This window comes from Amphiprion ocellaris, chromosome 2 (assembly GCF_022539595.1).
Source record: "Amphiprion ocellaris isolate individual 3 ecotype Okinawa chromosome 2, ASM2253959v1, whole genome shotgun sequence".
NCBI classification, from domain to species: domain Eukaryota; kingdom Metazoa; phylum Chordata; class Actinopteri; family Pomacentridae; genus Amphiprion; species Amphiprion ocellaris.
The window spans coordinates 36,871,667-36,943,755 of record NC_072767.1 but is presented as its reverse complement, the minus strand read 5'-3'; the positions used below and the strand labels follow the sequence as shown (position 1 = coordinate 36,943,755).

Here is a 72,089-nt window from a genome sequence, read left to right as displayed (position 1 = left end):
CCTAAGTGTAAGAAAGACCGTTTCCACAGGTCTTTTACTCCAGCATCGGTCAGATTGTACAATGCCGCATTATAAACTTCACTGTTTACTGTTCACTGCTGCACTTTTTTTCCCCTTACACACACATTCAACCTCTTTTTCTGCAATAACTGATACCTCATTCTCTCGTATATAGTCGTCTATATATTATTTTAAAAATTAAAAAATCATCTGTGTACAATGTTCTCTACAAATTTTACACAGTGTTTTTTCTTATTTATTCTTGTACTGCTTTTATACATATATATATATATATTTTTTTTTTTTTTTTTTTTTTTGGAGCTGCTGCAATGGTGAACTTTCCCCACTGTGAGATCAATAAAGTTTATCTTATTTTATCTTATCCAGGGGTGCCCAACCTTTATTGACCCAAGATCTACTTTTCAAATAGCCACCTCCCAAGATCTACCAGTCCAGTGTCAACATCGCAAACCCACACATATCGTTTCCAGTCTGCAGTAACTAACCAAACAACACTTTTTCTTGTTGTCAAACAACCACTCGACATCAAATCACAAACCCTCCCTCTTTCAAACACACACACAAATTCCTCTCAGACAGTTGCCAGTTTGCATAGTGCGCTGTAGCACAAACCCACTCTCTCTGCGCCTCTCTCTCACACACATGCCAATCTGCATGGTGAGCAATAGCCATAACTGACCTTAATATGAACTAAACAGAAAAATAAACATGATAAAAATCAAATAGATCTCGGAGTTTGAAAAAAGGAAATCTCTTCCTACCTTAGCGGGAGACCTGGCACTGGGAGGAGGAGGCTAGCTTCTCGTAGTCAGGAGTGTAGGAGCTGGTTGCAAGGCGTAGGCAGGCTGCAAGGTGGTCATCTGTCATTGCTGATCTGTGCTTGGACTTGATGATTTTCATGTGCGAGAAAGCAGACTCACACAAATAAGTTGATCCAAAAAGTGCTGTCAGGTTCAAGGCACATCTTCTGAGATTGGGATATTTCTCCTCCACCAGTAGTTTCCAGAACACCACATGCTCTTCAGGTCGAGCGGATGTTGATCTGGCTTTGATCTCAATGTCATTTTGCAATGTCAGAATCTCATCCTCAAGAGCGGAGTTTTCCAGGTCAAAAAGTGATTTGACTTTGGCGGCAATGTCACCAACATCAATACTTGCACCAAATGGATAACACATATAGCTGGCTACAGGCTCGATGGATGCAAAGTCAGGAAAACGTCTCTCAAACTCTGAGGAGATGCTCTGAACACGCTCTTCATAACGTGCACTGTCAAACTGTGTCACACCTTTACCTTGACGTTGTAGTTCTGCTTGCATGTGAGGGAAGTTGCGCAGGTTACCAGGCTGCAGCCTGCTGGACATCAGCTGTAGCTTGCTTTTAAACGTGTTCACTGAACTCCTCATGTTGACTACATTTTTACCTTTACCCTTACGATCTCTGTTTTATTTTTAAAGTCGTCATAAAGGCTATATGCTGCCTCGAGAAAGGCTTCCTACACACTATCGCCGTCACCGAATGGCTTCTTGTGTTTAGCAAGGACGTGACTGACGCGATAGGAAGCAATAGTTGCGGCCTTATATCACCCTGGGTCTTCGGTTTGGTGAAAACTGACTGTCGTGCTGCGAGCTGTGCTTTCAAATCTCGCACTTTTGTGGAGCGCAAAGGCGTTTTTGTCGGGAAATCCCTCTCGTAGCTCCCGTGTACTGTTTTAAAGTGCCGCTCCAGATTCCCTTTCTTTGCCAACGCCACCGTTGCACTGCATATCAAACAAATAGGCTTTGAATGAGAGTAAACAAAAAAAAAATCTTCCTTCCATTCAGGGTGAAAATGGTATGTCTTGGCTCGTTTCCCTTCGGCCACGTTCACGTTCAGGAGTCGGTAACCGCTCTGATGGCTAGCTGCTAGCTGCTAGCTACTGTTGACAACTGTCAACTTCCTGTCATGCATGTCACGCGCTACCATAGGTTAAACGTGACCTACTTTTTTCTTTTTCTCTTTCTCTTTTTTTTTAAAATATTTTTTTCTGTGGAAATGTTTAAGAAACTGATAGGGTGCGCAACAAAACATACAGTCACATATTTTAAAAAAAAAAAAACAAACAAAAAAAAAACTTTATTTTTCATTTTTTTTCCTACAACCCTCACCGTGGACTTGGGATCAGCCCCAGGTCGGCCAGTAGACCCTGATTGACTGGTTGGGCACTCCTGATCTTATCTTACCTTATTTTCTTGGAAATTATGACGCAGCATCACAGCAGTGTTCAGGAATAACTGGTACCTGAGATAAGAGGTGATTTCTCCTGGACAAAAACGTTTGTGTTCTAGTTAACTTCCTTAGACTTCTTACTAGTGTGAAACCAAATGCAGTGCGTAACACTTCTGATAGATGGTGCTAAAGATAAGGTAAGAAAAGCACTGGAGCACTTCCATTCGGGTTCAGATCCTTTCCATGTCACAAATGTAGGTCGTTGTGTAGCATCTTTAGATACTGATTTCCTGCTTTTAGGAAAATTTCCACTCATCTGAAGACTTTATATAAGATTTTGGAATTTGGCTGAAGGTTTTCACTCTCATTCAGCCACAAGACCAGGTTGGCACTGATATTGAGTGAAAATCACCCACAGTAGTAAAGTTCATCTCAGAGGAGTGAGAAAGAGTCAAGTTGACTGTGTAGGACAGTCATGGTTTTCCACAACCAACTTCTCTAACCAAATTTACTTTGTGTATGTGGCATGGCCTTGTAGGACATTTGCTCTCCTCACTGGAACTTCATCTGAATCTGTCATACAGTCAATAACACATGATCAAACCAAGCAGTCAGAGCTTTTTATCTTACATTTAGTAAATAAGATAATTTCTCCAGCATATTCTATTGGAAGGCTGCACAGTGGCTCGGTGGTTAACACTCTCACCTTGCAGCTAGAAGACGTCCCGGCCTGGGCCTGGAATCTTTCTGCATGGAGTTTGCATGTTCTCCCTGTGCAGTGTGGATTTTCCCCAGGTACTCTGGCTTCCTCCCACAGTATAAAAACATGCTGAGGTTAATTGGTAACTCTAAACTGTGTCGTAGATGTGAATGTGAGTATGCTTGTTTGTCTCTATGTGTAGCCCTGTGATAGACTGGTGACCTGTCCAGGGTGTCCCCTGCCTTCGCCCTAAGTCAGCTGGGATAGACTCCAGCCCCCCACGACCTTAATGAGGATAAAGCAGTGTATAGATAATGGATGGATGAATGGATATTCTGTTGGACATGAAAGCTAATTTTACATGAGGTTTAGACAACATCCTGTTCCTAAACACAATTCTAGTAAACACTTTCAGGGCTGCCTAACCTGATGGGCTGCCTCATGTTTGACCTACATAGCAGGTGCAGTTGCTGAAACATAAAAGTCCTCCAGCTGTGGCCAACCTGTGACTTGCTAGGTCTTACTCAATAGCTCTATTTAAGTTTTCACTCTGCAGAATCATAAAAAAAAAATAGATTTTCTGTCTAAAAATGGGTGGTGCAGTGGTTTAACACATTTCAATTCACAGGAAGAAGCTTCTGGGTTTGAACCTGCTGGTTGGCCTTTCTGTGTGGCGCTTGCATGTTCTCGCCTTGCACGGGTGCTCCAGCTTCCTCCTGAAGACGAGGTTAATTAGTGACTGCGTACTGACTGTAGGTGCGAATGTGAGCATGCATGGTGGTCTGTCACTGGAAGTTCAGTTGTGATGACACTTGTTTTTTGGCTTTTTGAATGTTACCAAAAAACCCCTAAAGATGTTTTTATTTGTTTATGTTTACTGCTTTAATTCAGTGCAAGTCCAGTGTATGGTGTAGTGCTAATTCACACAATAAGGGAACTCAAGGCATTTTGCATATTAAAGTGAATAAATTGCAATATTATATTATATTATATTATATTATATTATATTATATTATATTATATTATATTATATTATATTATATTATATTATATTATATTATATTATATTATATTATATTATATTTATTATAGAAAGACACCCAAAAAATGTAAAGATTTCTCTTTGACCAAACTCTTTGGTGAAACTGGGAATAAAAAAGTCCGGCTTAATGAAAGTAAACCTCCAGCAGAACCAGGCTCAGAGAGGGCAGATGTCTGCCTCCACCAATTGGGCTGAGAGAGAAAACAATAGCAGATTTGTCACAAACACACTAGAGAAGTGAGAAAATCTTGTCAGGAGGTTGGGGTCAGCCATGATCAGAGGAGGAGCATACATAGGGTATAGCACCTTGCTCAGGGACCAAACTTTGAATCACTAACCAAGACCTTCAACCATTGAACCACTACCGTCCCCATTAACAATCCTCAGAGACTGGACTTGAACTCAAGTCTCCTGGGTGAAGATTCACTGACGGACATACCATCCATCAGCTCATCCAGCAGAAATTAGACAAACAGCATGATGCACTTCTTAATGATTATTTAACGTTGAGGGGAAATATTTCAGTTTTGAAGCCTTTTATTGAGCACCTTCAACTGAAACTATGGTATGACAATTTTAGGTTGCGGTATTTGTTTCTCTTGTTCCAATTTCATGACACATTAAGATGATGCCTACAGTCCTTTTGTGCATCAATTCATCCCCAACACTAACACAATGCTGTCTAAGTTAGACCTTTAAGAGGTTCTTTGAAGGTTACATTTCAGTAAGTACAAAATCCTGTCTTTATTTTGTCATGTTAGCTTTTACAGTCTTGCCTTTCAGTCTCTTACATTTGGAAGAGTTGGGCAGTACAGCGATGAGTCAGACAGCTGTCATTATCACCTTTATTCAGATACTACATGAGCTCTGAAATGTGGCCAACAAACTCTTAAGCTTTATACTCAGTTGCTTGACATGGTTTGATTTGCAAAATATTTGCTCTTCTACTTGGTGGTATTGAGAGTCTGAGCGGAAGTCTCACAAAATTAATGGGTTTCCATCCGGCTGCTTCTCAGATTATCTTTAGCTTATTGTTTAGCTTTATCTAGTTGTGTGGTTTTATACTTTAGCAGTAAACATCCCTCTGACTTGCAACATTGACTTTCAAATATAGGGGTGTGATTAAACCTCCTGAAGAAGTAACTTACAGAATGTCTCTTTGCACATTCTCAGAAGGTTAGAAATTACAAAACAGTTGCACATGGACATACCCTGTAAGATATCGTCCAAACGGCAACAAGGTCAAATCAGTGCAAAAATACACTCTGCACACTGAACTGTAATAATCAGCTGTTCTAATAATATATATAAACACCCAGTTTATAAGAAGATGAGCAGGCTTGCAGAAACCAGAGTCCAATCAGTAAAGAAAGTTTTGTGTTGTAACGAGACAACAATACAAACTAACTTGAACCGTGCTGAAACTGAACATCTGATGCACCTGCTTTCATGGAGCACAGTCTCCTCCTTTGTTTCTACCAACTTTCAGAGTGCTTTCATTTCTACCGGTGGATGCTTGTCAGGTTCATCTGCACCACTACAAGCTTGGTGGCATCTAAATCTAACTGTCATACAGTCAGCAACATGTGATCAAACCGAATAGTCAGAGCTTTCATCATACATTTAGTAAATAAGATTTCTCCAATATATTCTGTTGGACAGAAATGCCAATTTTATATGAGGTTCAGGCAACATCCTGTTCCTAAACACAATTCTAGTAAACACCTCGAGGGCTGCCAACACAAACCTGAGGTGTGGTCTCATGTTTGACCCTGAATTTGTTCTACATAGCAGGTACAGTTGCTGACACATAAAAGCCCTCCAGCTGTGGCAACCTGTGACCTGCTAGGTCTTACTCAATAGCTCTGTTTTAGTTTTCACTCTGAAGAATCATAAAAAAATTAGGTTTTCTGTTTAAAAATGTGTAGTGCAGTGTTTTAACACATTTTGATTCACAGGAAGAAGCGTCTGGGTTTGAACCTGCTGGTCGGCCTCTCTATGTGGAGCTCGCATGTTCTCGGCTTGCACAGCTGCTCCTGAAGACGAGGCTAATTAGTGACTGTAGGTGTGAGTGTGAGCACGCCTGGCGGTCTGTCTCCATGTGTTAGCCTGCAATTTGCACAAAGTCTAGCCTCCTTCCCGCCCAGTATCAGCTAGAAAAGCCTGTTGGAGGCAAACCTGACTAATAGATGAATGTATGAGGCTCAGAAGATATGTCACTGGTTGAAAATGGAGCGATGTAAAGAAAAAAGAAAGTAGGACAAAACAATGAACTGAAATGAATGTAAAATGATGAAGATAGTGTTTGGTTCCAGATAAGATGATGCAACAAGTTTAACAAGATCATGGACACATTTTTCACAGCCCCCTTTAGTTCTTGTGGAGGTTTTATAGACGAAACAGAGTTTTTAAGGCAAATATCACTTTGAACAGAGAGTATTGTGATGAATATAAAGTGAATATTGGAACAAGATGCAACCTAAAATGTATTGATGGCAGATTGGGGCAACTTTTATGTTGCTGAGTAAAACATGAACTCTGTCAGGTGTGGTTTTCAGAAGAAATGAATGTGCAATTTAGAGTGAGAACAGCCTAGAACAGAAAACAGACACTTCTTTGGTGGAAGACTGCTTTTTTTGCTCTACACAGGATGGACCACTGTAGGAACAGAAAAATAAATGAATGAAGATGCCTCAAAAGCTCAACTCTACACATCTCTAATGAACTGTTCACAAATAAACTGTCCACAAGTCACAAATTGTGTGTTTTGTTTGTTTTTTTGCTTTCACTGCTCTGTTGCAGGAATTTGTGGCCCAGTCTAGCATGGTTGAAAGACAATACTTCTTTTCTGGTTTAAAAGGATTATTTACATTTCAATGTAAGGCTCATCAGGACTTGCAACAGAAATAAACCTATAAAGGAAGAAGTTTAACACATGGATTCAAAGAAGCACGCATTCTTTCACAAAAATCGGCCTGCAGACATGCGAGACCCTCTTGATACTCACACAGGAAGGAAACGCACGTCAAACCTGAGACAGCTTTGGTCCCCTCATCTGTGCCCAGCCTGCACTTCTTTTCACCATCCACAGTCATACGTGTTTGTGGTGTACTGAAAAAGAGCAGAGCAAGACAGGCGCTAAAGTGAAAAAAAAAGTGCTGCAAAAATGCAAGTGTGCTCGCAAACCGTGGCCTCTAAATCATTTCTGACACAGTAAATGAACCAGGAAAAGCACTTTTTATTCACAGTTTAGATGTTTGTTTTGAGATTCCAAAACACCAACCTGCTTCAAATTCAGTCTGCTGTCTCTCCTCAGCGGAACATATGAAAATGAAGCTGATTATCAGGAGCAAATCTGAGTTGGTGTCTTCGTGATAATACTTTCCGGTGATTAACACTCAAGTGGGCGTTCCTCACAAGACAGACTCAGACATGAAATGCTTTCAGGTTTCAGTTACAAATATTTATTAACATAGCTCTTTCAATTAGACACATGTAAAAGTCATTTAAATTATCTCTTCAAAACAACCAGAATATAACACTGTTTCTCTTTTATAAGCACACATTTAGACATCGGAACTGTCAGATCCACACTAAAAATAAATATTTTAAAAAATGCTACTACTAAATCAGCACCTTAGTGTTAACTGACATCCTCCTCATTGATAAAAGGCACAATATTTGGTTCTGCTTGTGTAAAATGCTTCACTACTGTTATGTGTACTTTCAATTCTCAATTTTTTAAGCTGCCAATCTAGAAAATGTGCAATATTTCCCTCACAGAAGCTGTCATATTATGCTATCCAGTGCACTTATTTTATATATGTGTGTGTGTGTGTGTGTGTGTGTGTTTGTATGTATCATAGACAACACATTCAGTGCACCATTTGTGTAAAGTGATGAGTAAGTTTCACTCCTGCCTGAGACTGATACTGGAGTAAAATTACTCCATCAAGATGTAAGAGTCGACACATAAACTTCTTCAGATCTGGTAGAGACCAAAGAAGTTGCCATAATGTGAGTGACTAAGAAGATTCGGGTGTGAAATATTCACAAAAACCCTGTCGTATTTCTTCAGCTGCTGAGCAGAGCTAAGGAAACTGTCAGTGGTGAAGGTACGGGAGGGTTGCTGAGAGCAGAAACCCATCCTGTGGGCCTCCATCAGTCTCAGAGGGGAGGAATGTCCTGATCTCCTCACAAACACAGAGTGATCAAACGAGGAAGTGGAAGAGCATTTCCCAAAGAACAGCTCCACTCGTGAGTAAATGTGGTAGAGTCCCGACTCGTTGACCTGCAGAGCCCCGTCTTCAATCCGGTAAGCAACTCCTCCAGAGATGAACGCCTGACCTGTCTTTGGCTCCCATCGCAGAGTCTTGAAGTCTTGATGTCTAATTTCAATGCGTCCTGTTTGAGGAAAGACACGATGTTACCAAATGTGAGAAGCAGAAAATCTCAGAGCAAATATGATAAGGAATAAAAATGTTACCTATCACGTGTGCTGCAGGTCTGTCTTTCTTATCTTCTCCACTGATCTGGGGTTCATAGAAACCTGAAAGGACCCTCAGATTAGTCACATTATCTCCTCTTTTCCTTTATTGGGAACATTTTCACATTTTTGGTGGGAATCCTTTGTTTATGATAAGAGATGTTTAACGATGAAGACCTACCCATTTGCTTCTGAGGCGCAGCAACCTCCGTCTCAGGCTCAACCTTCAAGTGAAGTGAAAGAGACAAATTTTAATGCCACATCACACAGATACCGGAGCCTCAGCGCTTTGTTCTGAACGCCTTCTCAGAGCACGAGTCAGAGAGGATTTCCTGTCTCACTGGACCTGTGACCACAGATGGAACACTTTGGTTTGCGATTCTAAATGTCAGAGGAGAGCTGAGGTAAATTGACTCTTTAAATGATTCCAAACTAAATGGTGAATTAATTATTAAACTTTCCACTCTCCCACTTTACACCTGTCGCCCCCTCTCTGATGCAAAGGTGGCAGAAGTCACACCTTTTAATTTTTGCTGCTTTTTCTTCCATTAAAACAGCTCAAGAAATGTCAAGACTTTTGTCACGTAGAGTTTGAGCACTGAAATGAAAAGTAAAAAGTTCCACAAGGCTGAGCAGTAATAGCAAGATTCCTTTTAACAGAAGACCTCATAAATAATAAGTAAAGAGAAATTAAAATGCAGTGTACATTGTGCAGAGTTGCAGTCACACATTTATATGTTACATACATATTTGCCTTGTGCCATTGTGCTGTAGCTTAGAGATAACTGGGATTTAGATTTGAGAAGCAATATCATATACAAAAGAAACATGTTTAGCACAATTTCTTTTCAACCGCAAGTATTAATGCACTATTTCTTCACTTGGTTCTTCTTTTTTTTTTAATCTACTGCAGAGTTCTGCCAGATTTTCACCATCTTAATGATTTTCCAGCTTCAAACCTATATATTTCCACACACTGCTTATTAATCACACAATTCCTTCTTTCTTTGCCTCTACGATGTTACTCCTTACCTGTCTCAGTTCTTTCTGTATGTTCATAATCTGGTAGGCTTCGAAGCCGAGGGCTGCAAACACCAGCAGGAACAGCAGCAGCACGATCAAGGCCACACCGGGGCGAATTCCCATGCAGCCCTCGCTCTTCCCACGGCTCCTCAGCCTCTGCTGGGCGGGAGGGAAGGACCAGCAGGGGATGAGACCCGGAGGCTGGGCAGAGTGCTGAGGACGTCCGCTATCATCCACAAGGAACACCTGGGGGAAGGGGTAGCTCTGGTCATAGCTCATGGTGCAGGTCCTACCTACTGTGAGACAAGCTGTGCGTGCATCTATCAGGTCTGCATGAAAGGAGGTGTCTACTTTTGTCTGAACACGTCTGTCTTTAAAGGGCCAAACTTCAGCTGTCACTCACCACCCACTGGTCCCTCCCACGCCTGCGCAGAAGACTACATTTTACTTAGCATAAACTTACACAAGCCAACACTTTCATCTCCTGTGGGGTTGCTTGTCTGCATCGTATGTCTTCACAAACTTTATTGAGCTTTTTCTCAGTTTTGTACTGAATATTTTAACTTTGTGTATTGCTGTGTGCACGTAGAGACGTGTAGCTAAGAGAGAACAGAAAGGAAGCTCATCATTTCAGCTGACCTCCACCTCAGTAACCACCTCTAGCTCATCATCAGAAAGGCACCTTTGCATAACTTCCATGGAAGGAAAGACTGAGCAACCACTGTCACACTCACCTGCCCAACATCGGTACCCTAGTTGTGTGGTTTTCAACATGTTCCTCTGTATTTGAACTGTTGAATCTGAAAATTTCACTTTAAAATTCAACACAATCAATAACAAATTATTAATGAGCTCAATTTTTATTGCGCTTTAAGAGCGTGTTAGTAAACAGTGGTAGAGCAGTTTCAGTTGTACACAGAGTATTCTTGGTGGGAAGATTCTGCTGCCACATGAAAAGGACATATGTCTGTGCTCTGGCTTTCGTGCCGATTACTTGTGAGAAATTGGCAGCGGGAGACGCAGCGATACTTTAGAGAGGTGAGATTAACCCCAAACTATACCTCAGAGATGAGCTTACAGGAAAGCTGACACCGCTTCTCTACCCACTCTGTCAATAGCTAATAAGAATGTGGTCTTCATCATTCTTTTGGGTTCCATTCCTAAGTTACAGAGCGACTACAACCTCATTGTGGGTGCAACGGTTTCCAGACAGGCATCCGCTTTTATCTGTTGTTTAATCAATAAAATCCGTTTGCAATTATTAGTGAGCACTCTTTGGTGAGCTTTCGGTGGGTTTTGATGAAGGGTGTCTTTCCATCTACTTAGAAAAAAGCAAGTATTGCGGTGGAGGGGGCTGTAATAGTGCTGTGTCATGCAGACCTCCACTGAAACCTTTGCTTCGATATGATTCACAACTCTGAAGTAAAGCAAATCTTGTACATTGCATAAAGTGCTGTGTGTATATTTTAGTAACTCCAAAGGAAATTCTCAGGTATCAGTTCTGCAAAAGTTTCATTTCTCCAGGTTCAAGCAGAGCCAAAAGGGAAACCCACCCTGCAGCGTACAGACAGAGCTCAAACCAAAAGGTTAACTACGTCAGACTTAACCATAAACTGCACAGGCTGCACTCTACAAGCTGATGTGTCTGTTTCCCAGAAGCATCGAGCTGAAAGCGGTCTTGAAAGCAGCAGCAGTAGCAGCATAGAGTGCGTTAGGTGGGAGGGTGGGGTTTTGGGGTCTAACCAGGCTGTGTTCGCTGCTGCTGCTCCAGTTTATACAACCAGATCAGGAGAGTAAAATGAATCACTAAATCTGCAGACATCTCCACCGATTACTGTCAGTTTCTCACAGACTTGCTCCTTTCTATTGCATAATGGAGGTAGCTGTGGTCATGATGACTGATCGCACAAGTAACATAATGCCTGAAAATGACAATGATTTTCTAAATCTGACATACATGGCATTACATTACTCATGGTTTTATGGAAATATACTATTTTACTTAGGTAGCAGATTTTGTGCGCTTGGCTTTAATTCAGAATTAAAATATCTTTGGTCTACAAATGTGTAACAGCCATCATATCAAAATACACTAGTTAAATGTCTTCATTTGTAATTTTATCTCAATCTGACAGAGCATAATATCTTAAATACCTGAGAGAATGCAGGCCTATGTTGTTGAGGAGGAGCTGGTGATAGAAAAATGCTGAGAAAGACTCTATGGTGGTATGCAATTTGTATTTTTATTACAAAATAATGTTATTAAAGACCCCTTCTGGTGAAAATCAACATTTTTTTATGCTGTTAACATATCCATATGGTGTTTTTATATGTTATAAAACATCATGAGCAAAATGCCATGTCTATTAATGGCAGTCTCAAAAACATAAATTCAGACTTCCAGGGTTTGAAATGCAACAAAACTAAGAACCAGTCCTTTTAAATTGTAGCTTGGGACTTTCACTATCGATATTTTTCCTCAGAAACACTTTTTAGTTGAATACGTACAGCTGAATTACTCCAATATTACAGTTTGCCATTGTGAAGTGAAGAGTAGTTTTACAGTGTTTGAGCAGAGCTGTGGGTGTAGAATGTAGAATGCAGAAATTGTGGACTAGTACATGACATTATGCATCACAGTCCTCATCAGAAGAAGAGTAACAGTCTAGTCCCAGGACATGACCAGTCCTCTCTTCTGTTGCCTCAGCATTAGATGATTTCCCAGGTATCCTATCAGCTGCATCACAGTCCGACTTATTTTCTTGGATTGCAGAATCATTTGTTGCCCTGTCATTGTTCTCTCTGTCTCGATTCTGGGATGAAAATGTTTGTGTCAATGGAGAATTACCCAGATTTGGCAGTCCAGACTGCAGAAGCCTGGCAAGCCTTTGTGTTTGGGAAGAACTGATCTGAACTGTAGGTCCTCTGAATGCAGCAGCAGCGATTGCCAGCCGCGTCCGGTCGAAGGCGAGGGGCTGGTCCTGGACTGGACAGACAGACTCAGAAGTTTCTGAGGCCAAGTTGGTGGGGACAAGGGTTTGAAATCTGGTCTTTGAAAAGCTGAGAGGTTCCTCTGTGTCTGGGGATTTCAAAGTTCCTGCCCCACTGCTGGCCAAGTCATTGCACTGACTGTTACCATGATGTGACTCACTGGACCGAGATTTTATATCTGTGAACGAGAGGAAGCCCACAGTGTTGACATATATATAGCATCAGCTACTGGTGTTTCGAAGAAATAGTCTGTCAAAGCACAAAAAGATGAGATAAGGGGGGTGGGGGGGTTTTGAGTTTCATTATTTTATTACGGTTTGTATTACATTGTTCTGTTTGTTTGTTTATATAATTGTTAAAAATAAATAAAAAGACCTTGTTCAAAAAAAAAAGATGAGATAAGATAAGTCTTCATTATTCTCATGAAATATGCAGTGTTAGAGCAGTAAAGGGGGCACTACAGAACTATAGGGACATCCGTAGGAAATTGCAATATACAAAGAAATGCAAATTCTAAAAATTATTCTATGTGTAGGTAAATACTGACACTGTACACATTCTTGTATCTGTAGAAAAAAGTTTGTATTGTTCAAGGACATAATGTAAAAGCACAAAATATCAATGATGTAAAGGTCTGAATCACATTAACAATAAAATGTTATGCAGTAGTATTTGTCAGAAAGGCTTTTTTCTATTCAGAAAATTATTTTAGGAGTGATTAAGATACTCTGTTGGAAGGACAATGCATGCCCACTGAAAATATCTGCAAATGACTAAGACTATCCTCATTTTGAAGGTGCTCTTGTTGGCTTACAGCTATCTCACGGGGAAGTGTCTCTGCATTTTGTTGTACCCAGAAAATAATAAAAAACAAAATCTTGCATATTTTAGCACTTTTTGGCAAAACATTGTGATTAATGGTAGATTTTTGAGAAACAATCTTGTAAACTATTAAACTGATATAAACAGCACTGCTATGTGCTGCAATGACAGGATGAAGAAAAAACTGTGCTCAAATTTGACCAATAATGAATGCTAACTGACTTACAAAAGAGGCAAATATCACATCTTTCCTTTTAGTTTTAGTCAATTACTATACGGACAGGTATGTTGCAAAAAAAAAAAAACATATACCACCCCATTTATTCACAAGTTTATGATGCATGTCAATTTCATTTTTAAGGTTACTATATTTAAGCTATGTATGTATTAGTTTAGGGCTGCACAGTGATGTAGTGGTTAGCACGTTCGCCTTGCAGCGAGAAGGTCCCTGGTTCGCGTCCCGGCTTTCCTGGGATCTTTCTGCATGGAGTTTGCATGTTCTCCCTGTGCATGCGTGGGTTTTCTCCGGGTACTCCGGGTTCCTCCCACAGTCCAAAAATATGCTGAGGTTAATTGATTACTCTAAATTGCCCGTAGGTGTGAATGTGAGAGTGTTTGTTTGTCTTTGTATGTGGCCCTGCGACAGACTGGTGACCTGTCCAGGGTGTCCCCTGCCTTCGCCCGAGTCAGCTGGGATAGACTCCAGCCCCCCCCCGCGACCCTAGTGAGGATTAAGCGGTGTATAGATAATGGATGGATGGATGTATTAGTTTAACAAAGCAAACTCTGGATTTTGGAATGAAATGAAACCTATTTATACTCTTTTTGACAATTAAAAGAACCACATAAGTACCTGCCCTTGATGTGTCTGTGTTTCTTTTTTTCAAAGACATACCGGTATTTATGTCAGCTGTTTGTTCCTCTCAAACACAATCTGTATTCTGTACTTTGGCTCACATTCTCAGAAGAACTACCCTTATAGAGTAAAAACAAGAAGCTTTTTTAAAATACATATATATCTATCAGCTGTCTGTTGTTGAACCCATGACATGCTTTCAGTGTATGCAGAAGATTAGTCATAACTTAACCACTAACCGTTAGTTGGGCATTCTTGAGTGTCTCCTCTCTTTCTGAGGTATGCTCGAGGAGTCCACGGCTTATGCTTGCACGAGGGGTCGAGAAGTCGTAGTTTGGTGATGAAGCTTTGGTACTCTTTTTCTAAAGCCTCAATGCGAAGCTGGAACTCCGCAATCTTCCTCTCGGGGTAATGAGAAAGCTGGGATTGCTGTGGAAAAGACAAAAACATCCAGAGAGTGCATTGATCAGTAAACGCTAATGAAGCATTTTCCCGCCGAACAGTGCTGTACATAGTTATGATAGAAAACATAGCAAACAGTTACACCTTATAGTGTTCTGGACTGGTCTTTGTCAATTCTCTATTAGATTACAGAAGCTAAGCCATGAAACAGGCATACTCAAGTAGCATTTCAGTCGTCTTCTCTTACAGATTTTAGATACTGGCTGAGGACCAGTCTGAGGAATCAGATTCATTTATCCCAAATGATCACATCTGACTATAACTGACCCTTCTCTCACTATCTTTCATAAGGGGTAGAAAAAACACTGGTTTGCTTTAGTGTGTCGGCGCACATGCTTGCTTCACAATCATGCACGTTTATATCAACACATTCACATATAAGATAACTTAAGATAAAACTAAATAGGATAAGACAGGACTTAAGAAAATTCCCATTTGCAATCCCCAGTTTTATAGTAAAGCACATACATCCTTGTAACATTTTCTTGTTTTGTTTTGTTTTGTTTTTATCCTATAGTTACTCACTTGCTAATTTCTGGGGATTCATGACATTTATATTGGATTATAAAGCATACCGAGGTGCGATTTCCCACCTGCACAGTTTATTTTTGTTCTTATGTTTCTACTGCTATGTTTTATTATGGAAATTAAAATAAAATAAGAGCAAGATTACGTCTAAAATAGAGTAAAGTCTATGTTTCACACTAAAAACTAGTCACTTACCTGTAGATAATACTCTATTTCTTTCTTTATGCTGGGGATCCACTTCTTCACAGAGGAGGCTGAATTAAGGGTTGACTGTGGAAGAAACGTTTTGACTGAAACAAACTGTTGTGAGGTTTTGAGAATTTGATCGTATTTCTTACGTCTTTATTACCAGTTTGGGTCGACGCTCACGAACATCTTTGAGGCGTCCATCTGTAAAGGAAATAATAACAGGAAATGTTAGCTTAACTGATTCGAGTAGCCCAGTGTTTGGAGGAGGAAAATTACTACCACAGTGCACAGCGTGTAAGCGATGATATTTTAATTAACCATTTCACACGGCGAAGGACATGGTGATTTGGAAAATATTTAGCAATACAAGGAGAAACTCTGTGTTTCCCAGTTAGCTTAGTGCTGCAGCTAACTGTCAAAGCTAACTGTCCGTAAAGTAGCTTTAAGTAGTTTTATCGGGCAAAAAATAATTAAAGTTTCCAATATTAAGAGTTTGTGTTACGGATATCAGCTACTTACCCTCCCTCTCTTTCTGAAGCCACAGTCTGTTGAGTCTCCCCTGTTGTTTCTCCTCATTTCTTGCCATCTCCACTCCATCCAGAGACTCTGCAGAGGAAAGGACGGAACCAAAACAATATCACGTGACGCACAGTTGTCGTCTCGTAATATATCGCGATAGCCGCTTCTAACGTCGTAAAACGTGAACTGCCAAGTCTCCCTATTCTTGTTGTTGGTATGTCTAACAAGCATTATCTAGATAAATATTCACACTTAACAAAATCAAAGAAGAAGAAGGAGATTTGTTCTGCCCTAGAGATGAATTAAAAAAAAAAAAATCATTGTTATGGTTAGAAAGTAGTTAGATTTAGCCAGTTCTACACAAAAAGGTTTTGAGTTGTTAAACTGCTGTTAATGAGTTAACCCCCACTGGGGCTCGGTGTGGCTTTAAAAAACAATAATCACATAGTGTGACCAGTACGCAGTTACTTGAATGTCCACAACGCCATCATTTATCATCTAAGAAATAGTTTTCAATCATGTCCATCAATGTGATCCTGTCCCCCAAAATGTCCAAGTTCTTCAGCAACAGTGGAACAACAATCCACAAGCAGCATCAACAACTTATTGACTCTATGCATCCCAAATGCGGGACTTCTGGTTTCTGGCCGATGAGCCTGCCCACAAAATAGTGTGTATTTGGTTGTTTGATGCAACCATTCTGTCTGTTCTGTTTCTAGAGATACGGTGTGCTGAAAAAAAGAAGTACATATTCCCCTATGTTAAAAAAAAAAAAAAACAATGGATAGAACATATTACACAGTGCATTTATGTTTTTGTTCAGTGCACTTAAAAGGTGATTAGTCAAGTCTATTTGCTCCTCTCACAATGCTCATTGTCATAGAGCAGGACATATATTTAAAATTTTAATTTATTTCATCTAAAATAAAAATTTCAGGCATTGTTTAACAGCACACATTACTGTTCTGAAGGCATTTTCTGAATACTCCTGATAATTAAAAACAAATTAAGGACACCAACTGATGCAATTTAAAATGTTTTGTAACAGGGTGGATCAGTGTTGGACTGCACAGTGGCATGGTGGTTAGCACCTTGCAGCTAGAAGATCCCCGGTCCTGGCCTTCTGGGGATCTTTCTGCATGGAGTTTGTATGTTCTCCCTGTGCATGTGTGGGTTTTCTCTGGGTACTCCAGCTTCCTCCCACAGTCCAAAAACATGCTCAGGTTAATTGGTAACTCTAAACTGTCTGTAGGTGTGAATGAGAGTGTGATTGTTTGTCTGTACATGTAGCCCTGTGATAGATTGGTGACCTGTCCAGGGTGTCCCCCCGCTTTCGCCCCAAGTCAGCTGGGATAGACTCCAGCTCCCCATGACCCTAATGAGGATTAAGTGGTGTATAGATAATGGATGGGTAGATGGATGGATCATATGGGATGGATCTGTGTTGTCTTCACACTTCATCACTTTCCCACGAATTGACACAGATTGGAAGTGTTTTAGTGTGTCTGGTTGACCTCACTCTGTGGTCTACTCATACCACATGCAGAAAACACTGTTGACCCTCATTCTTCTGTGTTTCTCTGTGTGAGTCAGGGGTCACTCCATGCACTGTGGTCCTAAAACAGAGTTGGGCTTCTGAAGGTTGAAGTGTGTTACCAGTGAATGCTGCCTATCAAGTGAAAGTTGCCATAGACTGTTAAGAAGCAACCAACAGTGTCAGACTATTCTCCTCCCACCTTTTTCGCAGGTCAGAAATTGGCTGTTTTTCCCCTCCTTTCTCTGTTTATTGAGGGATTTCAGTATTGCTATGAACCCAGATATCGTCCCTTGATTTTTATATTTATGTACACTACCAATCAATGTTTGAACACACCTTCTCATTTAATGCTTTCTTTATTTTCACGACTATTTACATTGTCGATTCTCATTGAATGCATCAAAACTATGAATGAATACATATGGAATTATGCAGTAAACAAAAAAATGTGAAATATTCAAATATTTAAAACATGTTTTATATTGTAGATTCTTCAAAATAGCCACCATTACTGCTGTGAACACTTTTGACTGGAAGTGATTTTTCTGGTGGTTCGATGTTTTTGCACTTTGCTGAGACTTGTTGGTCAATTCTAGAAACTGTAGGCCCCTTGCAAATTAAACTGTGGGTGTGTTACAAGTCAGTTTCATTCTTTCAGTCACTTCGGTCCACCGTTTAAACTCCCCCCTGCCTTGTACAAAAATTTGAAAAAGGAGCTCAAATCAGTGAAGAATACAAATTATGCACCATTCTGTTTTGTAAGATGCCTCCATATGAGGTTGGATCAGCGTGCCTCTAATTGTCTTCATCTGATTATTAAAAAAAAGTCCATCTACTGCACCTTTAAAAAGTCTTTTTGCATGTTTTCCAAGGTGCAACTCCATGTCCTAGTCATATATCCACTGGAAGAGACTAATATCACTGCTGAAAACTGATATTAACCTTAGCTGAACGGACTTGCTTCCTTTAAAGACCATTATGGATTGGATGGACATGTAGACATGAGGGTATTGTTTCAGGACAAACTTAAACAATTTTAGCATTTGCTTGTATTATGTTTAACATGTTTATATTTTTAAACAAATTTGAAGTATAAGTCTGTATTTTTATTATGGTGTAAAAGTAAGAAAGGAAATATGCCATTTCTGTCCATCTGGTGCAATAAATGGATTCTTTAAAACATTTTTAAAAAAAACAACTACTTGTTATTAAACATCTTTCTGAGTTTTTCAAAGACTGTATGAATTTATCTTTAGAGTAAAATGGACATTTAGCTCAGTGACTCCAAATTTACATAATACCTGAAAGGCCCATAGTTGGTCTATCTGAGGCTGAGCATTAATCAAATTCAAGTTGATTAGGTAAAATAAAATCATCATTAAATTAATCAGTATCTTTATTCATATTCTTGAAGTTAATCTAATGCTGGGAACTTTAATTACAATTTGACCCAAAATTTAAGTTTGGTCTTAAATTCGAGAAAGAAGAAGAAGATTAAAGAAAGTACATAAAAAAAGAAGCAATTAAATAAATGGGAAAAAGTTAAGACAGTCAAACTTTTATAAAGTATGGGGGGAAAAAAAGATGTAAGAAATTAAAGAATTGTATTTAATAAATAAACAGGAAATATGTAAATAACTGTTGTAGTCTTTTGCAGTTAATTGATGGATAGGCTAGTGAGAGACAGCCAGACAATGGGGTAGAAATAAGAATGAGAGCAACTCATGTATCACGGGGTTGCGAGCGGGAATTGAACCGGGGCCTCAGCGTTGGGAACCTAGTACATGCGTCAGTGGCTTAACCCGTAGAGCTATATGGACACACACGTTATGTGCTTTTAAACGTGTGTTAATCCAATAGAAAGTCTAGGGGTAGGGTTAGGGTTACAGTGGCAGGTCCTGACAGTAGCAATGTACAAAAACATGGGTATTAAATTTTACATATTTTCATAATTTAATATTAAGTCAAGCTAACCAAAAAACTCTTAAAATAAAGTTGAGGTTTTCCCGGTGAATTTTGGCCGTGCTATATGATATGATATAGACCGGCCAAAATCCAACGGGAAAACCGGGGGTTTATTTCTCTTAATATTCGGCTGCTTCGTTTGGACAGTAAAAATAAATTTGTATACATATTATTTAACCCTATTTTTGTACTACAACTGTAAGGACCCGTCTTTCTAACCCTAACCCTACCCCTACACATTCTATTGCATTTATACATGTTTTAAAGCACATAACATGTGTATCCATATAGCTCAACAGGTTAAGCCACTGACGTATGTACTAGATCTCCGACGCTGAGGCCCGGGTTCGATTCCTGCTCGCAACCCCGTGCTGTATGATTTGCCCTCATTCTTATTTCTACCCCGTTGTCGAGCTGTCTCTCACTACGCCTATCCAAACAAAAAGTGAAAGACACTAGTACACTTATTTAAATAGTTAAATGTTTCTTTACAAATAAACACCTTCAAGACAATAACACTTTTACTAGGAATTAAACACAATTTACTATGAAAACTTTACATATACAATTACACATTAAAATCTACTACAAGTTCTTACAATTACAAACTACAACAGTTTATCTAAACATTTAATATTGAAAATAATATTTTTACTCATCACATCCAATAATACTTTTCACTCAACAATTACACATTAAAAAGACAAAACATTTGGACATCTAATCTAATATTATAAAATCATAAAGAATGACAAAAGACCAACACTACACTTTTAAGATCTAAATACAGACAAAAAATTTGAAAAACACCAGTGACACTTTTGAATATCTAATTACACAGAAGACACAATAACAAAATCCAAAAAAACAAATAAATTTACATATCTTAAAACGTTTTCTATTCTGAAGCTGCGAGCAGCGTTGGACAGGTCATCACATCCTTGCTGGTCGGCGAATCCACGCACGTCCACCAGGTGACGCTGCGACCGACAGTGTATATTGGCCTATGGATGTGATCAGGGTCGGACTCTGATCACACATGAGCTTTTCTAAATTTATGAGTGTGGATGTGTTCAGACCCGGACTGGTGTCCACCATATCAAGTTTGGTCCAGATTGGACCATTTCCAGCTGAGATATAAATAATTCAATTTTCATGGCGAGAAATCAAAATTTGCCGCGCCGCCACAGACACGCCCTTTGATGACGAGTCGCCATTTTCTCTGGGAATCATCATCAATGTGTTGGCTTATGTCACCAAATTTGAGGTGAATCTGATCAACCTGCTAAGAATAGTACCTCAAAATGTAAAAAAATTTCAATTTCCTGATACCACAAGGTGGCGCTATGACTGTGACTGTATATAACCACATGGATGTTGTCAGGGCTGGACATTGATCACACATGTGAAATTTCAGGCAGATTGGAGCATGTACAGCTGAGTTAGACACCACTTCCTGTTTCATGGCGAAGGATCCATTTTTTTGGGAGTCCCCATGTGCCACGCCCTTTGAAATGAGATGAACATTTTGATAACTTTTCATCAGTTCGCATGTTTGCATATATTGGCCAAATTTGACGTCTCTCGGACTTATCCCCGATGAGTTATTAATTTTAAAAAATTTACAGGTAATTCAAGATGGCCGACTTCCTGTTGGGTTTCGGGCGTGGCCATGATTGACTTTTTTGGGTTTCCTGATGTGCTGAATATACCTACAAAATTTTGTAGCTGTAGATGAAACGTCATGCAAGTTGGCCTAATGACCAAATTTTCAATTTTCTAGGGGGCGCTATGGAGCCATTTTGCCACACACATGCGCAACTCCCATAAAATATCAAATTTTTCGCCAGTCCTGATGAGCATGCCAAGTTTGACGCGTTTTGGGGTATGATAAGGCCGCCACAAATGGCGATTTCCCGGCGGGCAAAGAATAATAATAATAATAATAATAATAATAATAATAATAATAATAATAATAATTAAAGCTGCAAGCAGCGTTGGACGGGTCCTCGCATCCTTGCTGGTCGGCGAATCCACGCATGTCCACCAGGTGGCGCTGCGACCAAAAGTGCATGTCGGCCTATGGATGCGATGAGGGCTGGACTCTGATCACAGCCGTAAAATTTCAGGCAGACTGGAGCATGTTCAGGCTACTTACAGAGCTCTTCCTGTCCATCCACCAGGTGGCGCTGCGACCGAGAGTGTATATTGGCCAATGGATGTGATCAGGGTCAGACTGTGATTCCACATATAAAATTTCAGGCAGATCGGACCATGTACAGGCTAGTTATAGAGCTTTTCCTTCTATCCACCAGGTGGCGCTATGACTGTGGCTGTATTTCAGCATGTGAATGTCATCAGGGCGGGACTCTGATCATACATGTAAAGTTTGAGGCAGATTGGAGCATGTTTAGGGCAGTTACACAGCAGTTGATGTTTCATGGCGAAGCATCAAAGTTCAGGAGGCCGCCATGGCCATGCCCTCAGACTTTTGCGGAGCATTTTGATAACTTTTGATCACCCATGTGTGTAGCACATCCTGGCCGAATTTCATCTCTCTCAGTGTTACCCTGTTTGAGTTTATAGCTTTTGAAAATGTCTAAAAATGACCCAAAATCGTCAAAACATATGACATATAATTCAAAATGGCTGACTTCCTGTTGGATTTTGGTCATGGGTGTCAATTACATTTTTGTGTGTCTTGATGAGTTACATATGTGTATGTTTTTATGTTCAGCTAATATCATTTCCTCTGGACAATGTTTGTGGTGTTAGAAGTGGACGTTTGTAGGGAGTTTTCAGTTGCGATACTTTAATGCATAAATATTTGCAGTGTTGGTTTCACTGCAAGCATCTACTGATGTCACCAGTGAAGTAAATAAAAACAGCATTTGTTGAACTTTACGCCTCTCAGTGTCTGCAGTTAGTTTAGCTGAATCAATGCAAAGATATTTCTATTTTTCTACATGACAGGAATGTCAGTGAAATCCAAATGCTAAGAATAAACAAGTGATCTGCCTGGTCACAGATCCCACTTTAATCCAAAATAAAGACTTTGCAAGGAAATGAACTTGAAATATGAGCCACCAGTAAAAGTTGTGATCAGACAGAAGGGCCTGTATTTTATCTTTGGAGAAGTTTAACATGTAAGTTTGTGCAGCTGATCAGCGGTGAGGCCTGTGGATGACTGGAGATGTGTGTGGACACTTAGACGAAGCAGCAAATGTGTTGAAAATGAGTTGTCTTCTCAGAGTCTTGAAGATGTTTTGTCAGAGCTAAGAAAGAAGTAAGAGATCCTGCAGGTGATTGTTGAGTGGTGTTGAGGAATTTGAATGTAGAGGAATAGCAAAGAGATTTTGAAGATATTTAAGCCATAAGTTGTATTTTATTTGTTTGCTGTTCTCTCCCATTTGTAGTGAAGAGAAGTGATTTGACATGAAGAATGTGATTTGTGTGGCTTTGAAATTGTGTTAAAATGTAAAAATGAGTGATGAGGAGAAGAGTGTGACTTTTTAGTATTGTGTTTTTTAGCGTGTTCTTTAAAAGTTGTAGGTAGATTATGTTCTTTTTTTGATTTTGTGGATTGTTTTTTTTTCTTTCAGTGTTGATGTCACCGCCTTGACGAATAGAAGAAAAGCCTGTATTTGGGTATGTAGGACCGGTAGTCCAGAGGTAGTGATGGTGGTTTGGAACCTGGAGAGTGCAGGTTCAATCCCCCACTCTGCTCAAGCTTTTTTTTCACATTTGGGCAAAATTTGCCAAAAACGCTCTTTACGCTCTTTACGCTCTTTACGCTCTTTACGCTCTTTACGCTCTTTACGCTCTTTACGCTCTTTACGCTCTTTACGCTCTTTACGCTCTTTACGCTCTTTACGCTCTTTACGCTCTTTACGCTCTTTACGCTCTTTACGCTCTTTACCTTTTTCAGGCAACTTCTTGGTTTTGCAGGAACCACCCTTCAACTCCAATCCACTGACACTCCACACCACAGACCACAACCTTTCCACTCTGCTATCATCCTCCGCAAGGTTCCCAGTGGGGATTCGAACCGTGACCCTCCACATGACAGACACACAACCTATGTGTGAGCTATCTCTCACACAAGCTCCTTCGTGGACTTTGTTGTAATGATGGTTGAAAGAGGTTGTCATACAGCCAAAGTATGTATATATTGTAAATAAAGCTGCTGTAACAATGTAAATTTCCCCTGGAGTGGGGAGAAATAAAGAACTTTATCTTATCTTTATCTTATCTTATCAAGTGTCAAAAGAGCCCTGGGCTGGATTCGAACCAAAAACCTCCTGGATGAGAGGCAGATAACTTACCACTGCGCTATCCTTCCTACTGGGTGCAACTGTTAGTTTTCGTAAATGATGGTACACAAAACTATTAAGGAGGTGAAGATAATAAAGGTACTAAGGTGGATTTCAACCGGGGACCTTCAACATGCCAGGCAAAAAACTTACCTCTACACCACCTGTCCTACAAGATATTGCTCTAACTTTGCTTAAATAATGCTAGCAATTAGTACTGGAGCATCCAAAGGACACATAAAAAGTGTGAGTGGGGATTTGAACCATGGACCTTCAACATGTGAAGCACAGAACTTACCTCTGCACCACATTTCCTACAAGATGTTGTTGTAAATTGGCTTAAATGATGGCATCAATCAGTACTGGAGCAATCAAAGGACAAATAAAAGGTGTGAGTGGAGATTTGAATCATGTGAGGTACAGAACTTACATTGTAGGTTTGTTTCTGAGACTGAATACACCCAATCTCATCTCATCTGCGAAGCTAAGCAGGGTTGGGCCTGGTTAGCATTTGGATGGGAGACTACCTGGGAATACCAGCTGCTGTAAGCTTTTTACTTCTCCTCACAACCTGAACAAGACACTGCCGGTCATTCACTAGAGACAGCTATCAACTAAAAGCTCTTGGTTTCTTTATTATACACTCTATGAGGTGGATAAGCTGCAGCTCATGCTGATTTATTGCTGGTTCTGGTTGGAGCCAAAGAACAAAGGCGTCACCTGTTGGAGCAGCTGATGTCCTGCAGCCTCTTCACCACAGAAAGCCTCTGACAGCTTCAATTCTTTACACTCTGACTGCAAGACACCAATCACATAGGAACATATACATGTGTGGAACAAAGAGCTGAGCTGACACTCAACATATGTTTGACCATTTATTGATAAAGACATTCAAACATGTCTAGAGATAGAACACCAACGCACGGTGTAAGAAAGGTCAGAACAGACTTCACCTGCTCAGGAAACTGAGGTCCTTCAGGATGCAGGGAGCAATTCTGAGGACCTTTTATGGTTGTGTGGTGGTATCAGCCATCCTGTATGGAGTGGTCTGCTGGAGCAGCAGCATCACGGCTGCAGACAGGAAGAGACTAAAGAAACTGGTTAAGAAAGCAAGCTCTGTCCTGGGCTGGTGTTAGACAGGAGGATGATGACAAAGCTGTTGTCTATCATGGAGGACATCTCCCACCCCCTGCAGGAAACAGGACCATCACCGGCAGCTCCTTCAGGGACAGACTGCTTCACCCACGATGTTTAAAGGAGGTCCTTCCTTCCTGCAGCAGTCAGACTGTGTTCAATCAAACCTGCTCCCAGTAGTTCAGATCACCCATGAAATAACTGCAATAAAATGTAAATAAGTCAATATGTGCAATTTCACAAGGTTTTTTTTTTTTTTTTACAAGCATTTCTATTTCTTCTCTAAGGAGAAAGCATCTATTTATATCTGTGCACTGAGTGCTGCTTTTCTTTTTACTTTTTTTCCTATCTGCTACTGCCACACTGAAAATTTCCCCACTGCAGAATCTACCTACCCATCCATCTATCTATGGTCCATCTACCTCCCTACCTATCTATCCATCCATCCATCCATCCATCCATCCATCTCTCTCACAGGTGTGGGGATTGATTCACCTGTTCTCAATCACCTTAATCCACGAAGGCCCGGTTCTTCATTCTTCCGCTCTCTGCCAGACCAGAGACTTTGAAACCAGAACCTTTCTCCTACAATTAGTCTGGTTTCCCCTTTTTGTTTTCACCTTGGTTTAGTTATCCTTTCTGTGTTGGTTTTAGTTTCATTCGTTAAATAAACTGCTTGTAATCTTTGACCTGTGTCTGCAGATGTCCTATGACACCAATGATCCCATCTGATATTTACCATATTTTCAATTATTGTTCCCATTTCTTAAAATTAAAAAAAAAAAAAAAAAAGCCCGCTGAAATCTGATCAGATAAATGAATGTGAAACTACTTTGGGTCTGCTGCAGCTGCCTCCCTCTGATCTTGTTCCTGCCCACAGCACAATCTGATCAGTGAAACACTGAAGGACAACTTCAGCATGTAAAACATAAATAAGCAAAGGCTGCAACTCGTGATTATTTTAATTTTAACTTAACTTTATGTGCTGTTCAAAAACTTTATTTTTTCTGCAAATGTGTAGTGATTCCAAATCTTGGTTATTGATCTCCTTGATTACAAAAAAAATCTGTATCGACCCGGAAAAAAAACAAACATGTCAGGCACCCTATGATGTTAACTGTTTGCCTGAATGTTTTTATTTAAAATCCTCAGTAATAACCTTTGACTGGTTGCTCTTAACCCTGTAAAACTCACTGCTGCAAAAATACAACATCAGCTTATTTTTTAATTACTATTTTCTATTATATATATCTGAAATAAACCCTAATCTGGGGTCTGACAGCAGCATGAGGTCAAAGAAGCTGCCATCAGCTGCTGCACTTCTGTCCGTCCAGCAGATGGAGCTGCAGTGAAGTGAAGAGCAGCACAAGGCAACCACCACTTCCATCCACTGACGCATTCAATTTGACTGACGCTAATGTTTTATTGACTTCCAACCACTAAACCAATAAAAGCTGCAAGCAGCGTTGGACGGGTCCTCGCATCCGAGCGGCCCGACTGGCCCACGCATATCCACCAGGAGGCGCTGCAACTGAGAGTAAAGTTTCAGGCAGATTGGAACATGTACAGGCTACTTACACAGCACTTCCTGTTTCATGGCGAGAAATCCATAATGGCCGCCAAGTGGTGCAAAGATGTGATTAGGGCCGGACTCTGATCATACATGTAAAATTTCAGGTAGATTGGAGCATGTACAGCTGAGTTAGACACCACTTCCTGTTTCATGGCGAAGGATCAATATTTCTGGGGGTCGCCATGGCCACGCCCTTTGACTTTTGCAGAGCATTTTGATAACTTTTTATCAGGTTGGGCTGTTGCATATACTGGCCAAATTTGGCATCTCTCGGACTTACCCTCACGGAGTTATTAATCTCAAAAAATTTACAGCTAATTCAAGATGGCCGACTTCCTGTTGGATTTACAGTATGGCCGTGATTGACTTTTTTGGGTTTCCTGATGTGCTGAATATGCATACAAAATTTTGTAGCTGTAGATGAAACGTCGTGCAAGTTGGCCTAATGACCAAATTTTCAATTTTCCAGGGGGCGCTATGGAGCCATTTTGTCACACACATGCGCAACTCCCATAAAATATCAAATTTTTCGCCAGTCCTGATGAGCATGCCAAGTTTGACGCGTTTTGGGGTATGATAAGGCCGCCAAAAATGGCGATTTCCCGGCGGGCAAAGAATAATAATAAATAATTCCTTGCATTCCAATAGGGTCTTCGCACCGTCGGTGCTCGGACCCTAATAATAATTCCTAGGGTTTCAATAGGTTCCTCGCACCACTTCGTGGTGCTCGGACCCTAATAATAATAATAATAATAATAATAATAATAATAATAAATAATTCCTTGCATTCCAATAGGGTCCTCCGCACCGTCAGTGCTCGGACCCTAATAATAATTCCTTGAATTCCAATAGGGTCTTCGCACCATTCGGTGCTCGGACCCTAATAATAAACCCTAGCATTCCAATAGGGTCTTCGCACCATTCGGTGCTCGGACCCTAATTAGACAGCAAAAACAATAAAAATGTATTATTGAAGTTGTTGCTATGTACTTGTGTCTGATTTCTTTCTGTGCATAGCAGGAAAATGTGTTGCATACTTTAAACAGTATTTTGGCCACTTTTGGTAATCCATAACTGTGACAAAGCATTTTCCGAGTATTGATTCATATAACAGCGATGGAAAAGTAATGTGTGGGGAGCTGCGGGTTACAGAGAACTGCAAATGATGCAGATGTGAGCAAACAACTAAAAACATCCCACCTCGACTCCAGTGGTTTTGGTGTCAGTCACTTTGTCATTTTGGTCGTTTTTTCGACGGTCGCACAGGAAAAACATATGACATGAAGACCAGATGAGCATCTTTATCATTTTAGAATCTTCCAGTGCAACTCGCACTTCTGCAGATCTTTTGATAAAGATTACTGCATGTATATTTTATTCCTAGCAAACAGGAAAAGACCACAGAGCAGCACGAATTAAAACAGAGCCTACAAGATGAACGAAAGTAGGTCAATACACGTTACTACGACATCATTATTGCACTGAACATCACGACTATAAAGTATAGATTTCAAAGAAAATTCAGCTTTTTTGACATGTTTGTAGAAGTGAACATCTGATATTGTGCCTTGCGCGACGGCACAAGGATTGTGATCTTTTATCGAACAGAAATATCAAGAGAAGTAATATCTTTCAGTGGAAAATACAGCCTGGCCTCAGGAGCAGGAAAAAACTTTTGTATGTGTTTTCCACAATTGTCCACCGGTGTATGCATCAGCTCACAATTTTCATGCAAAACACCATTAGCTGCAAGATATCTGAGAAGTCTCTTGCACATATTGTGTGATTCTAGTCCAAACTACAACATTTCAGTGGTATTTGAGCCTTGCTTAAACCACTCCATAACTCTGTTATTTCTTTCTGAGCCATTTCGTGGTGGATTTGCAATTGTTCTTCAGTTCAGCTGAAGCTGCACTGGACAAGCAGAAAATCTGACCTACTGAAGGCACTACGTCAATAGTCAGGATGTCCCTGAGGTCAATAGAATTCACCTTCTGGGGACCATGAATATTGCTGTAAAGCCTTCATCCACTAATTCTAGGGATATTTCAGTCTTGACAAAGGCAATGAAAAAGCTAACAAAAGTAAATGTACAAAAACCATCCTTTTTCATGTGTGTACAGAACCAAGGTTCTATTCCTTTTTTTTAATCCTAAAAATGAATTAATCTCCATTATTTCTTTGTGAGCCATCCCTTGGTATCATGTGCTTCAGTCATCAAAACTTCCTTATCTGGGAGCCATGAATATCTACAAATTCTTCATCCAGTACACTACATGTACTTGAGATATTTCAGTCTGGACAAAAGCAGTGGACCAAATGACAAACTGAGAACTGGGCTTAAAATTATTGTACCAAAATCTCTCTTTTTTGAATGAAAAATGGTCATTATGTGTGTACAGAACTGAGAATACATTCTTCAGTGGCATGGACATTTAGCATAAAAGCCCAGCAGGATATTTCAATTCAAGCAGTCTAATCTGATGACCTATTTATTTTTTGTTTGAGGATGCAAAAAGAGCATGTGACCAACATTAGCACCATTCAAGGAAAATGATGCAGGATTTGAGATGTGATTTCTTCTGTGATTTGAGTTCCTTAACAAATGAATACATAAATAAGTAGATTGATCATCAAGCTGATATTAAATTTTTAATTTCTATTATTTGTTATTTTAACTTCTCTCCTTCTACTTGATGAGAAACATCATCTTCTTGAGTAAAACGGCAGTGTTCTCATGTTCTGGTGTGTCTCCACTCTCTGCCAGCTGCAGCGCCGTCCTGCCCACATTATTTGTAGCTTGTAGGTTGACCTGATTCCTCCGTCCTTTCTGCCCAGCTTGGCCCCAGTTTACAAGCCTCTTCACCACCTCCTGGTGTCCACCGCGAGCAGCACAGTGCAGAGGAGTGTCTTTATTCTGATCTGTGCTGTTGATCTTTGCTCCAGCCTCCAGGAGCAGCACAACCACATGATCGTGGCCTTTCTCAGCTGCAGCATGAAGCGGTGTTTTCCTCCATGCGTTCCTGTCTTCAGTCCCCTTGCTTTTGAGTGAATGCAGCAGAGCTGAAACCACGCCGGCATGTCCACCAGCTGCTGCGTAATGTAGAGGTGTGGAGCCGTCCATGTCTCTGGTTCCTGCTTTTGCCTTGTGGGACAACAGTGAGGTGACTGCATCTACTTTTCCTGCCACAGCAGCCACATGGAGGGCAGTTTTCTTTTCGTTATCAGTAATGTTTGGGTTGGTTTTGGCTGACAGCAGAAGGTCCACCACTCGGCTTTCTTCTTGAGAAGCTGCTGCCCAGTGCAGAGCTGTCCTCCCCTGCCTGTCTTTGACTTTGGGATCTGCTTTACCCTGAAGAAGCTGGATCACTGTGTCTGCGTGACCCTGCTGACCTGCTACATGCAGAGGAGTCAGTCCATCCTGGTTCACTGCATTCACCTAAAGAAATGATGTGCGACATACTGTAATTTTTTTAAATATAAAACTGACACCAATCACCATCATGTTCAGAGGAATTTCTGCAAATTTCTAACAATGTTTTCAGCATTAAAACTGTTTGGTGATAACATTGTTAGACTGTTGGTACCCTAACGTTCTCAAAACTGAATGTTGCGCTGAGGACATTCTTCCTTTATTATGTAAGACTGTTGGCAATTGTGGAAATGTTTTGTCGGTTCTATAATGTGTTAACTCAGAAACATTCCCAAAACATCCTTAGAACACTGCAGCCACAATGTTCCACCTCTGTTAATATATCCCAGTGCAGGAATGTCGTATAAATAACGTCCTATCATCTGAGGCCTCGATAACACCTGGAAAACATTTTTTGAATATTGGTTTAAGAACATTCTGCTATTGATATCAGGAAACGTTGTGAGAGTGTTTTATAAGGAATGTTCCCCAACAACATCCCCAAGAAATCCATAAAACATTGCAGTCACAATGTCCCACTTGTGGTAATATATTGCAGTACAAGAACATCTTATGAAGAATGTCCTGTCATCTGAGATTTCAATAACATCTTGGAAACGTTTTTTGTATGTGGCATTGAGAACATCCTTCCTCTGTCATCACTGTGGAAACGCCTCATAGAAGAGCAATCTATAATGTGTTCCCTCAGCATAAAGGAAAAATGTTTTGCCTTTAATATATTACATTACAGGAATGTTATTAAAATTCTGCACAAAAACATTCAGTTATCTGAGGCCCCAGTGACACCTAGAGCTATTCACTGTTGGTTTGAGAACATTATTCTTCTATTGCTTTTATAGGACACTGTTAGAATGTTTCATAGACGAAGTTCCCCAACAACATCCATAGAACATGGCAGACAGAACGTTAGACATTACAGGACATCTTTATGAAAAACCATATGAAGCTTTGGCAGAATCTAGACATCATTTTTTGAATGTTGGCTTGAGAACGTTTCTCCTCTGAAATCATGGGACATAATCCGTGTTCCTGACAACATACTCTAAATGTTAATAATAAAACAGTATTTTAGCTTTAAAATTTGCATCTTTGAACATTAGATTGAAACATTTTCTCTAAATAATGACTCAGATTTGTAGATAATGTTATCAAATGTTGTGGGAGCATTTGCTGCCTGTTACCTGAGCTCCAACTTCTAACAACAGACCAGTTAAGTCCGTCCTGTTGCACTGAGCTGCCAGGTGTAGGGGCGTCTGGCCTTTAGCTCCAGCGATGTTGGGGTCCGTTCCTTGTTCCAGCAGAGTCTGTACTATGGGAATGCTGCCACCATGGACAGCCAGGTGCAACGCAGAGGACAGGTCTGCTAAAGTGGTGTCCAGTTTGGCCTGCTTTGCTGCCAGCACTCTGAGGTATAAAAATAAAAAACAAAGATGGTACTATATAAGATATAGAATTTGATAAGGTGCAAATAAGCAAAGAAAAAGGACTGATATAATGTAGGCATTTATAAAGCCTAATATTAGAAAAAACTGTAGACTGAAAACCAAACATGTGTTTTAATGACACTAGATCCTTTTTACACATCACCTGAAGACTTCAGTGTGTCCCAGCTCAGCCGACAGGAGGACAGGAGTATATCCATGTTTGTCACAGATGTTCACATCTGCTCCACTGTCTATCAGTGTAGTCACTGCTCCTTCATGGTTCTGTCTTACAGCTGAGAGAAGAGCAGAGCCCAGTGCTTCTTCGCTCAGAACAACTCTGGCATTCGCTGTAGTTTGAACAACACTCATTGTGAGCTTGGATGCTTGTAGATTTGTACTTCACAGTTTGTTTAAATGTCTTAAAATAGTTGCATAAAGACTTACCGAGCAGCAGCTGGAGAATTGTTGCTTCATGGAGATTAATGGCTTCATTTAAGGCATCTCGGTCAACTTTGGCTCCTGCCTTGAGAAGCATTTTCACCATTTTCTCATTGTTTCTCTTGACTGCATTGAACAGAGCTGTCTTTTTATGGCTGTTCATGGCATCGACAGCAGCTCCGTTCTGCAGCAACAGCTCAGCAAGCCTCCAGTTATCTTCCATGGCTGCCATGTGGAGAAACATGTCCTGGTTGTGGCTCTCAGACTGCTTGACCTCCTCTTCCACCAGGACTTTTACAGAATCCAGGTGTTCATCATCCACTGCCAGGTGAATGGGGGTTTTTCCCTGCAAATCCAGAGTGTGGATGGGGGCCCCACCTTTATAAGGACCCTCATGATGTCAGTGTGACCCCTGCTGGCTGCTTTGTGAAGAGCTGTGTGACCAGCGTTGTCCTGCAGGTCCAGTCTGGCTCCTTTACGGATCAAGAGCTGAATGATGGATAAATGTCCATGTTCTGCTGCTGCATGTAGCAGAGTCTCATTGGAGGTATTGACAGTGTTGATGTCAGTGTCTCCTAACAGCTCCTCTAGTAGCTCTACTTCCCCATTTGCAGCAGTCATGTGAATGAGGTTTTCTGATTTACTCTCCGCTGGTTTATTGTCCTCTTTTCCAAGCAGCATGTTTTTTCTTCCTGCCTTCTCAATCTTGTATCTCTTAGCTTCTTTAATGCTACGTATAGTGGGAATCTTCTGAGTTACAGTTTGATTTTTTAATTGATCGATCCCTTCATTGTCCCTCTCCAGCAAATACCCAATCAGCTGTCTCCTTGAGTCTTGAATATGTTCGTTCACACTACCCACGTAGGTCTTGATTCGCTGATAGAGGTCTGGTTCTGCCAGCATAAGACAGGGGTGGAAGAATTTCCGACATGCTCTCTCACCTCTGGCCTCCAGGATGTCCAGGACTCTGGAGTTCTGATCTATACGCGTCCTGATGGTCAAGACGATGGACCTCTTCTCTGCCGTCATGGCTCCTTCTGTGACAAGAAGATCCAGCAGATCCTCAGTGTGTGAGATTCCATAAACCAGATCTCTTCTCTTTGCCTGGATCACATCCACTGCATAAGGGTTCTTATAGTTTGATGTGGCTCGAGCCTCAGAACCTTTGAGTTTGCTGATCATTTTAAATATACTGGAAACTAAAGGTCTTTTCTTAAGCCTTCATACTCGGCATGTCCGTGTTGCAATTTGTTGTTCTAGCCCTGCATGAGTGTGTGTTTTATATCATATCACTAAGTGAAAAACCTCACCTTAGCAACTAAATACAGACAAAAGCCATTCACAATAGACATGCGCCCAGTTCAACCTACCTTTTGTGAGATTATGTAATCAACTAACAGTGTTAGTTTTCATTAGATGTAACAGAAGTCATACATTGTCATTATTGTCATAATATACTGAACAAAAATATATGCAAATGGTCTTCTTTTCTGATTGAGAGAAAAAGTAAAACATCTGTTTTTGGTGGTTATGATCAGCCAATTGTGCATTAAAAGTTTTAAAGGGGTTCAACTGGTGACAAATCCTCCACCGTTGAAGTAATCCACATCCTAGTATGGCTATAGAGAACAATAATCAGACAGTGTTACCAGCACATTGACTCTCCTTTGAGCAGTAACTACAATAGGCCACCTTAAAATGCAGCTCTATTCAAATGGAATGATGCCACAGACGACAAGAAATGGGTGAGAATGAACTGTTGGTATGCTGGATGCTGCTTATCAGTTCGGGCCACAACCAGGCATTTGAATATCCACTAATTACTATTTGTAGTCTAAGAAATACTTACAGGAGTAGAACAGTAAATGGATGGACATGTCCAACAATGTGATCCTGTTCCCCAAAAATGTCCTGTGAGGAAGAGTGGGACAGCATCTCGTTAACTCTGATGTGTTGCACTATAAAATGCTGGATGAAAAGCAGCTCACAATCATGCTTTGAGGAGGCAGGACAGAAAAAATGTATTTGATTTCATGTATTTTGGACATGTTGGTTATTTGCTCTTAAGATTCGGTTGGTTTCTTTGTACTCTGTGTATTGTACAATAAAAACTACAAGTGGACCAAAGATCACTGACATTGCTCATTTTCTTTTTCTCAAGTGTGCTAGAATCATGTAGTTATTTAATAAATGTGCTAGTCAGATGAATATTCCACTGTAAAAATATGTATATTCTTATAAAACACCAGAGAAGATTATTTTGTAATGTCAAAATGTACCACCAACAAATGATTTCAATGCCCTTTAAAGATTAGCTAGACCACTATCATCCAAGATAAGACCCTAAATGAAAATTAATTAGATCTAACTTTGGTAATCATTATGCAGCAGAATAAACTCAGTCAGTTACATTATCAACGAGAACGCAGATTTTTAAAATAATATAACAAGGCACTAGGCAGCAAGGATGGCTAGAGATCTGTATCAGTATGTAGACAGTTGATTTATATTACGAGGGACTAGCTATCCAACACATGTAGGTAGTGGAGGAATAACTACAATATTTCCGTGAAATGCAGTGACATTTCTAATAAAAGAACATATTAAATACTCGTCCTTCAAAACTGTATATAACTGGATGCAACCTCCTACTGGCTTACATCATCGTATGTTCCCTTTATAAACTAAATATCAGTTATAAACCATTCCTTTATGCTGGGCTTACAATTTTGTTTTGATATATTTTATGTATTTTAATCCAGAAATTGGGTCGTCTTTGTTATTTCCCGGATTCTGGTCTTCCAGTCAGCTTTACTGTCGCTGTAATCTTTCCTCTGATTCGTCCTTGGGAAGTAAATCCTGTCTGTTCCTTGCAGAACTTTCTAGGACTCCTCGTATTAAACACAGCAGATTACAGCGTCGATTCACTTCCCGTAAGACACGCCCCCTCCGTAGTGACGCGCACCTTCCGAGTGATCCCTCTCCTTATATGGCAGGGGAGCACACCGCTTTCCGGAATGATGTCATGTTGCCCCAAGTTTGAGAAATCAGAGCAGATTTACAAATAAATCTGAATTCCCACTATTAAATATCTAGAATGATAATCTGTTTGGACAAAGCAGAGTAGACCAAACCCCAAACAATCAATTTTAATAAGCAATGTGCTCTTTTAGTGCTTATAACTGGCTTTGAATTAGTGTAAACCAATTTAATTTGTGAAAGACTGTATAGCATAAAATAATGATCACAACAAAATGAAAAGAGACAGTTGAATAAGCTGCAAATATATGTTAAAAATGTTTGTTAGAAAAATATTCCCAGTGGATTGTTATTATTATATATAAAAAACAAGCCATAGAAATAAAGAAGAAAATGTGAAGAAATATAAAGAAAAAATAGGGAAAGGAAGAAACAAAAATATTCCATGGCTACTTAGACTAAGCCTACAAACTTCACCATTTGTTATACTGAAAACATTATTTAAGCTTCCACAGTCTGTAACCTTTTCTGTTTGTGTCATGACTGACGTTTATACTAATTTAATCAACAAATGAACCTATATAAGCTACAATTGAGCCACGGAGACTTCAAGAAAGCAGCGTTTCAGCTCTCAGATCATTGACTCGGTCTGTGCCGCCCTCTAGTGGTTAATTAGAAGTAGCACTGGTGTCTTGCAGTGGTTGAAGGCACCAATCTTTATAACCTGTGGGCCCAATCTGACCTGACCTCTCATATGCACCTGCTGTCTGAGCAGAGAAAACATTCATAATGATAGGTTAACTTATTGAGGATACACAGGAAATCAAAGTTTCCAGTGTGTTTGTTCTTTATTTCAATAATGAAGATATTGGGAAAAATAAATGAATAATCTCAGAACTGGGAATGTTCAGCTGTGTTGTATACAGAACATGTTAACTGGATTATAACAGTATTATTAATATTTTATGATACTTCCCAATCTTCTGTTTTGATTTCTTGTGCTAAAGTATCTCCTTTTCTTCAGCTTACTATTTGCTGATTTAATCTATTCTGCTTTTTAGAGAGGATCTTTATAGTAGAGTTGTTCTATTAGACAACGTGACACAAGAATAAAAATGTATCCAGACTACACACATCCAAAAACACATAATATTGAGTTCAATTGCAAGAATAATGTGTCCTGTCTAGATATTTGCATTGCAGGAGCTGAGACTTGATTTGCATTTGTTCTGACATGTTGGGCCTTTCCTTATTTGCAACTGGACAGAAAGTAATCCAGAGTAACTAAACGATGCAACAGCATGACTGATGGTCTGTGATTGGCCTGATATGTGTTTGTAAATGTATGTGTTATCTCCCTTTAAATGAAGTTTCTTCATTCATTCTGTTTGCTTTATGAGATTTATATGAGATCATGTGCCTTAAAATCATCTTAAACACTTGCATCTGAGTCTATCTATCTATCTATCTATCTATCTATCTATCTATCTATCTTGAACTCCAGCTTAGTTCTTTTATCTGCATTTAACAGATTCATATATTATGAAATTATGTTTTTACTTTGTTTGATTAATGTGTGGGCTTATTTTCATTTATATTTATGCTCTCATGTTGCTAAACTTTACAGGAGGGATGTACATGGAGCTCTGATTTTTGTGCTTTTATTTATTACTTTAAATTCTTTAACCCAGAAAGCAATTTGTTCAAAAGCTTGAAATGCTTCTATTTCTGTATGTGCCAGATCAGTGATGCCTAAAATGTCTTCAACTGACATTTCTTGCTCACTTCAACCTGTTGTATCTCAGTGTTACAGCTCCAGGTTGCTGCAGACTTACTTGTAGTGTCATATTGTGTTTACTGAGAGCTTTTTATGTTGCCTGATAGTAAAATTCTTCTTATATATCTGTGTGCTGAGACACAGAGTGGAGATCTCAAACTGGACAACCCCAATCTGCAGAATTGGCCTCCATCTGTAGTAAGTGAGCCTGATCTGTCAGCTGAAACACAATCACTTAGCCTGGATCAATACCAGCACTAATGGAATTTACCTTGAGGTACTCTGAACTAGCAGCTCTTGCAACATGTTGCAACATGTTTTATTGTTTGAGCTCCTGACATGGCACACCCACCTTTTTCCTTCTTTCTGTCACACTTTAACAAGAACACAGAGGCAATGTTGCTTCATTTTATCTGGTTTTATTTTCTTAAATATTGATTAGTTTCTGAAGTGCTCAGAAAACAAACATAAAAAATAATACAGTATTCTTATTACAAATGGTAAACATAAGTACTCCAAGTTGATCTTATATACACATAATGAGTGAAACCCCATTAAACAACTTTAGAAAAAAACAAGTAAATCTTGAAGCTTTTCTAACTTAACTTCTTACAATTAAGAAAAAAAGGTACTTTGTACTGTAACTCAGAAGTCAGGCAGCATTTGTTACAACTTTTCAGCCGTTTAGAGTTGACCAACACGCCCAAAATTTGAGGCCATTATGGCTACAGCAAGAAAAGTCTCTATTGCAGGTTCTTAAATCCTCTAATACTGAAACTTCTCCTTGGATGTCATGATTAAGGTCCATGCAGAGCTGGGTGTAAATCAAGAAAACTTCAGTCCTGTCCAGTTCTGTTAAAAACAAACAGCACGAAACAGAAACAGAAAGGAATCCTGCTTGTTGCCATGTCCCCTCTGGTTCATGGCTACTGTCACTGTCCCGAGCCCATCTCTTGGACGCGCCGCCGTGGAGCGCATGGCACTTTCAGGAACTTTTAGCGCGGCCTCCCGGTCCTGCCAGTGGAAGCGCCACATCGTCCCAAATCCCGTCACGATTTCGGGAGACGCAGCCACTCACTGTCACAGGAAGCCTCCGATTCTTTCAACTACAGTCTTTTTCTTTTCTTTCTCTCTCCGCCCGCCGCTTGGTCACCACCTCAGAAGGTCTGGAGCTGCTGCGTTAACATGAGCTGGCACCCGCTGTTGACGTGGTTCATCACCTTCTGCTTCAGCTGGGCCACCTGCTCCCGCAACATGTTGGCGGTCGAGGCGAGCTCCGAGTTCTGGGACTTGAGGGTCTTCACTTTGTCCTCCAGCCGAGAGATGCGCTCCAGCTTCCTCTTCCGGCACTTGGAGGCGGCGATGCGGTTCCTCATCCGCTTTCTCTCGGCCTTGATGCGTTCCTGGCTCTCCATGTCGATCGGGGAGAGAGGAGGGGTCTCCCCCGGCATCTCGGGGACGGTTTGGGGCTCCTCTTTGAGCGCCGTGAGCCGGGGGAGCTGGGCGGAGGAGGGCTGGCCGTAGATGGGGAGCTGAGGCGGGGCGGCGGGGAAGGACATGGTCGGGGCTGAGGTGGTGTAGTTCGGTGCCGAAACGGTGCTGATGGCCGGGTTGAAAGTGTTCAAGTCCTCGTAAACCGGCGAGTCGGAGCGCATGGTGGAGTTGTTGCTGTAAACGGTGGCACCGGCGACGGAGGAGACCGGTGGCAGGGCAGTGTTGACGCCGGTCTGGGCAGCGGAGGTGGTGGCCGGCATGTGCTGGTGGTGCAGCTCGGCCAGGGCTCGGACGAAGCCCTCCGCGAAGCCTTCCTGCTCGTCGGTGACATTCTTGGGGCACAGGAACTGGGTCGGGGTCGGCGTGGTGGTGATGAGCCCGTTGCTGGACTGGATGATGAGCCGCTCCAGCTCCGGGGAGGCCAGCTTCAGCAAGCCCACGTCCGGCGAGGTGAGGATGTCTCCGGCTTTGGCGCGGAGGTGAGGTTTCAGAGTGCCCGTCGGATCGGAGAGGTTCAGTGTCATGTTGTGTTTCAGCGCTTTGGGGTTGCTGTATCCGTAGCCGGTGTTGTCGTGCTGGGAGAAAGCGTTGAGTGAGTCGTCATAGAAAGTAGTTTCCATCTTGGTATACATAGAAGTGAACCAAAAAACAAATGTAGCTACAAAAATCTTCTACAAAACAACTTTTCGAAGAACCCCCCTCTCTTCTTCCTGGTTACTGAGGTTTCCAAACGTCCTCTCTGTGCGTAAGAACTTCCAAAAAACTTTGAGTGCGCACGTTGTTGACACAGGAATCAGGACTTACTTCGTTCACCCGGCGGCGGTCGAGTGCTCAGTGTTGAGTTGTAACAGTTCACAAAGCTTTTTCCAAAGTATCCAGACTTGTTTTGAGTCCGTGAATGAAAAAGCGCCGAGCGGCTCTAACTTTTCTGCGCGGTGCGTCCTCTGCCCGGCTGTGTTTCTGTATATACTCTGAGCGGAGCAGCGTGGAGCCAAACCTTATCTGCTGCCGCTGCCTCTCTAAAAATAACCATGATGTCATGAAGGGGCTCTCCCATTGGCCGGAGGGCGGGGCTCGGGGCGGGGCTCGGCGCGCAGATAAGGCACGTTGCCTTGACGACCACCCAGAAGATTCTCAGTCTCGCGGTGGATTGTGGGATGAGGTAATGCTGTAAGGAGAGCGTAAGCGCGGTGCATTGTGGGATGACGTATTGTTTTTGAATATCTGGTTACCCGCTTTACTGTCAGTGGCGGGACAGACGTGTTCAGGACAGCGGCTCTGTTTAAACGTTGTTTTTACTGAGAAACTGCTGCAAATATACATTTATTTTCTATCAGGACTTTATTTAATGCTCTTTATTATTTGTTTAAACTTTTTCTGAACACGAAAGTGTTGCGTTTAACCAAGGAAACCCTGTAAAGTGCGGTTACAAGATACACCATGATGGACTATGAATTCTATGAAATTACCTATTCTATTCTATTCTATTCTATTCTATTCTATTCTATTCTATTCTATTCTATTCTGTTATTCTGCTTATATCTCATAAAGTTTGACTTTAAAATACTTAGAGACTGTTTGCACTATCTTTAAGATTTCTTTTGCACTGAAAAGGATGAAAAATCTGGTTATACACTGTATAATGACAATAAAGCATTCTATTCTATTCTGTTCTGTTCTATTCTATCTTCTACTTTGTTGCAGACCAAAATAAAACTAAATTATTACCTATTCTATATTCTGGCCTGTTCTATTTTATTCTATTTTTATTTATTTTGCTACTAAATGCTACCTAAAAGGATCTAAAATTTGTATGACTTCAAATATTTTTGTAAAGACCTAAAATAAAAGTATTGTTCTATATTATGTTCTATTGTAGAGTGCCATTCAACTTAAACTTTTTAAAAGTTGTCTGGCCTTAAAATAACCCCTGAAGTATTTTTTTTATATAAAAAAAATAAACCAACAATAAGAATTCTATTCTAATCTACCATTCAGCTTAAATAATTTAATGCTTGTCTGACTTAAAAATAATAGTTTCATAACAACCAGCATGAATAAACTTATTCTATCCTATATTATGTTCTATTGTAGCTTTTGTAAGGTTATCTGACTTCAACATAATGTTTCATGAAAACCTAAAGTACAAAATTTATTCTATATTTAGTTTTTCTATTGTAATTAGCTTTAGCATTTAAAGGTTCTCTGGCTTCAAAGTAACATTTTGATAACTGCCTGTTCTATTCTTTTCTAACTTGAGTTTGAAGTGGAGAAATCTGAGCACAACTGCAAATCTGGACATGAAATGAAAGAAAACCTTTACGTGAAAACAAATTATAGATTGTTCCATGTACGTGTGCTTATGATGGAAAGACTTGATGTCATTTCACGTCTTCGTCTGAGGATCTCACGGTGGTCTCTGGTTGGTGGTCTCATAATTTGTCTTATAGCACAGACACACTCTTCACATTTAGCTGTATACACAACAGGCCAAACATTTGGAAGCAACTTCAAGTTTCTGTTCACAATGTCTTTCTTAAAAAGGTAAAAAACAAACAACCAAAAAACAAACAAACAAGCAAACTGTGAATTCTATGGGTTTTGGGATGTATTTACTGCATGATCAGACTTTGCATTCATTGATATGCACCATTTTCCTCAATTTACCTTCAGGTATACATTGAGGTTACCAGACAATTGCTGAATAAATGCTAACAAAAGAAAAGAAGGGTTTAGTTGTAGAGTTGAGATGATTTGCAAGAGTCATAATCACAGTGCAAAAGTAAAAAAAACAAAACCAAAACATCACAGTTTGCATTATTCACCGTATCTCTTTGGCTTTTGAGACTCTGCACACAAAAATCCCAATAAATCTCCCCTGTGTCCATATCTCCTACAAACTGACACAGAAATGACTAGAAAGAAACAGCTGAGTAAAGAAACAAGAGTATAGATACAAATACCTGATAATTATAGTAAAAATGTATTCCGATGAATTACTCTTTATATAATAATCATGTTTATTTTGTTGCAAAGTATATCAGTGAAACTATGATCTTTATTTGTACAAATTTGATCTTGCTTCCAAACTTTTACCCTGTAGTGTAAATACTGAGGGAGTTCAAATTTGACACCTGAGCAGATTTGTATAAACACAGAGATATTTAGAAAGAAAAGCATTAAACTATTTGGTCAGTTCTCCTGCACTAAACAGTCCCTTGACATTTTTAAATGTTAGTTCAGCCGTTACTTGTGGCACACCTGCAAAGCCACATTTTAAACCTTTTATTTCTGCTGCGACTACGAGATGTTAAAGACAGATCTACAGACGTCTGTTCACCCTCATAACGAGCGAGTACTTCTCCTATTATCCATGTCAGGGTGTGTAATTAGTGTAGTGCAGTCCATTGTCCCCTGGCCCTCAGTCAGAAATCACTGCTGCTTTAATGGCAGGAGGTTAACCGGTGTGTCTTACGTGTTCGCCTCTAGTCCTCCACACTCCCACTGTCTGGGTCATCTTCTGCCCTGCCAGCTTTACTGCCCACTCTCTCCAGCACATCCAGTCTGAATATGTCCCCCATGTGTGACAAGTAAATCAGTCCCCTGGCGCTGGCTGGCTCAGAGAGGCACCTCAGCAGGATGAACCTGCATCATAAAACACCACCACAGTCTGACTTTTTATGGCTGCTAATGTTGTCTTTATGTACTGTTGTGTGTGTCAAACTGTGGCAATCAATAAAGTCAGATATAATCTGATCTAACTGGTTGACTTAGCCGATCTTTGGCAGTTTCTTATATGATTTAAACACGAGAGAATTTTGCTTTGCTTTATGGCCATCAGGGAAAGGTTAATGTGAGTCTTGTACAGCAAACTTGAGCAGTAATTTTTTCGCTTTCTGTCAGTTTAATTTACTTGGTTGTAGTTTTATAACAGTCAGGGATGGAATAAGAGCAAGCACACGGAGCACAAGTTGTTTAGATGCTTGTTTAAACTGGCACATTCTGAAATATTTATCTTCTTTGCCTCATTCATCTATTCATGACTTCATTTCGTTTCAATTAAAGCACATGAAAGAATCATAGGTGGTCTGTTGCCCGCCACCTGACAGCAGGGATCCGCATGTACGGCTTCACCCGTTGTCCCAAACCGACAAATGAAGTTAAGGCAAAACACATGATGTCATTTAAAGTTATTATCTCATTTAAATTAAAGCTCTTTTCAGAGTCAGATCCCATGGCAAAAGTCAGACCTCTGCAAATTCTGTTTTATATACTTTCAAACGGTGTTTAATACAGAACCCCTAAATGTTTCAATATGACTGCAGCGCTGGATGGATGGGGTCTGCTTTTCTTCCCTGGTCGCCATGCGTAAAGTTATAAAAGGGTAACCACAGCATGGTAGCTTGCCAAAGTCATTTTCTGTGTAGGAATGTATGGGAAAATTAGCATGGAGAAACCTCACTGTTTAAGCGACTATTCACCGTGAGGGTAGGAGATCTCACTGCTGCTGGTCCAGGTTGGTCAACTACGGTCATAAAGCACTTATTCAGCATTGTCCTCAAATGTTGAAGCATGGAGACAGGAGGTGGATATGTGGTTGAATATGGAGTAGCTGTACCTACAGTCATAAAAAATGACAGACGATAATAAATTTGGAAAAGTAGAAATAAATGTTGATGATGACTACTTTCAATTTTACAGCCACCGCTACATATGAATGACTTACAAGCTCTAAATCAGCAGACAATATTCAACTGAATTTAGGTGATTCACTGCCACCAGTAAAACAGAGGCTCTTTTGTGAAAAATTCGGATTTGTACAAGTAACCGGTGACTCAGTGTTTAGATTTAATTATTTGTGGTTGCAAGTTTTCATGTATTTGACAAGCAAAGAGTGTTGTGGCATTCTGTAGTAAAATGTGACTAAGTACTGACTCATGTTGTGATTGTTGATTAAACCCCAATAAACTGATGTGTGTGTCAGAGGTACATAGAGAAGACAGAAGTTTCATTTCCATGAAAATAATCCCCTTTCTGTTTTAAAAAAAAATGGATGACATGTAACTCTACACCACTGCTTTCTCTAGAATGTGCAGATCTGTAAAGTCCCTGCCTGTATGAACAACCACTCGCTGCTGCTCGAGCACACCAGCTAACATGCAAAGTTACAGGAAAACACTATAAAACTACTCCACAGAACTAAATGGAGACACTGACGTTCTAAAATGAAAATGCACCACATGGTGTTGACTGCTTATTTCACTTATATGTATTCCTGCATATATATACTGCATATAAGGGTTTATCTAATGAAGTAAAACTTTCTTCAGTGTTGCTATAGTTTCAGCATATTTCCTCTTACTCTACTGCATCACTACTGTTGTCAGTTACACTACAAATTAAGAGCTAACATAAAAAATGCTCATGAAGTTTGTGAGAAGCTTGGAACACATCTCACCCTGTTACAGATTCCAGCAAAGTATGAATAAGGTTAATTAGTGTCACTACCAACAGTTTCCAACTGTGAATTGCTGCTTACACATTAATCTGCAATATTAGTTTAACCTGAAATACCCCAATCGGCAACAACATGTAAAACCACGGACAGATAAAGAGTATAACTGTCATTTATTACAATGCAATGATCTGCTGAGTCCAGGGATTCATGCAAATGCTACTTTGACATGTTGCATCCACACTGCAAGAAATTAACTTAAAGTTTTTGACAGAAAATTTTATAGTTTTTCCCTGTTTTGTGAAATTGCAGATAACACCTACTAAAATCACGGAAAAAAATGTGATTTACAGGCCAACTGCAATAAAAACTGGCACAAACTGTAAATAATGTCCAAATCCAAAACTGCATTTTATCAATTTTTTTACAGTATTTAAATCAGTGAAAAGTATTGTTATTTTACAGATATTTATCATTATTTAGAAGTAAAAACATGCATATTAAAGACTGAGAAATAGTAAATAGTTTTTCAACTATTATTTTTCATGTTCACCCTGGTTTGGTGACAGATAATACTTAGTAAAACCATTGAAAAAAGTGTTTTACATGTTGATTGTTAAAAAAACAGAACAAACTGTACATGTCTACCTCAAATATTATACAAATACAAACAGTAATGCAATCTTTAAAAAGTATGATACTGTAAACTTACACCTTTTTAGTGTATTTAAATCAGCTAAAATATATACTTTATAGATGTGCTGTTTTTGTTGCAGAATGCACACCACAAAAACTGCATAGGAATTACTCAAGGAACACAATCCCAAGCTGTTGGAGCATCCATGGAACAAGTGGGAACAAGTTCATCAACTACATTTTTCTGCCTACATTATCATACAAGATTTCCAGTAAAACAAAAAATTAAATCAAACTTTGTCAACATATTCTGGTAAATAGATTGCAGAAATTGCAATCAGAGGTCTGAAAAATGTCAAGGTCTTGTATTTTACTGTAACACATTTGCAAGTCACACAACACAAAGGTCAGAAAACTCCTTCCTGTTGCTGCACTTGTGGTTTACTTTCAAGATAAAGAATCACCACGTGTTATTTTAGAGTGCTGTGCTCCTGCTCAGCTGCATCCTGACCTGATGTAGTACAACCAGACCCTCTAAGTTATCTTGAATCTGGATTTTCCACCCACAAACTAACCTCCACTTCTTGCTGAACTTTTCTTAATCATTTTCTCTTCCTCTCTCACATTTCTTTCACCCCTTTTACTCCCTTCATCCTGACGTTACCTCTGCACTATCTTTCCCTCTGGACTGGATCCCACATGTCCTCCTCTTCTATCCCCCAGCACACTTTGCCTCTCTCTTATCTCTCTCCTCCTCTCTGGGTCTCTCCCTCTCATCTTACTCCTATCAGTGGCCGTCCAGGCAGCAGGATTTCCCCTGTGATGGAAACAGGCTGCGGTCTAATTGTATTGTTTCAGCAGTTCTTTTCAGTAAAAGCGCTCTATGTTTGTGTTGGTATCAGTAAGTTAAACTAGTTCACTGGCCGAAGCGCTGCACAGAACAGAGGAAATGTACAAGTGTAAAACCACTGAAATGTTGAAAAAAAAGTGCTTTTGTTCTTTACGTCACACTTAACATCCCCTGAGGTTTGCAGGGTGGCTGAGAGGCACGGAGACGGATTGTTGAAGCTTTTCAGACAGTGAACACTCACAATGGCCTTACCCTGTGAGAAAAATTGTTGTTTCAGCTGTTATGTGAAGGGAAAAAAGCACCCAGCTGTGTAGATTGTGTGTGTCGGGCTTAACTGTAAGCAAGCACACACACTGGACTGTGTGTAGACGTCTGGGTCGGCCTTTGTTGTGAATGTGTGCATGTATTTGTTACTGTGTAAAAGAGGAAAGAGGGAATTAGAACCAAGAGTCCCTGAAATAACTTGATAAAGCCAAAATTCCTACTTTTAATTAAACAACATACTCACATATAGAGCATCTACAACACATTAACACTCTTTGAGTACCATAAGAGTGCATGAAAACAGCCAACAAGTAGGGAAGATTGAACTGAACTGAAAGTAAATTAATAAACGGTTGAGATAATTAATTAAAATGATAGTCAAATGCCGGAAAAGGCTAAATAAAACTTATGCACAATAGGTTGAAATACATTGGGTTAGGCTAAAATGGATAAGCTAATTGCTAAAGGAGGAAAAGATCATAGTTTAGGTTAAGTTTGTTGGACAAAACTTGTTTTTTATTGCCTAAGCAAGGTAAAAACCTACCACTAATATGATATCTTCAAGTGGACCAGAGTGTCTATTACTTCATTTTGTGGACACCAGGGGAAATTTTAACGTGCTTCCTCATACAACTGCAAAATCACCTACATAATCTGAGTTACTTTCAGTTTTTATTAATTAGCGTGTATAATATGGTCAACTAGTAAGTGCAGTTTTCCCAATCTAACGGCAATTTAATGGACTAATAACATTCAAAGCAAATAGTACTGCTGGGAACCAAAGGAAATGCAGAACTGAGTGAAGTGTGGCCATTTTGGGGTTTTTCTCATGGCCAGAAGTGGTTCTGTTATGTTGTCACAGCAGTGTTCTCAGCGGGATTTTGGCTACTTGTGAGCCAAAGTTGTTCCTTTTGGAAGGCAGCATCATCAATAACAAATGTATGACATTACAGGATACGTCACTTTCTGTATGTGTGTGTGTGTGTGTGTCTGTTTTTGACTAAAAGTTGTTTTCTGTTGTGCTTCTCCAACAGTATGCGGTAGGTATTCGGCTGCTTGTAGGTGGAGCCTGTGGGTGGGTGTTGCTGGACAACATCATCAAAGGCAAAAGCATTATGTAGTCCAAAGGTAGGACTCTAGAAAGTAAATTGGTTATACCTGCTTCAAACTGTAGATCGTCACAAAGGACTGAAGCTTATTCCACATGACACTGGACTAGAAGGGGGAACACACTATGGACAGGTCAGCAGTCAATCGCAGGACCAACACAAAGAGACAGGAAATCAGGAGTGGTCAGACGTGTAACCGTCCATGGACTTTGGGGTGTGGATGCATCTGGAGAAAACCCATGTAGAGAGTCTGCAGACTTCACTCAGGAAGGCCCGAGCCAACCAGCAGGTGTGGCTCCAGAACCTCCTCGCTGTGAGGCGATAGTGCTAACCACACTTTCTGACACAAGGTTGTAAGCTACTGATCCTGATACTCAGTCTGTGACAGTAAGGGGAAAGAACTTGGGCCCACATAGTGAGATCTACCATTTCTTTCTGCCAAAACAGCCCATTATTCCACACCTCCTTCCTTCTTTTGTCATCCTCTTTGTCCTTATCCAATGCCGCATCTTTCAGTCTCCACTGCTGCTTTTTTATCATCTTTCCTGAGTTATGTGTAGCACTCACTCACACACACAGACTCACACACAGCCCCTTACACATTAATAAGATACTGTGGCAGCCATTTTTATAATGAAAAAGGAAAGACGCGGCTAAACGACAAATGTCCCTCTTTCCCTTCAGGATTTACGGCATGGGATAAAGGAAGGAATCATGTTTGATCATTACACACACACAGACACACACACTGAATCTCCCTGAGTGATGTCTCTTTGTTCCGCCCTTCACCAAGTACAGAATGAGTGTTTGATGCCTGACTTTGATAGTTTTTTTTTTTTTCTCAGGCAGCATTTTAATTAATTTGCTCGTAAAATCAACCATGATTCCCAACAGCCTCTCTGGCACCTTCAGCCACAAAGGACTTTATTAGCTTTGACAATTAATCGTCACTAACTACCCAGACTAATCGCACCTCAAATTTATGGGTCAGAATCGTATAGAATATCGATTGGCTCTCCCTCATTTTGACCCTTTCAGCGCACCGTAACTCACTCGCAAGTGTACAATGACATCATTGGGTGAGGGTGGGCACCCTGCAGGTTCTGAGACTTTACTTTTATTTTTTTAAGGCCACAGATGCTCTTTTATCATGGCTACAGCGAGACAAGTCCAGTTAAAGGGTCTCATAGACTGGGATTTGTATGTTTGTAGGGGTGCCGGTCTGCGTTCGTTTTTATTTGTTGTCTCAGAGTAATTCAATCTATGAGAGTGGGTCTGGGCCTCATTATGTAAATTAAATAACCTCATCTAAAAAGAAAGGCAGAGTGAGTTGCAGCAGGACTCACACACACACACACACACACACACACACACACACACACACACACACACACAAGCGTGCACTCAGAGGCACACAAAAGCACTAGCACACGCACATATACAGGCAGGCAAAGTAAATGGCCTTGTTGACGCTGCATGGTAGCTTGTGTGCACATGTGCAGTGTGTGTGTGTGTGTGTGTGTGTGTGTGTGTGTGTGTGTGTGTGTGTGTGTGTGTGCACTCAGGGACCTGTATGAGTCCTCAGCTGGCTCTGTTCGGCCTGCAACAGGGAGGTGAGTGTGTGAGTGTGTCACCAGGGAAAATGATCGATAGCTATTAAAACCCACCAGTGCCTCAGTCCAGATGGAGGACTATTTGTGTGCGTGCGTGTGTGTGTGTGTGTGTGTGTGTGTGTGTGTGTGTGTGTGTGTGTGTGCGTGTGTGTGCGTGAGTGTGTTTAGCCATGATCAAGCACTATGTTTGTACAGGTGGAACACTATAAGGCAGCAATGCTAACCTGTTCCACTCCATTTACCTCTGCAAGCCGGGGAACCGTACCAACCGCACAAGGTGTATGTATGTGTGTGTTACTGTTTTAGCATGTCTACATGTGTGTGTTTGTGTTGTTTGTGTGTACAAGTGTGACTGGGAGGCTGTCAGCATGTGTTTGGACTTGCTGGTTATTCTAGCCTGGCTTTTCAGAGGCAATGAAAAAGTAAAGAGAGGGAGGAGGGAGGAGGAGAGTGACAGGACTGAGCGATTGTTTTAAGCCGAGCAGCAGTTTCAGTCTGTGGGTGAAAAAGAGGCAGAAACAAGGAAGAATGGAAGTTTGTTCTGACGCATATACCGAAGAGGAGAGAACATAAATACGGGCTTGTCAGAAATACAAAATGAATCAGGGCGCGGTGGATATTTCCCTTAAATTATATTCAGGCTTTACTGGACATGTGATCGGTTTAGGTGAACTCGATCTGGCAGACTGCAGTCCTATGAAACAAGAGACGTGCAACAGTAAAAACACACTCCCCTCTCTCTTCTCTGGTTTTCTTCTCTTCCTCACTATCTCTCGCTCACATATGCAGGCATAAACACACTCAGGCACACAGAGATCATCCTCACAACCCTCCCCTGAGGCAGCTATGAAACCTGATCACAGATCAATACTGAGTGGTGTTATGGTTGCAGGGGAGGGGGCTCACACTGGGGTGGATGGCTGTTGAAACAGGGATTTTGTGCTATTTTATAATGTACTAACCATAGAAAATATCTATGTGATTATCTTACAGTTGAACATTAAAATGACAAACTATATTTAAACACTTAAGCCGTAATAAAAGTCTTCTTCATTATTCATATCAATAACAGAAACATTGCATTGCTACTTTATGAACATTGTAGGTGGTGAGAAATTACTGCAGGAGGCAATGAAGCCAGGAGAAAATATTGAAAATATTGTGGAATTCACAGCTTTCTACTTAGCTCATGTGTACTGTGAGTTTTCTGGACGACGCTTGGGAAATCAGGTTTTTAGCGATGGCAGCAGTTTGTAAGTGACCGTTGGTTAGCATGTAGTCAGAATGAGTTCCAGCCACTATTTTGTGCCTTTATCTGACAACAGAAAAGGGAAAAAAAAATAAAAAATCAATAAGAGCAGCTCTATTGGGAATTTGGCCGCATTCAAATACAGTATATGTGAGCACTGAGAGAAGGAGAGAAGCAAACAGACACAAAGTGCCTCCAAACTGAGTAGTGCCTCTGTTTGTTGTCTTCAGCTGTTTGCACAACTTTGAACAGTGTGCAAACCACGCTTTTGTTCTCGAACAATCCGAAGAATCCAAAGAACGACTATAATTTACAAGCCTTATAAACTTTAAACTCAACAGAATCACACCTTTCTGCCGCCATGGTTGCCTAAAACTGTTGCACTGACTGCAGCTGACTAATGACTAAAACTAGAAACAATCGATGTTATGATGCGGCACTATGCAGAAAAACCTTTGTAAAAATTAATTGAAGAAAAAAAAATGCATTTATTCAATTCAATTATGGTACAAAGAACATTTAGCTACTATTTAAAGCTGATCATGTTGAGTTTTTAACATCTTCTGTTGCTTCCTGTCTGAGATGTTCAGGATAAAAGAGTCCCCAGGCAGCATGAAGATCATTTTAAGGTTCCGGGAGGCTCTGATTGTCCTGAAATGGAGATGAAGCCTGAAACGTGTTGTTAAAGGGCTGTATTTTAAACCAAACTGTGCTATTTTCCTAAACCTAACCAAGTCATTTTGTTACCAAACATAACCAAGCCTATGACAAGTAGTTATCATTGTGAACTGGTCAACCAAAGCATGACATTTTGTCAGATGTAACCGTGTACTTTTACTGTCCAAAGCTAACCAAACAGTGAGTGAAAACCAAAATAGAACAATGAGTGAAAATGAAACCTACGTTTAAGAGTAATGTTCTCACACAGGACATGAAACTCAGTCTGTTGGGTGAAAGTCCTGTTGCTGCCTTATGCCTACATCCACCCCTCCTGACTCTTCACATGGACTTTGCAACTCTTTCAAACTGAAATTTGGAAATGTTTGTTTCTTCCAAAAAGAGAATGCATTTTAGCTGTATGCAGATGTATTTTTTTGGAGAGATTTATATAACATCCTGCCACCTTGACAGCATTATTGTCTAGGATGTTCATTGTTGGTGAATAAACACCTGGTTAATCTGCACTTAATTTCTGCCCCAAGTAACTAACACAAACTCATGCAACTTTGGCCACAAGTGACAGTTATACTAAATGATAAAGCAAAATGCAGCAATGCACAGCAACAACGACTTAAAGTTTGTTTTCAGAATCAGAATCAGAATCAGAATCAGAATCAGAATGAGTTTTATTGCCATTGTTCATGAGGTTCACAAACGAGGAATATGACTCGGTGCAATGCTGCTACATTAAACATTTAACAAATAGTAGAGATAAAAATAAAGATAAAAATAAAGATAAAGATAAAGTAAATACTATAATAAAAGCTAACATCTACTATAATAAAAACTAACATCTAAGTACACTGTACAACAAAAAAGTGATTCATTTAAGTGATTCATTAGCCTCAATAAGCTGCTTTTTACCCAAGACCAGGTGAGGCTGTAGCAGCAAAACTCCTGAGTGCATTAAACTGACGAATTGCACGTGTAATTACTTATGAATTCAGTTTTTCATGTTTAAGAGGAAAAGTGTACGTGTTTTTTCTATGAAAGTTATACACCCTCACGTTCAGTGTTTATGGGATCCTATAGTCTGTAATGCCTGTAACCATGGCAACAACACTGAAACTCAGCAAAGGTTAAACTAACTCTTGGTTAAATCGAGGATAAACACTTTGTCTGCCAAAATCTGCCAGTGCTGGAAAATACTCAGCTCAGTGGACGGGACTCTGTCACACATGATATTTTCTGATTTGATCACCTGGCTGTATGTATTATCACATATTGAATAGAAACCCACAAGAGAGCTTCAGATCTCTCTCTATGTGTGTTTGTTTGTTTCTGGTTGGGTGAGGCTGAAGGCAGAAAGCAGCACCACATAGTTAAGTGACAGTAGTTTGTACTGTTTCCGAGTGTTACTCCATTCACTGCTGTGTCTACCTGTGTGTGTGTGTGTGTGTGTGTGTGTGTGTGTGTGTGTGTGTGTGTGTGTGTGTGCACATGTTGGCACGTGTACCTTCCTTGCACAATGTCAGCAATGAAACTCACAACAGCCTTTCGCCTCGCTTGTTCTTTAAGTGACTTTTTTTTTTTTTTGGACCGTATCACAGTCCACATGCTTCTGCTCTGGGTGTTCCCTCCCCGCTCTCGGCTCTCTGGTATCATTGTAAGGGATTTGCTAATAAACATGTTGGTTGTCCTGTTGCCGTGCCGACCGAGCAACAAATATTTGGAGCTATGTGGCACCTTCCACCAACATTCCAGGATCTGCTGTTTTGGAAAGTTCTCCTGTCAGTGGTCTTTCTCTCCTCTGTCTCCATCCAACATTCAGCCTTGTCCTCGCTCTCTTTCTCCTCCCCCTTTCTCTCTCTCTCTCTCTCTCTGTCACCCTTCACCGTCTCTCTCTCTTTTCTGCCTCCCTCTAGATAAATGGACTCTTTGTCTCCTGGTAAAAATGAACTTGAAAACAGTAGTTGGGACAAGTGGTACTGTTTATCAGCAGGAACACACACTAGAGCCGGGCAGCAGTGCAAATCTGGAATAGTATGTACTTTGTTGTTATTAGGAAGTGAACCATACAGACTGTCTACACTTAATCTGAAAACAACAGTCACATATGTGAGTTGGACATGCAAGGTCATGAAAACTACTATTTAATACTACATAAATGTGCGGTATACAGTATTGTATCGCTAAAACCACCTGCCTACTATTGTGTAGCTCCTATTTGCGGTGCCAAAATAGCTCAGACACAAAACCTCTTGGGGTGTCCTGGTAATTTGAGCTCTATGGCTTTCAAGGTAGAGCCTCCGTGGATTGGACTTGTCGTGGTGCATCCTGTGGATTTACAAACAGACTGGGAGCCAATCTGGTAAAGTTGGAGGTCTGGCCCACGCAACAATGCCATTCTTGAGCAGTATTTGCAGTGTATCGGGGCTTAGTGTCCTGCTGGGAGAGGCCACTGCCACAGTGTAGGGTGTACGTGGTCTGCAGCAGTATTTAGGAAGGTTGTAGTCAAATATAACATTACATCGAGATGTCAAAATTTTACCACCTCAGATTGTAGTTACTTAGTGCCATTAGTCAAGCACGCTTTTGAGGTAATTGTCTTTCAAACTCTAGAGCTACTTTATTTTCTACACTATATGTAGTCAGTGATAAAATTCAGTGAACCCAACAACATAAATCTCACTGTATGTATCAGCAAATGCCTGCAATCAGAATGCAGTGAGTTTCAGAGCTATGAGACTGAAGTGACAGATAAGAACTTCCCCTAATTAATGTGTTGCTTCGATTTCATTTTGAGTTTTTATTTCCTGTTCGCCGTTTGCGAATCTAAATCAATCATCAGTGGTTCCTCAGTTAATCATGACATTACTTAGCTGAGTTATCGCTGAGGCTGCTGAAAGGCTATCAATTCTTTGAGCATGAAACCTGACCCTTCTGACAAACGATACACAGGTGCTGCCTGAGGAATTACGTGCAAGCTCACAGACACACAGTCAAATCAGTCTAGGTGCCATCGCAAGCATGCAGGAGCAGAGCGCCTGGTGTAATGGGCAGCCCTGCAGCACAGTGATGGAAGCCAGAAGCTCCAGTTCATGTGGTCCGACTCCACAATTCATTCATCTTTAATGTTTACACTGGGGTTTGACGAATGTGTAGTAGATATATTTGCTTGAACGTGCAGCACAATTTATATTTTCAATTTAACTATGGCTTTATTCCTGCTTCAGCTCCATTTATCACTGTACAGGCAAGAATAATGGTCTGAGCAGGAGGGACTGCTGCTCTAAATTGAGCTTTTTAAGTATCTAGTATCTGCTCAGGCTTCAGAATTTATGAGATCAATGCTGGTATACAGTGTCTGATTTTTGTTTGAGGTTGGATTAGATTCTTGTAAATTAATGTGTCGCTGTGTGTTTTACGGTATATGTGCAAGGATTTTAATGACCTTCATGTAGGAGTCAAAGGTCTTTGTGATTCTGAGTAAGCAGTGTACAACGAACTTGTCCAGTAAATGGGAGTGGGGTGAGTACGAGAGCCTAATTTCTTACTAATTTCTTGCACAGTTCTCAGAAGAGATACTGATCTTGCAGCATGTTGCGTGTTTGTGTTTGCATGTACCTATAATTTCAGTTTGAGGTAGCCGCGATCAGTGGCTAACTCTGTGGAATGCACTTCCACCCTCTCAACCAATCATTAATCTGTATTTGCTCAGTGTGGCTAGGGGCACTCCAGCCGTGAGAAATCTCTCCCAAATCACTTCTCTACTTTAGCACACTTACATGAGTGTGTCTCTTTGTGTGCACGTGTGTAGATATGTGTGCAGTCCGACTGGTTTGTCAGAGAGAAACAGAAAAAAAAGCTCAGCCGAAACTCCACTGCATGCTCATGTACGCACATACTGTCCGTGCTTCACATACAAACACACACCGAGTGATTGAGTGAGCAGTTGGATTCCTGTCTGCACTTAAAGTCCTCCCTCTATCACAGAAGGTTAAGGGCTACAGCTCTTATCGCATACTGAGAATGTGTGCACACATGCATGTGTGTGCATTTGTGTGTGTCTTTGTTTAACCCTGTACGTGTGTGTTGGTGGGTGTGTGCGTGTGCATGTTTGAGAAAACACAGACTGGCCCATGGGGCTGCTCAGGCTGTGTGTTTTGGCTCTGTCAGGCAGACCATTACGATGGCGTCGAAGGTCAGGTGGTCTGACCAGAAGGCCCAGATATATTTGTGTGTTTGAATTAGGGCCTGATGAATAACCTCGCTGCAAAGTTGGTGTGCGCTTCCTCAGTTCCCAGTGGGTTTTGTGGAATTCTCAAGACACTTCCCAAGACCAGTGTGTTCTTTAACAGCTGGAGGGTAAGTTGTTGAAGAGACAGGCCACCCTGAAAGTTCAGGTTTTTCTCTTTTGTCCAGGATGAAATTATCCTTGAGCAACTCTTTGATCACTTACCTGTGTCAAGGAGATTACAAGCAGCTGTTGAAGCTCTGCTGATACTCAATAAAATGTGGACACATCCCACATGCTTCTTCATGACCCAGCAGCTATAATTGCCTCTGTCCACCATGCTGTGAAATATTTGAATCATCAATTCTACATGACAATATATGACATTTTTGGGTAAAATCTTACATAAAACCTCAATAATAAAGTGCGGACTTTCCTTATTCATTGGCAAGAAAGTGACAAAATGTGGTCAACACAAAACGTAACCTCCAGGACTGAAACTCCCCAAAAATAGTGCCAAAAACTGCAGTTCCTGGAAATGGCCACTTGAGATGGGCTCCAACAACAATAAAGTACAAATTTTCTTTATTCATTGACAAGATACTGACAAAATGTTTTCACCATGAATGGCAACCTCAGGGAGTGAAAGATGAAGGCAAAACTAAAGTGTCAATACTGCAGTTCCTCAAATGGCCACTTCAGGCTTGTTCCAAAAGTGAGTTAGCCATAACGTTAGCCAGTGTTACCAACGTTAGCTGTGGTGCTCGCAGCAACATGTTTTGTACTGAGGTGATACCGTTGGCTTTAAGTGCTGATAAGTGTGATAAGAAAACTCCTTGTTGCAGAATTTGCACACAACTACGCTTTTATTCAAGCTGCTATCAGGAAGATTTTAAAAAGAAAACTTTTCGCCCAACAAGCTCAATTCAGTCTCATCTTCCATGACTGTTCACCCAGCTTTCTCGTGCACTCAGTCACTCAGTGCGTCCTGTGTAACAGACTTTAGGTTCATTACCGCCACCTACTGGGCTGGAGTCTGCATCAGTGTTATAGTGTGCCAGAAATTAGGGAACTGAAAAAGGTATGATTAAATGCATTTTTTATGCGTTTTTTTTCGGTAAATAATTAAAATTAACGCCCTACAACAAACACAAACTTCTGTCGAATCATTGAGAGAATTCACACATAAGCTATTCTTCTGTTTTGTCTTCCATGTCTGACTGGAGGTTTCATTTCTATTAGTCACCTGGATATTCGTCACAGCAAAGTTCAGCTAATTTGAACTTTTCATACAGCGCTAAAGCATTACTGTAAGCCTCTGGAAATAATAGGTTTCAGAGCGCAATAACGGTTTTGTTGTGTCCTGAATTAAAGGGCCGTCAGTGTTTGACTGCCCTTCAGGAAACCGATAGCTGACATCACAGCATTCCTCTGATCAATATTCAGTTGGCATCTCTTATTTCATATTAAACAGGAAAACTTGACTGATACCAACGAACACACACCACACAGCAATACTACGACCAAAACCAATGCAAAAAGTAATACTAATAGCAATGCTAACAGAGATAGGCCTACTAATATTAATACTAATACTATAAATAGACACATTTTATTCATACTGAGATAGAATAATAATAGTGACAGCTCTTTTTTCTCTGAATCTGAGTCTAATCTGATGATCTGTGGTTGGCAACCAATTAAAACTCACTCTGAGAACCATCATGCAGGTCCCACATTCCAGGTTACCTGAGTTCAACATGCAGTCAGGCTTCTTCTCCTCTCACTGTTTCTTTCTGCTCATCACTTCTCCTGTTTCTTATTTCTTCCACGGAGGTGTCGCCGTGTGTTTTAGCAGCATGCTTTAATAATGAATGTGAAGAGGCCTCTGTTTCTCTCCTTTGTGTTTCTCTCTTTTTAAAATCTAGGTCAACAACCGTGTATAATCTTTGGGTATCAGATGCCTCAGTAGTTCTGCAAAATTCCGCCTGTCTCCCTGGTTTCAGCACGCAAAGGTAATCGTGCAGACTTTATCATACTACACCTCTTTCTGCCTTTAGCTGTTTAGCTCTTTGGAAACTGCATTTCATGTTATTTTTTACTTTCAAAGAAGTTTTCAGCTTTTCTCAAAGCATCTCTTCCTGCTTTCTGCTCATGTTTCCATTTACCACCTTAACCCAATAAACCAATAGTTTGACATTTTGAGCTTATTCACTGGCAGAGTCAGATGAGTAGCTGCTCTCCAGTTTTTTAAGGCCGGCTTCGCTTACAAGACGCTGGCAGTAGCTTCCTATTTGCTGCACAGACATGAAGGTGTTATCAATCTTCCTGTGGGACACCCTGCCAGACACATGAAAAAGCCTATTTCTCAAAATGAACATTCACCTTTAAAATCCACACTGTGAAGCTCTGTAAAATCAACTTACTTAGACACAAATGCACCCATTAGTGCTACAAGCCCTTCACAGTGTGGACCACATCCTTTCTGCTTAACTGCATGTGGATTATAAGGTATTTCTGGGGTGTCAGAGGTGGCAGGTGTGCTGAATAAATGCAGCATTTGTCTGGTGCTTATTTGCAAACACATTACAGCAGGTGGTCGTAAGTAAAATGCACCTGATTGATAAATTTCCTTTAATTGCTAAATTGTGTCCCGCCTGTCAAGCCCCCGTATCTAAATGGTATTTCCAGACTGATGGGCATTCAAATGGGCAGCGGAGGAAGTCGCTTTGGCGTAATAGCAACAAATGAGCGGTCTAACTGGCAGTAATTACCCATTGTGCACGTATGTGTGTCAGAGTCTTTAACACACACCAATGATAACACAGCTGTGTCTTATTCCCCTGAGTCTGGGAGCGATTATATTGGAACTGAATACCAGCCTTTTTTTATTATTGCTTTTCCAGTTTCTTTAATATATTTGTCTTAAATTTCAGCCATCCCATTGTGCTCTGTGTGTCTAGAGTGTGGGATGCTGAAATGGAGAAACAGACGGAGGTGGAGAGAATAGCCAGACGTCACTGTCAGTCCACGTAGGAGCTGTCAGACACTCACACACTTTCATTCAGCTCATCACAAGCGCCCTGCTGTCTTTGTCGTTCTGGGTGCCATGTCGGGCAGCAGTGGGCGCGTGACGTTATAGGAGAGTAGGATTCCACTGTTTGCTTTTTTTGACGTACACCCGCCCTCAGCTGTGTGTGAGTGTGTTTGTGTGTCAACGTGGTTATGTGAGGGGACGTATTTCTCTGTGTGGTTTTGCGAAGCGGAGAAGTGAAACCAGTGTAGCCCCAGAGACGGCACCATCCTCCCTCTTTCAACCAGAATGTGAAATTCGCAGATCGAAAGAGCTCCGTGTCACGTACAGCCGCCTCGCAGGCCTCGCAGGATCTGCAGCATCAGTTACAAACCTGAGCCAAAAGCAATACCATAAATTACAGCCACCTTAAATTAAAGTTTATGGATTATATGTTGACAGTGGTATTTAGATGTTGCACATGAAGAGCATAAAAGCACGTGAGGAATGCGCTGCTACCCAGAAGGCCAACCTGTTTGGACAATAAACCACCACTTTGGCATTTCACAGCCGTACGCCAGTTTTGGGCGCCATTCTGCCAACATGCTTGAACTTTTCGGCTGTGACTTTGCCATCTTGGACATGTGTGTTTGGTGACTGATGTAAACAAATCCCTGATAGGAGGACAGGCCCCAGTGCAGCATGATTCTGCCTTTCAAGAGCTGCAGGAAGAACTCACAATGAAACTACTCAGGCTGCTTCCTTTCTGTGCAGAGGCTCTGAAAAAGAGGCACAGGGCCAAGTTCTCCTCCCCTCGCCTGAGGTGGGGTTTTTATTTTTTTTAATAGAGAACTGCTCAAGAGTTTGGGAACATACTGAGCAAATAGTGTGATGGGCTGTTGACTGATTGATTGATGACTTTGTTTGTGAAGGTGTTGCAAAAACTGTTCAGGTGTTAAATTAACACGTATTAAAAACATACCACGTTATATATGTGGCTGTTTTGTTGTATCCACAAACTTGCCGAGTGAACTTTTTGCACGTGCACCGCGCCGTGTCCTAAAAAATCCGGCAAGGTGCTGATGCACACAACACTCGAGTCATTGTGACTGTGCACCTGAAAGCTGTGTTTGTTTTTTCTGCCGCTGTACACGCAGGACCTGTTTTGTGCGTCGGGTCCTGAGAGCAGCTTCCTGAGGTTCTCTCCAAGCTTCCTCTCCAAGAAGTCGGAGGTTATCTGCGAATCCCACCCCTTTCAACCCACACTGGTCCATGCAGCTGTTTCCTCTGATGATTATGGATCAGAATGAATCTCACACACACGTCAGGAAGGCTAGAAGAAGCATAAACGCTACTGAGAAAATAGTAATGTTTCTGTAAAGTTGCAAAGTCCTGTGTGGTTCAGAGGATGCTTTTCGATATCTTATGTGTTCCCTAACTTCTCTTTTTTCCTTCACTGTGAGTCTGTGTGTGTTTAGAAGGGGTGAGGGTGTGGTCTCGGTTCTAGGACAAGAACTATATACTCCAAATGTGTGTGCTTGCATCAGTGTGTCTTTGTGTGTGTGCTTTTTTTTTGGAACATCTGCTCCTCGTTGGCTTTGTTTTCCCTGTTCTGCATGGCCCACCCTTGCACTGGGTGCTGGACTCCTAAAGCCTTCAGCTGTTTTTCTATGAAAGAAAGGTAGAGATAAATGTTATGTTGTCATTTCCAGTAAAATGTAGATCATTTCATAGTCAGGGGATTAAATCAGGTGATGTTTCTAAGCTCGACTCCACAATTCCCACTTTGTTTTCCTTCACTCGTTTTCTTTCAGTGTTTCTCTTATAGCGGTTCTCACTATGTCAACTGTCCTTATAGCAGCAGATGTTGGGTCTGTGTCCAGATGTTTTATGTTTATCAGTCTCCGGTCACATCTTTAACAAACTCTCATACAGTAAACATTTACAGAGGCGTCTCCTCTCCTCCACTGCCGCAAGAGCAGGCACGAGAGGAGAAATGTTGTGGGGAGAGCGAGGTACATCCAGCAGAGTATGAAAGATCAACATCCAGCGCCACATTCACACGCTTGTTGCCATGAGCGACAACTGTCCTTGTTTCCCCTCTGTTTATAAGGCAAACACACATTTGCGGTGCACTTGTGCGCATGCAGGCACATGCACACACACGTATGCAAATAAGGCGTGTGCGCGCTTCATAGTTTCTGTACTGGTTTGAGTGCAACATCTTTGCTCCTGACAGTGTTTACTTAACAACAAAGACAGTTTCCTGTCACTCACATGCAGCCAGACTCCAAAACAGAAAGGACGTTTTCAGACTTGCTTTTACACTCATTCCAGAAGTGTCTTTTTTTAAAATCCATCTGTTCACAGAACTCGATCCTGCAACTGACTTTTATTGATTTCTATTTCACGTTTCGACTGAGAGGTAATAATTCTGAAATTCCGCTCTTTCACACGCAATCACAAAGCAAAGCATCGGCTATTAATATTGTGCAGCTCAGCGGTGAGATCCCAATAACAAGATCATAAATAATTCTTTCCATAGTTCACCTGGCTTGCTCTGGCAAGGGGTTTGACAGAACACGCAGAGAGACAAAAGAACATACCATCACAGAGACGTGCAAACAATGCATTTATATTATGTAGACATTATCATCCATTCGATCTCTGAACATATAATTTTATAACCTCATCTTTATAGCTATTGATTACCTAGTATCACGTAATAATTCATTATTTTTACACCTTAGTGCTTATTTTTTCTTCTAGTGTTTATTTTAACAAACCAATGCAATACTGTAACATTAAAAAAAAAACCTGCAATAACTGTAAAAATAAGTGTAAAATACAATAAGATACAAAAACAAGATTAGACTGCAGTACATCAGTCTAAATCATATGTTGAAAAAGAACTAATTACTATTTGTAAAAATACAGATTTTTGTTCTGGACATTGCCTACTGTTACGGATGCTTTTTAAAATACTGTCAACATGTAGTTAAAAACTGTTTGATGATTGTACGAGATATTATCTGTAATTTAACAGAACAGAAAAAATCTAAAATAATAGTTAACAAAATTATTTGCCATTTTTTCAATCTTTAATATACATAACTTTTCTTTCAAATGGCAAACATATGTAAATGATGATTTTTTTAGAGATATAAATACAGCAAAAAGAAAAAAAGTGTAATTCTATAGTTAAACTTGACTGTAAAACAAAATACCATTTGTCTACATACAGGTTTTGTTGTGGGAGTTGTTTCCAGTTCTGGCTTGTTATGTAACGGTAAGCATGTGAATGAATTTTTTTTTTCTGTCATTTTTTTAGGTGTTATCTGTAATTTACCCAAGCAGGGACAATCAGTAAAATATCAAATCGTTTTTAAAAATACAGCAAACCAAACTTTGCCAAAGCATTATTGCATCATGTAACAAATGTAGCCTTCAGCAATGACTTGTAATGGTTTTGAAAGGAACAGACAAAAATGTTTGTCTGTTGATAGTAGCTTAAAAAAATATGCTGTCACATGATTGAAGCAAATAGCACTGTTTAGCGTGTAACATAAATGCACAAAGGAAAAAGTAGTTTTAATGTTTTCTGTGCACAGATGTTGTTAAGATATTAAATATATACAGTACCAGTGAAAAGTTTGGACACACATTCTCATTCAGTGCTTTTTATTTAGTTGTATTATTATTCCACCAAGGAAAGCGGCGGTGTTATGTGACGATCGGTGTGGGTTTGTCTGTTTGTCTGCTTATCTGTGCGCAACATGACTCAGAAACAGACAAACAGATTTGGATGAAATTTTAAAGGAAGGTCAGAAATGACAAAAGGACCAACTGATTAAATTTTGGGAGTGATGTGGCTTTTAGTCTGGATCCACGGATTTGTTACAGATTGCTGTATCAATGCGGGATAACAGCCAGGCGTCACTGTAACTATGACAACAAGTGAACGCTACGTCAGCTGATCGTATTACAAAGTATTACAGAGCATTGCGCTCTATGAGTGCTTTTCTTGTTTTGTACTGTGCAGATCTATACTGAAGACTAACACTTTTTTATTTACAGCATAATTCCATTTGTACTCTTTTATAGTTTTGATGTCTTCAGTATTAATCTACAATGTATAAAATAATTAAATAAAAATCATTCAATGAGAAGGTCTGTCCAAACTTTTGACTGGCAGTGTACATCTATAAATAAAGCAAGCACGGTCAGACAAACAGGTCAGCAGAAAAGAAGCCTAATAAAACTGCGGTGATGGACGATGCTGAACCTCGTGTTGCTGAACTTGACCACAGGTCCAGACTCTGACACCAAAGTGTGACCTTCGGCTTGACGAAATCGCACCATGCTGCCAATTAGAGGGGATTCCCTCCCTTCAATCCTCTCCTTTCCTTTCCTTTCCTTTCCTCTCCTCTCCTTTCCTCTCCTTTCCTCTCCTTTCCTCTCCTTTCCTCTCCTCTCTGTTAACTGTTGTCTTGTGCAACATGTTCTACCTGCTCTGTTTCACATCTGGCTGATTAATAGCCAACCGTAGATCATAATTTATTACTTCCCCGGGCGTTTTGGACACAGCTCACCCAACACCAACCTCCTCCATTTGGCTTCAACCCCACTACTGTAGCTTACTTCTTTCATTCGCTAACATTTCTCCTCCTCTTGTTGCTCTCCGCCCTGCTTTACCCCCCCAGTATCACTTATCCAGGTGATGACATCCCTCTCGTGTCGAGGCGGGCAGGCTGCTTTGTGTGATGTCCAGGTGCTTAATCCTTCACTTCTATCCAGTTAGCCCCTGTTAGCCCTCAGACACGCCAGCCGGTGGACTTGGAGCCAGAGAGCGAGGCCGCCAGACAGGCAGCTGCTGCTTTGGTGTGACAGTCCAGCCGACTGCAACCTTTCCCGTAACACTCTGGACATACATAACGTTCTTTATTATGCCTCTACACAGATCAGAACCTTTCACTGACACCCTGACCTCTAATCCTAACTTTAACTCTCACAGTTGAATGTCTAACACTGGCGGTGGCTCTTATACTGCATGTATAAACACATACACAGTGTACGCAGGAAAAAATAGTTAAATTTAATTGTTTACACACAGACACACCAAGTAGGGTAATTCAGTGATAATGCAGCAGATCAGACGATAACAAGAGAATCTGGACCGAAAAGTTTACCAGCTATGGCCAAGGATGTGCCACAGTTCAAAATTGTTGTTTGCTTGATTTAGTGCCATACACCGTAAAAAATGAATATACGGCAGCAAGGGTGCCAGAAATAATACGCTGAAGAAAAAAACGCTTGAAATAAAAATTTACAAAAAAAAAAATATATATAGTACATTATATTTAGTGCATTAAAACAGCACAATTTTATGGTCACGCTGCTAAAACAACTACTGTCAATGGAGACATTTTGATCATTGGGCAGTTTTTCTTTTGTTTGTTTTTTGACAGTTAACATGTAAATTAATATTTTTCTGTCATTTTATGAGAACTTGTGTTATTTAACAAAGCAGTAAAAATCTGTAAACAGGTAAATTTTTTCTTTGCAATTTTCCACTCATTACACATGATTTTTATTTTGAACAAGGGTAAATATTAAATAATATTCATTGCTGATTTAAATGCAGTAAAAAAAATTTATGGTTAATTTTTGTGAAAGAATTAATTACTAAGAAATAATTTTTTTTACAGTCAGCAATGCAATCAGTGCTTTCTTTCTGTGATAGTACTAGATATTATTTGCAATGTAATCAAGCAAATCTGTAAAATAATAGTTAAAAGTGATTTCTTCCAATCCTTAATATATATGATTTTTCTTTTGTATAATGGCACATATCTGTCAAATATGCATACAGTAAAAAATAGAGTAATTTTATGGTGAAACATAGTAAAAGAATTAATTATCATTTACAAAAATATAGATATTTGATGTGGATAATATCAACAGTTCTGGGTTGGTTTTGTAAGGTTATTAATATTAAATAACTTATTAACAAAAATCGTTGTCTGTAATTCAACAAAACAAGGGAAATCTGGAAGATGACAGTAAATTAATTTTAAAAAAAGACAAATAAAACCATAATTTTTTACAGTGCACTGAAGACAGTAGAAGAGCATTTAACAGTCAAACCAACATAGTAAAAACAGTCCTGAAGTCACAGACAGTGGGAATGTTTCCCTGTCAGTGCCAGCAGTTGGACTCGGCTTGTGTTTCCAGAATTTATAGTAGTGTTCTGGTTAAGCCTTTTTTCGCTGAGTGCCTGGAAACAGTAAGTGATGACTTTCCTCCCAACACATTTACAATAGAGCTGCCTTTACATGACAGGAAATAAGCAGAGGTTTAACGTAAAAGCTTATTGGAAGAAATGAAGCCGTCGTGGTGAGATGATTGTTTATGGCTGATAATGAATTAGTGCTAGTTAATGAGACTGTGTCCACATGCACTGATACACAAAGAGGGAAGACATAAACACACACATACACACACACACACACAGAGTAAGATACGTAAGACGCACTTATTCGCTCCACTTAGTGGTTCTGAGAAGGAGATTTGCACCAATAAAGCACTGAGTCACGAGTGTAGCCCAGAATTCAATCATTGTTTTCCCTCTACTCTCTCAGCTTGATTCCCATCAGACACACACACACACACACACACACACACACACACACACACACACACACACACACACACACACACACACACACACACACACACACACACACACACGGTATTTTTCCCTATCAACACATCACTATCATCTAGTGCAGTTTAGTAGTTAATGAATTTTCCTGTCCACCAACCAATACACTTCTTTACCACTCATATAAAACACTAGACCTGTGTGTGTGTGTGTGTGTGTGTGTGTGTGTGTGTGTGTGTGTTATACGTATCCGTGTGTGTTTGTGCCCTTGGGAATGTCAGTAATTAAATAAAAAGACAGATTTCATGGTAATGGCTTATAGTACGAGTCCCATCCCATAAATTGGCTATCTTCCATTTAGCTTATTGTTTTAAATGGCTGTGGTGGAGTGAAATCGAAGGATAAAATCTACAGATTACAACCAAAGAAGTAAATAGTGGCGAGCAGTTGATGGATTGATAAGAGGAAGATGGAAAAATTCCTGAAAGAGAGTCTCACATGCTAATCAGGAAAGCACCATCTTAATTACCTGAAATCAGATTTGGTAGGAACTTCATGCTGCACACAAAGGCAGAAAAAAATACCAGAAATTTAGGCCAGAGTTGATTTATTCCTAAATCTGGCTCGGGCTGATGAAACAACCAGGGAGGGACAGGAAAGCAGGAATAGAGAGAAGATGGATGGTTAGAAGACGTTTGGTGTGTTTCAGATCAGGGCAGGAGGAGGAGGAGGGGTGAGATGGGATGATGAGGAGAGGGGTGAGATGTAGAGATAGAGGAGTGAGAGGAGGGGAAATCCCTCAGGGAGGTTCTTCTGTCCACATATGTAATGAAAAGATAGTCATCCATGTACCCGCCTAATGTAGTGTATCGATGAACAGCTAACAGCCTCCCTCCCTCCCTCCCTCTCTCTCTCTCTCGCTCCCTCTAATCACTCATGTTTGCTGAGAGGTTACAGGCTTTGTTGAGGTCTCCCTGCCTGGAGGCAAAGCAGAGCCTTTCAACTCGGTGGCTTGTGGACCACCCTATCCCACTCTGGCATGCACTCGATCCCTCTCTATCCCCGGCTCTGTAGCGTAGGTCAAGGGTCAGGCGCTGGCAGGTGATTGGATGTTGTTGTGGTAAGGGAATACTGGGCCGCTAAGTGCTGCAAAAACACCAACTGTCTCTGATATTACTGCCCACAGGCCGTTAGCCGAGCAGCGTGTGTGTGTGTGTGTGTGTGCATGCATGTGTGTGTGCATGTGTGTGTCTGTCCTTTGTGTGTGTCTGTGGAGGTCAAGAAAGGACAAGGACCAGATTTTTGTCTTGAACTAGACCTTCTGAACACACACACACACACACACACACACACACTCCCCACCTGGAAATTAACAGAATCCATGTGTCTGTATGAACATGACTCTCTCTCTCTGTGCATATGAGACTTCAAAAAAGCCACATTAGTAGATACCGTTATTTAAAAATATCTTCACATCAATCTTGCCATTAAAATAAGTTATAGTTGGAGCTTTAAACGGACAGACAGTAACAGTTGGACGTGCAAATGCCTGCAGACAGTTTTGGGTGCTGGATAAGTTGAGTCGGGGGAATGCAGACAGGCTCTCCAGTAATGTTTTTGATGGCCCAGCTGTGGCCACATAAACGAGCAAAGCTAAAATATTTGTGTGTCTAAAGAGAGTGAGAAAAGACAGGAAGGGAAAAATGGAAGATATTTTGAAGAACAAACAAGATAATGTTGTTCTACTCTGTGCCAAAGTGGAAATTTGCTTGCTTAGTCTGACTCTCCAGGATGTAGACTGCAGGTATAAGCCTGCAATTCTCTGCTCATTTCAGTCAGTTTTGTGATCTTCTTGCACTATCTACCTGTTATCATTTTCAAAATGCAACCTACCACATTGAAAATCTCATATTTTGTACAGCCTATGGATCATGCAGCAAAGCAATAATAATAAATATCCATTTTAATGACAGCACTCATCCCCCGATCATGCAAATGTTCCACCAAAACAATTCTGCCATCATATTTAAAGGGAACACCAAAACATCCTTCGTCTAGCTCTGCCAAAGATGACTGTGATTGGTTTAAAGAAATGCAAAAAAAGCCAGAGCGTTTTTTTCTCCCCCATATAGCAGAATGATAATAAGGTGCAGCCAGACCATTATGTACTACAGAATAGTCTGATGTGGTTGTTCAGATTTTAGTAGCTGGTTGCCGGGTCTTCAATTAAGCACCTCTAGCAGCAAAATGGTTGCTAAGTGGTGATTTACTTGGTAGTTGCAAATTAAGCCACAACATTAAAACCACATGTCTAATATAATGTAGGAACCCCATGAGCCACACATGCCCCCATGAAGAGCTGTAGGCCATTAGGGCATTGACACGCTACCTCTGGCATTGTGACGCTGGCAGCAGATCCGTTTGAGGCCTCCGTGGATTGAACTTGTTCCAGCACATCCCATGGATGCTCAATCAGACTGAGGTCTGGAAAGTTTGGAGACCAAGTCAATGCCTTGGGCTCTTTGTTGTGTTCCTTGAGCAGCTGTTGTGCCACTGATAATGGGGGTGTACATGTTTAGACGGGTGGTACGTGTCCACATGAATGTCAGGAACCAAGATATCCCAGCAGAACAGTGTGTTATAGCAAATTTTTCAAAGTTTTTCACGTCATCTGTCGGTGGTTTTAATGTTGTGGTTGATTGGTGTATATGCTAGAGGTTTTTTGAAGTTTTAGATGGTTCCTAAATGGTTTTCTAGGTGGTTGTAATAGGCAGTTGCTTTTGTGATCAAACCTTTATTCCTCACAGTCAGTGCTAAGACATTGAAATGCTAAGATGTTTGCAAAGTTATTCCATAGTTGCAAAGTTTGTACTTATTTGTATAGGCTAGGTATGGAGTGCAGGAGATTATTGTAATAAGAGTATCAGCAAGAATGAAATGAAAGGTGTACAAAACAGTGGTGAGACCAGTGATGTTGTATGGTTTAGAGACAGCGGCTCTGAGGAAAAGACAGGAGGCAGCTGGAGGTAGCAGAGATTAAAATGTTGACGTTCTCTTTGACCAGGATGGATAGGATCAGGAATGAGTACATCAGAGAGACATCTCATGGTAAATGTTTTGGAGATAAAGCCAGAGAGGCCAGACTGATCGATAGAGGGATGGTTTGAAGTGCCAGGAAGGAGGTCTATAGGAAGACCAAAGAGGAGGTTTATGGATGCAGTGAAAGAGGACATGAAGTGCGTTGGGGTGAGAGATGAGGATGCAGAGGATAGGGTTAGATGGAAGCAGATGATTCGCTGTGGCGATTCCTGATGGAAAAGCCGAAAGGAAAAGAAGAAGAAGACTGCAGTAGATTATTGAAGTGGATGGTGGTTCTAATGTGATTGCCCAGTTGGAACAGTTGTTACCGTCCAAGTAAGTCTGAAAAATGCATAAGACCAGAGAGGAAACTGTTCATTCTCACAGGCAGAATGGTTGCTAAGATGTTACTGTTATATGTACAACAGTTAGTAGATTTTACAGGATAAACATTAAGCGCTGCATGTTAATAGGGTGCTTAATGTCGAGTTTCTAGGGGGGTGCTTTTGATGTCATAAAAAGACATAGTAGTCGATACCAATTAAATTGAAATTCCTTGATTCCCAAATTTGGTACCATAACCAAAGAGATACAAGGATACTATGAAAAGGTTCATTCTCCCAACTCCCATTGTGGGGCATAACTGTATGCTATGAAACCTTATATCACTGTCCACAAAAATTTTAAATGTTGGTCGCCATTTCTTTGCAGGTGAAGGAAAATCAGTGGATGAGAAGGAAACCAAAATGGACAAGATGTTCATAGTTTCTGCAATGTGTTGGAAAGTCAGATGTCTATCCTTAATGGCCATGTAGTGATGGTTTCCACTTGATCATCCGTGGTCACTGATTTTGGGTGTCCCGACCATGTGTCATCTTTGGTGCTCTCCCTGCCCTGCTTGAAATCAGCAACCCTACTACTTTACAGTCGAATAGCAAGGAAATTTCTCACCAAATGTGTTGACCATGTACACCTACAAGTTGTTGCAAAGACGTGTTTAGCGCGAGATGTCACGCCACATGCTAACTTGTGAGGGTTACTGCTCACACCAGGGACAATCTCTGATCTTTTTGATCGTATCTTGTGGTTGTATAAAAGAGGGGGAAAAACATGGCAGATCTTTGGGAATTTAATTTGTAACATAATAATCAAATCATAGCACATTCTTCCTCAATAGGCTGCAAAATATGTGTCATAAGTGCAGTGAGAGGAGGAGGAAGGTGCAGAAAAATGTTGACCTGGGCACAATTTTGGTGTCTTGTAAGCACTGGATGGATAGAAGTGTCTTGCTTATATCTATAACGAATCGAGTTATATGGCATTGAGGTTTGCATGGGTACGAGAAGGCGGCGACTCACGGATGACACGTGATATGGTATTTGTAGAGCATGTATGTAGGTTTTAAGAAGTGACTCAGAGTTTGGTGGGCAGATGAATGAGACACACACACAATCAGTGTTTTTTCGGCTGAAGGTTGCGGACTGAAAGAATTCTCTAGTAATTACGGGTCTATTCTCATCACTCTTCATCTGAAGGCTAAAGTGCTCTCTTGGCGCTCCCTTCTCCACTTTAGTTTGATTGAAAAGACTCCACTTTAGCTGAAACGCATATGTGGACGCACATACGAGCATGCAAACTGCACAAAGCACACATGCAAACACACACCGCAGCTGTTGGATAATATTTTTTTTACGAGCACACAATGCTCTCTTGGCAGTGCCTCAGCTCTCCAAAGTTCAAGCACCCTATAGTTGATATTCTGGGTTAATGCCAGACTGACTCACTGCTCGCTCAATCTAACAGGCAACACACACACACACACACACACACCCTCGCACACCCGTATGCAGCCCTAAAGCTTTGATTGTTCAGTGCCCCTGCCAAATGTTTCACTGCAATGGGGAACCGGCTGCAGCCATTTCTCATGTAACCTCACTCTTTTCTCTCACCTCTTCTCCACTTCTCTGCCTCCACTCTCCCTCCTCTGCGTGCAATAAATAATCGCAAGTGAGCCTCAATAATTAGCTGGCATAGGTGTGAGAGGGCTATCGAGATGAAGAAATGCCCGCAGGAATGATATCGACGGAGGGAGCGGAGAATAAAAAGGGTAGACACTTCAGCTCTTCGGTGCAGCCAAACAAACCCGGTGACCCCCTCTCCTCGCCCCAGTGCTTCCCCCGACTGATGTTCTCCTCTTCTGGCAACAACAAGACATCTCCGTCCTGGCCTGGCCCTGCCCATCCTCTCTGAACTTCACCTAGTGTACCAAAAGCTCGATCCAGTCCAGCCCCACCCGGCAGCCCTGCAGGAGGCAAAGCATGGAACCTCTACTGCTCACATGAAGCACTGGAAAACTTTTACAGCTCATATTATTTAAACCTCTCCCCTCTTTTTTTCTTCTCTTATGAAGCAGTCACATTCTTTCTACATGTGCCCCAGCTGTTCTGACTTCATTGTAGCATTGTCATTGCTATCTTATTCTTCTTTCCCCCCCTCTGTCTCTTTCCCTTTCTTTGCTTTCTCCATCTCCACCCCTCACACGCACTTCACCACAGCCTCCACTGAGCGCTGCCTCCCCGTCTCGCTGGCTTGCTGAAACAGAATCAGGGGCTTAGAGAGCAGTCAGCGCTCGAGATCCTCCACAATGCAAAGCAGATGTGTGACACACACACAGAGACACACGTGGAAGAGCAGCCTGGAGGATTTTGGGCCAGAGGGTGGAGAGAGAAGTAAGCAGAAACAGCTCTGTTGCTAAGACACGGCAAAATAAAACAGGACTCTGAGAGCTGCAGTCTCCAGCTGAAACAGGCGGTTTGTTTCACACACACACTAGTAACTGTCAGGACCAGAAAACAATGTTTTGAGAGAGTCCTGGGAAACACGGACGGGCTGAGTCTGTGGACTTTCATAAAAGATGTTGTGTCAGATTTCTTGTTCGCAATCAAATAAAAAAAAGAAAAGATGCAAATTGCTGGCGCTGGCAGTCTGTTGATGCGGGTTTGGGAGTGTGTGTGCTTTTTATTTTTGCATGTGGAGAGTTGAGGTGTTCAGGCTTGTTTGTACATGCAGGTGTGTGTGTGGGTGTGTGTGTGTGTGTGTGTGTGTGTGTGTGTCTGTGTTCAACAGAGGGGCTTTGACTGAACTGTTTTCCAGGGTGGTTATTGTAGCCAAAGGACTGCTCTGGTCCTTATGGAGAGCAACAAGACTGTGTGTTTGTAAGACAGAAAAAGGAAGGGAGAGGTCAGTCATTCTCTCACAGCTTGCCCATCCAGTTTATTCCATCTTTTGCCTCTGTATTTATCTATCTGCCTGTCTCTTTGGTATTTTGGCCCCTTCCTCTTGTCCATAGCTGTTAAAATGCATACACTATCCCTGTGAGAGTTGTTTGTCCTGACCTTCCTCAGACATAAAAATCTGCAGGAATGTTTATTCCGCTGTTCTGCAGAACAGGTGCTATCTTCTTGGAAATCTCCTGATGGCTGTAATCACACACATGTACACACACACATCACAAAGTCATAGCTTCAGAGGAAACTACATTCATCTAATTTCATTTCTTAGACACTTCTATCTTAACCATAATGACTACCTTAAAAAACATCTTCACCTTAAAATGTAATGATTTACAGTACATGGACTTGCTTTTTCTCCTCATGAGGAAGAAATGTGACTGTGTAAACACATTGAGGTCCTCACAACTTTAGAAACAGCTGAACCTACACACACACAATACACACACTGCCACACACTGCCACACACACACACACACACACACACACACACACACACACACACACACACACACACACACACACACACACAAAGCCAAGGGGGAATCCAGGGACTAATGTTTAACAGGGAGAAACTGGACTGCACCATCAATTTTAGCTCTTTCTGCAGACACTGTGGTTTACTCTAGATAGCCGGGCCAAGCCTCAGAGATAAGACGACTCTCAGCCAGCCTGTGGGAAAGATGAAAGCATTCCCTTTAAAGCTGACTTTTATTTCGGTGTTCCCACTCCCCCACCAATCTCTTTCTCCAAGTGTAACACGTGTGAATGTGTGTGAGCGTCCTGAAAACGCCTGAGAACCTGGATACAAAGTTTTAAGACCTGCAGTTGCAACTTTGAAGTTGGACACATGTTTGTATGAGGTGGGTAAAGTATTTGCAGCACACTCACTCACTCACTCACTCACTCATTCATACAGTTCTTAATCGCTTTAGAGGTGACTCCTACGCACCAAGCAGTGCCATCAGGGAGGCCCAGTCCCAAATCAGTTCTGCAGCAACTCCAAACATACAGCCAGAGTCATAAAGAACCACCATCAGTGACATTAAGAACAAGGAGTTCTGCAGCAGATGGTACAGCCCCCACACAGCCCTGATCTCAACAGTCGGTCTGGGATTACATGAAGAGACAGAAGATACCGAGGCGGGCCTGAACCCACAGAAGAACCGTGGGAAGTTCTGCAAGATGTTTCGAGCAGCCTACCTGCCGAGTACGTTGAAAAACTCTACGTGCACCGAGGAGGACTGACGCTGGTTTAAAGGCACATTGCTAAATTGGGAAATAATTACTATTCATGGCATTATTTCTGATGCCCTCAGTGCACTTACTTGAGAAATCAAAACTCATTAGAAAATCTTTCCATATTTGTGTAATTTTGGAGATTAAATACATAAACTGTCATACATGATGAAAAGCTGTGTACTTAGCAACATGAAGTAAAACATGTTCTGCCTGACTCGATGACAGTTTTAGGTTTTGCAGCTGGACATCATCATGTTTTCCATGTTGGCTCACACGCTGTGGATTTGCCAGTGACTTACACAGGTGAGAAATTTCTATACATCTCTGAATCCTACACATTATAGTTCAACTCTTACACTTGTACACACTACGCATGTGTGTTACATGTTTACTCCATTGTCAGATTTTGCATATATTTGTACCCAGAGAAACTGCACAAGGTCATATTGGGGTTAATATGCAAGTTAGCATACAAACGGACACACACACTGACTGTGTATGCACACACACACTCATCTGCAACTCACACACAAACAGACCTACCATGATGAGTCCTGTGAGTAACTGTAGATTACAGAGCTGTCAAAGTGGCTGCTGGAAGGAGGCAATTAGATCAGGGGATGTCTTGCTAATGGGCTGCCTGACCCCGAACACACACACACACACACACACACACACACACACACACACACACACACACACACACACACACACACACACACACACACACACACACACACACTAAAACACCTACACATGAGCACAAACTGAATTTCTCCATTACCCTCCTGAACCTTGCCCCAAACAAAAGCAGAGA

The 72,089-nt window shown here is 40.8% G+C and overlaps 3 protein-coding genes across 6 annotated transcripts; all 3 read right to left on the bottom strand.

Annotated features, from left to right (window-relative positions):
- Window positions 1–7,187: 7,187 nt before the first annotated feature.
- si:dkey-86e18.1 (tumor necrosis factor ligand superfamily member 6) lies at window positions 7,188–15,965 on the bottom strand. Of its 3 annotated transcripts, none has more exons than XM_055014141.1 (5): window positions 14,387–14,525; window positions 9,488–9,724; window positions 8,637–8,679; window positions 8,456–8,518; window positions 7,188–8,373 (listed from the first exon to the last, which is right to left on the bottom strand). In XM_055014141.1, the coding sequence occupies exons 2-5, from the start codon at window positions 9,599–9,601 to the stop codon at window positions 7,952–7,954; spliced, it is 642 nt and encodes a 213-aa protein (XP_054870116.1). In that variant the 5' UTR covers window positions 9,602–9,724; window positions 14,387–14,525; the 3' UTR covers window positions 7,188–7,951. The 3 variants fall into 3 exon arrangements, with proteins under 3 accessions (XP_054870116.1, XP_054870109.1, XP_023139627.1); XM_023283859.3 differs by lacking the exons at window positions 7,188–8,373; window positions 8,456–8,518; window positions 8,637–8,679; window positions 9,488–9,724 and adding exons at window positions 11,703–12,647; window positions 15,333–15,407; window positions 15,487–15,527; window positions 15,846–15,965 and having other exon boundaries at window positions 14,387–14,576; XM_055014134.1 differs by lacking the exon at window positions 14,387–14,525 and having other exon boundaries at window positions 9,488–12,093.
- Window positions 15,966–29,000: 13,035 nt separating this feature from the next.
- Window positions 29,001–33,472, bottom strand: caiap (CARD- and ANK-containing Inflammasome Adaptor Protein). Its single transcript, XM_035954470.2, is given in 5 exon segments — window positions 29,001–29,806; window positions 30,982–31,204; window positions 31,388–31,571; window positions 31,669–32,046; window positions 32,049–33,472. Coding segments are annotated over 5 exon segments (2,331 nt in total). The 5' UTR covers window positions 32,845–33,472; the 3' UTR covers window positions 29,001–29,056.
- A 3,349-nt stretch (window positions 33,473–36,821) lies between these two features.
- jun (Jun proto-oncogene, AP-1 transcription factor subunit) lies at window positions 36,822–38,897 on the bottom strand. Of its 2 annotated transcripts, XM_023283865.3 has the most exons (2): window positions 38,717–38,897; window positions 36,822–38,487 (listed from the first exon to the last, which is right to left on the bottom strand). In XM_023283865.3, exon 2 carries the CDS (start codon window positions 38,434–38,436, stop codon window positions 37,576–37,578), a length of 861 nt encoding a protein of 286 aa, XP_023139633.1. In that variant the 5' UTR covers window positions 38,437–38,487; window positions 38,717–38,897; the 3' UTR covers window positions 36,822–37,575. The 2 variants fall into 2 exon arrangements, with proteins under 2 accessions (XP_023139633.1, XP_023139632.1); XM_023283864.3 differs by having other exon boundaries at window positions 36,822–38,897.
- Window positions 38,898–72,089: the final 33,192 nt, after the last annotated feature.

Coding starts and splice junctions, on each gene's coding strand:
- si:dkey-86e18.1 (XM_023283859.3), bottom strand. CDS start 15,912: ATGGCAAGAAATGAGGAGAAACAACAGGGGAGACTCAACAGACTGTGG. Junction 15,408..15,486: donor GTGAGCGTCGACCCAAACTG/GTAATAAAGACG, acceptor TTTCTTCCACAG/TCAACCCTTAATTCAGCCTC. Junction 12,648..14,386: donor TCAAGAATGCCCAACTAACG/GTTAGTGGTTAA, acceptor TCTCGTTCACAG/ATATAAAATCTCGGTCCAGT.
- jun (XM_023283864.3), bottom strand. CDS start 38,544: ATGTATACCAAGATGGAAACTACTTTCTATGACGACTCACTCAACGCT.